Genomic DNA, 51337 nt, shown 5'->3' on the forward strand with positions numbered 1-51337 from the left:
TCTGAAGGGAATAGAGGTGAGACATACAGAGGACAAAAGGGACATAAGCGAGAGTAAAGGTGCTGTAGTATGTCCTAACTTTTTGTCTATAATGGAAGAAGGAAAATGGTTTTACCAGGCGTATCCTCACTCCCTGTAAGAGTTCTGTCATTTGTTACAATCTCGCACCAGATTAACTAATAATAAAGTTTAAATAAATATATATATACTTAGTGTTTTACAAATGATTACTGGCTCTTTTTTTCTTTGTGTGCATGCACTTTATTGGAACACAAATGTCAAAGGGTCCGTGGTTTTTCAAGTTCTCAGTAACATACTGATCCAGTGACTCGTGTACAGTTTATCCACTATAAACCATCTGATGCATCTGGATCTTCTTGCCGTGCTGAAGTTATTCCTGCAGAGCACTTTAGCACAAGTAAACTCGGCCTCCATGACCTTTGCAAACTGTAAGAAAAATATATAAATGGTGAAAAACAAAACTGACAAAAATGTGCTTTTTTGTACACAAACAAACAAACAAACACGTTCTTTCTCTAATTCTGAGCAGAACATCTTATGTTATGATGGATTAAGACATCATTGTTTCCAACTGACTCTCTAGTACAGTAGTTCTCAACCTTTTTGAGTCACGACCCCCAATTTAACATGCATGATGTCTGCGACCCCCGCTCACTGAACAGAATCTCACACGCACAGTTCAGATCACCCAAAAAAGAACCAAAATGACCCAAAAAAGGAAACAAAATGACCAAAAAGACACAAAATGACCAAAAAAGACACAAAATTACCCAAAAAAGAAACAAAATCACCAAAAAAGACACAAAATTACCCAAAAAAGAAACAAAATCACCAAAAAACGACACAAAATGACTAAAAACAGACACAAAATGACAAAAAAAAGGCACAAAATGACCAAAGAAAGGAAACAAAATCACCAAAAAAGACACAAATTGACCAAAAAACACACAAAATCACCAGAAAAGACACAAAATGACCAAAAAGACTATAACACATTAACACATAAACACTTTAACACAGTGGAGACAGAGCTGACTTCCAAAATGATTTGGCGACCCCCAGAAATCATCTCGCGACCCCAATTGGGGTCCCGACCCCAAGGTTGAGAATAGCTGCTCTAGTAGACGGTGGGGTAACACTTTACAATAACCATCATTTATAAATGGTAAACAGATAGTTTATTAATGTTTAATCATCATTTATAAACCATATATAGGCCATTTAGAATGTTAAATACATAATTTATTAATGTTTAACTAAATCATTTATAAATGGCAAATAGATGGTATATTAATGTAAGTTTATAGTTACTTCACAATTAACAAACAATTAAATTATAATAAATATTAACATTTAACGATTAAATGTGTTTAGCACTTTGTAAGTGGTTAATAATTGGTTTATTAACCATCTATAAACATTATTTAGTTGGTTATTGTAAAGTGTTACCGACGGTGGAAGAAGTACATTTATTCAGCACATTAAAATGTAATGTCCACATATGAGGACGCAGGTTCTCAGGAGGTTAAATATCATTTTTGACGTTTTTTAATGTGCCCCTATGATTAAACACTGGCCCCTCCTTGGTCCCCACAGTAAAATTGGTCTAGAACCGCCACTGGATACTTTACTGAAAAATTGGTACTTTCATCTAAGTTAAATATCTGAGCTCCTCCTCCATCAGTGCAGGTAGAAGGCTGACAGGATCCATCAGGTCTCACCTTGTAAACTATTCCAGAAGGAGTTGTATGTTGCGCTGCCAGTTACAGCTCCCAGTTTGGCTGGATTCCTCCTCACTGTGTGAACTGAGAACCCAGTGGGCCCAGTCACCTCCACCTCCACCACATGGTAGTCACTTAACCTGAAGCAGGAAATGATATGAAAAAAATGTGACTTAACCCTCTATGGCAGTAGTTCTCAACCTTTTTGAGTCGCGACCCCCAATTATGTTGTCCGCGACCCCCGCTCACTGAACACAATCTCACACGCACAGTTCAAATCACCCAAAAAAGAAACAAAATGACCAAAAAAGACACAAAATGACCAAAAAGGGCACAAATTGACCACAAAATTATTTAAAAAAAGACACAAAATGGCCCAAAAAATGACACAAATTGACCAAAAAAGACACAAAATTACTAAAAAAAGACACAAAATGACCAAAAATACACAAAATGACCAAAAAAGACACAAGATGACAAAAAAAGACACAAAATGACCAATAAAGGCACAAAATGACTAAAAAAAGACACAAAATGACCAAAAAAGACACAAAATGACCAAAAAAGACACAAATTGACCACAAAGTTATTTTTAAAAAGACACAAAATTACCCAAAAAAAGACACAAATTGACCAAAAAAGACAGAAAATTACTAAAAAAAGGCACAAAATGACCAAAAAAGACACAAGATGACAAAAAAAGACACAAAATGACCAATAAAGGCACAAAATGACTAAAAAAAGACACAAAATGACCCAAAAAAGACACAAAATGACCAAAAAAGACACAAAATGACAAATCAAAGACACAAAATGACCCAAAAAAGACACAAATTGACCAAAAAAGACACAAAATGACCCAAAAAGACTAAAACACATGAACCCTTTAACACAGTGGAGACAGAGCTGACTTCCAAAATGATTTGGCGACCCCCAGAAATCATCTCGCGACCCCAATTGGGGTCCCGACCCCCAGGTTGAGAACAGCTGCCATAGAGGGTTAAGCAGATATGAAAGGCTGCATTAGGGTGAATCAGACTTTCAGAGAGACTCACGCTGTGTCGGACACAATCTCTCCCTGAACACCAGTAAAGCCGAGTGTTCCTGCTGCCACTGCTGCTGCCGCCATGGTGTTCACGTTGTTTGGAGCGAGTGGGCACAACTCTGCCACCGAGCCTCGGAATAAAACACGCCTGCCCTCTTCTTCCGTCCAATCAGAGAGGACGTCTCCTGTCAGTCGGAAGCAGGATGGATGCTTGGACATTCTTATAAATAAAGCCTGAAACAACAATGAGTTTCATCAGAACACAGTAACCTTTACCGGAAGATGCAAATATCCTAAGTACTAGAATAAAAATAATAGTTTAGTTGTCAGCCTTCATTCTCAAAGTTTAAACCATTTAAATCAGAGGTGTCAAACTCTGGCCCGCGGGCCAAATTTGGCCCGCAGTATAATTATATTTGGCCCGCAAGGAAATACCAAATGACAACCAGAGCTGGCCCGCCGGTCAGTGGTGGAAGAAGTATTCAGATCCCATACTTAAGTAAAAGTACTAATACAACACTATGAAATTACTCCACTACAAGTAAAATGCCTGCATTCAAAACTTACTTAAGTAAAAGTACAAAAGTATCAGCATCAAAATGTACTTAAAGTATCAAAAGTAAAAGTACTGGTTATGCCGAATGGACCCATTCAGATTGTTTTATATATTCTAAATATCTTATTACATTATTTGTATTGATGATTTTATGTAAGCAGGGTTTTAATTTTGTAAAGATATGGCTCATTTAAGTACTTAATATACTGTTATAAGATTTGATAAAATAAAAAAAGTCTAATCACCTTAAATTGATCATATGTTTTATGTTGAATCTTGACCTGAAAAGTAACTAAAGCTGTCAGCTAAATGTAGTGGAATGAAAAGTACAATATTTGCCTCAAAATGTAGTGGAGTAGAAGTATATATTTACAGAAAATAGAAACACTCAAGTAAAGTACAAGTACCTCAAAATTGTACTTAACTACAGTACTTGAGTAAATGTACTTAGTTACTTTCCACCACTGCCGCCGATATTATACAGCGCAAATAATACTACAAATCCCAGAATGCTCTGCTGGTGTTTTGGCTTGAACACAGTAGATCAGTGTGTAGCAAACTGAGCAACAATTAAAGTTGTCTTTATGCACTTTTTCTTGCTAGTCCAAGGCTTGAATGGCTGCACATTCATTGAAGGATATTATTATTAGTCATTTGGTTTATTATTGTTATTTTATTCTTACATTTATTTTTAGCCTGTTTAAATTTAAAGAAGGCCGCATATAAAATAAAGGGACATACGATTTTTACTTGAATTTTATTTAAGAAATGAATGCCATTGATGTGTTTTTTGATATTTGATATTTGATTTTGCATGTTTGCAATATTAAGTTATATCAAGCTTTGCTTGTTCCATTTCGTTTGAACTTGTTTAGGTCAATTTTTTCAATAAATATCAATGTTGGCCCGCGACTTTGTCCAAGTTTTAAATTTTGGCCCACTGTGTACACTGTAAAAAATAATCTGTTTAATTTACGGAAAATTACCGGCAGCTGTGGTTACCAGAACTTCCCCGTAAAAAATACAGTAAGTGGATTTTCTATTCTAAATTTAAATGTAAATATCAGCAAAACTGTCATTAAGACTGAATAATCCTGTTATTTTTAGGGTAATTGTGTCATTCATTCACACATCATGGTATTTCTCCATAAATTTTGCATGAAAATGTTATATTTTTACAGCAAAACTGTGTGTTTCTTCAAGTTTATGACAGAAAAAAGTAAAAGTTTTGTGCTATTCCTTGATTTACGGTAATTAAAAGTGTATAATACGGTGATATACAATTTTTAATTTTACGCCCTATTTCTGATGTATTTGACAGAATTTTACTGTTATTTCTACAAACATTTTTTACAGTGTATTTGAGTTTGACACCCCTGATTTAAACCATGTGGAGAGTGGCCACTGCATGCCTTGCTTCTTCCTTTTCAACTCTAACATGACACCTTCACTGCCCCAGTGTTACCTTCAGGGACCCACTATCATTCATCCTCTGGATGTCCTGACCGCCCCATAACGCACCGCTGGGGACGTAGAGCGTCCGGCCATGCTGCTGAGCTGCCTGACGAAGCTTCTGGTTCAGATCCGGATCAGAAAGGGCAGAGGGAGAGCCCACCTGAGAGAGGGGCAAATAAAACTAATGAACTATTGCCCTCAGGCAGAAGATACAGATCACTCAACACAAGGACTAACAGACTCAAACACAGTATTTATCCAACTGCAATAACCACCTAGCCTGGGTATACCCTGACTGCCTTGCGCGCTCGATTTAATTTCGAACTGCCAAGGGGTCTGGAAACTAGAGCCGTTTCTTAGCCCTGTTTTAGGGATCCAATCACAGAGCGGGGAGGGACGGCAAGACGATGACGCGTACTACCCGGCAGACGGAAGCTTGTAGTTTTCTTACGGATCCTGCAGCAGACGCGAAACTCTCTTTAGCTGTAGATGGTGTTTTAAATAGTTTAGAGTGAAAGTTGAAAGGCAAAAGGTCTCTCGGCGGCTCAGCTGTCCCCCGGCTCGTAGCCAGATCACCGGCGTTACGGTACCGGGGCTAATAGTGGTAGCGCTACGCTACCGTTACGGCGTTAGCGGTAGCTATTAGCCCCGCTATTGTAACGCCGGTGATCTGGCTACCAGCCGGGGGACAGCGGAGCCCCCAGAGACCCGCAGCAGCTTGTTTATTGCCCATAAAATCAGTGGATGTGTGTGGCTGAATGACATGAGGGGGAATAAAGCGTGAAAATAAATAATCTTGCAGAAAGCGAGAACTGGAGAAACAAAGCAGCAGCAACACTCTCTCACAGACACACACACAACAAACATCCATCTCTGTTGCTCTACTATGTCATCTGGTATAACTGATCTGATTGGCTAAGAGCTACCTACAGACGCTTTGATAGACATTCTAAGCGCCCAATAAACGGCTCTGGAGGATCGTAAACCACACCTCCTCTACGGAGAAATGAACAGCAGGTTCCAAGACCACATCTCATTTGAGATTTGTCTGGTGTTAGCCAGGCTAATAACCACCCTCAATACTAGAAAAAAACGATAATATTGCACTGCATTCACATTGATGGCTCAACACAATTGAGATATGTTCTGTACTGTTGTTTGTCTCGATTGTGTGTTCATGCTGTTTGTTTGTTGTTTTTTTCCTGTGCGACTATGCATGTATGTCTGGGTGTGTTTATGTGTTTGTCTAAACTGGATATTTTGAATTGTACATATTTTCTAAGAAGCTCTAAGAAGCAAAGGATTTATCAAGGATCTTTCTCTTTCTATATAAAACACTACAAAATAGGAAAATAAAATACCCTGATTTTCACATCACTTCTTCCACACAAACTTATGGGGGAATCTCACCATGAAATGAGACTGAGACAGGAACTGAAGCCCAAATTCTCTCACGATCTGAGGATGGCACACTTCCACGATTACATCACACAGCCTGTAAAACACAAAATCAAAAAAATACTTTTAAAATACACTACCGGTCAAAAGTTTTAGAACACACCAACTTTTCCAGAATTTAATTGAAAATTATGCAGTTTAATGTCTCAGTGTACTCTGAAATTAATGCACATTTGCAACTTTTAAAATTCTTTATTGAGCATGATAGTGTTTTGAAAGTAAAAAAAAGATTCAAAATCACATTTTATGTTGGACTAAAGGACTAAAAAAAGACACAAAATGACCAAAAAAAGACACAAAATGACAAAAAAAGACACCAAAAGGACTAAAAAAAGACTAAAAAAAGACACAAAATGACCAAAAAAAGACACAAAATGACTTACAAAGACATGAAAAGAATTAAAAAATGGACAAAATAGCCCAAGACTCCATAGAGTTAAGTTGTTAACCCATTTCTTGTTCCCTGAAAAAGGCCTACTTGTATAATTCTGAAATGTACATTATCTTTCAGTTTTGGTTAAGCTTACCTTTTTTTATTTACCTCTGGCAGTTCACCACTTACCTTTGTACCCTTTCAAGCTGTTCATTTGACTTGAACTGCTTGAATTTCAATAAAAAACTGGAAAAATTGGGGTGTTCTAAAACTTTTGACCGGTAGTGTATGTCATGGAACATTAAAGGTGGATGTTGTCTCTGGTTGCATAGGGATCATGAAATATGTGAATCGGCTTTTGCATATTAGTTATTAGTTAGAGTGTGTTTGCACCTTTCTGCAAAAGATGATAGGTCACCAAGTATGAGTTCATCAGGAACTAAACCTTTGAGCTTGTCAGAATTTCTGTTCCAAACAAAAGCCAGAGTTAGACCGAGAGCAGCTCCATCTTTAAGGATCCTCTCCACCAGGTATTGCCCTGAAGCACACACACACACACACACACACATACATAGAAGATTACAACAGGTCTAAGCAAAAAGTGTATTTACAGTTTGGGAGGGGGAGTTCTGACCTAGATGTCCATATCCTACGACCCCAATCCTTTGTGAGGAAGAGCTGCTTGCCATGTCCTGTGCTGATAAAAGCGTGCACCTGCAACTTGACAACACAAACCAACAAACACACATATGCTTTTGACCTTACTTCATATCTTGACCAGTATAAAACTTGTTATTTATTGCCCTACTCACCAGATAATCCCACACCTATGTAGACGTGTGTCTCTCCCAGCGTGAAGCACAACAACTGGCCCACGACTCCAGAAACTGTGGGCAAGCATAGTACAAAGTTTGAGTCAGAGAGGCCACAGTTAATCATTGTTAGCTCTTCAGTGTGCCGAGCTCCTCCTCCATCCATTCAAGCAATTTGAGCACCAGGTGCATTCATTATCCCTTATAAAAAAACATAAACACAACTGTATGACAGATGAGACAGAAATAATTTATTGTACTTTTATATCTATAGCTCTGTTGTTGCACAGCTGTTTTGGATTTCTGTTACAGTGTTAAATGCTGTGGCTCTCACCTTTTTTTTTTTGAGAAAATGAAGCAGTGTGGCCATCTAGTGCAGTAGTTCTCAACCTTTTTGAGTCGCGACCCCCAATTTAACATGCATGTGTCTGCGACCCCGGCTCACTGAACACAATCTCACACGCACAGTTCAGATCACCCAAAAAAGATAAAATGACCTAAAAAAGGAAAGAAAATGACCAAAAAAGAAACAAAATTACCAAAAAAGTCACAAATTGACCACAAAATGATCAAAAAAAGACACAAAATGACCAAAAAATACACAAATTGACCACAAAATGATAAAAAAAACACACACAAAATAACCCAAAAAAAGACATTAAGTGACCAAAAAGACTAAAACACATTAACACATGAACACTTTAACACAGTGGAGACAGAGCTGACTTCCAAAATGATTTGGCGACCCCCAGAAACCAATTCAGTGTCATATATTGCATTTTGCTAGAAGTACGCTAGAAGATTTTAGGCTTTCACAATAAAAAGTTTTGAGATTGGATGGTGCTGAGAGAGTTGCAGAGAGAATTCATTCATTTTGCATTACCTTCAAGGTTTAGAGATGTAAATTAAAGGATTTCCCCCTAGGAAGTCACTTTCTGGCAATTTTCCGACCATTAATTTGTCATTACCAGCAATCATTATAGGTTTAGATGTACAGTACAGGCCAAAAGTTTGGACACACACCTTCTCATTCAATGCGTTTTCTTTATTTTCATGACTATTTACATTGTAGATTCTCACTGAAGGCTATTAATGAACATCAAAACTATTAATGAACACATGTGGAATTATGTACTTAACAAAAAAGTGTGAAATAACTGAAAACATGTCTTATATTCTAGTAAGCAAAGGGTGGTTACTTTGAGGAATCTAAAATACAAGACATGTTTTCAGTTATTTCACACTTTTTTTGTTAAGTACATAATTCCATATGTGTTTATTCATAGTTTTGATGCCTTCAGTGAGAATCTACAATGTAAATAGTCATGAAAATAAAGAAAACGCATTGAATGAGAAGGTGTGTCCAAACTTTTGGCCTGTACTGTATGTAAGAAGACAACCTTTATCATATGTTAGTTTACTACGAGCTCAACTTTGCCCCTCATGTGTTGATGTCACCGATATCTTCCAGCCCAAGAGGTCAAAGGTCAGCTGTCTGTACTGAACTGAAAACAGCAAGGACATTGATTATCAGAGCGCAATCAGACTCCAAAGTTCATAGCTGTGTAACACCAACAGACTGAGAGACACGGCAGATTCCAGACAGGACGAACTAGAGGAGAGAGCATCGGAGGATTTTATGTGCCGGTTACAAAAACATTAAAGGCAGAACTGCAGAGGAAGAATTTAAAAAAAAAGTTGTGAAACAGGACGAGTTCATCCAACGGAGACATTTGCTGGAACTAAAGACGGAGACGATGGACATCCTGGAGACACATGCCTACGACAGGCGGCAGAGGAGAAACATGGTACCTTAAAATAAATTACTCTTATTTACAATCATCATTATAAACATCATTATAATCATTATAAACTGTATATAGGCCATTTAGAATGGTAAATACATGTTTAACTAACTACATCATTTATAAATGGCAAATAGATGGGATATTAATGTAAGTTTATAGTTACTTTTCTATTAACAAACAATTACAATTATAATTGTTTATTAATAGTTTTAGTTGCATTCATTATAACATTTTTAACACCATAATAAGTATTTTAATGATTTTGAAATGATTCATATACCTTTTAAGAAATTGGTTGAAAACATTTAAAGATTAAATATGTATAGCACTTTGTAAATGGTTAATAATTGGTCTATAAACCATCTATAAACATAACTTATAAAGTGTTACCGACTTTTTTTATGTTTCTTATTGCGTACCAGGTTTTAACAGATTTTCAAATGCAAACCAAAGACATTTATTCTATGTTCAATCGTTGTCATGTTAGTTATAAATGTATAAAATCATAATTTCAAGGCAATTCTTGCTGTCTCCCTGCTTCTTTCCGTTTCTCCTTCTCCAGTCCTGTGCTCTTCTTTTCTCCCTCTTGCCTTTCTTTTTATCCACAGCTTTGTACTTCTACCTGTGGACACCTGACTCACCTGCGTCCATCACGTCCGCAGGTGTTAAATCAGCACCGACACTCCTGCTGGCTGCAGTCGTGCTGAGCTGGAACGGAGGTCAGAGTGTGCTGGGTGTGGTGGGAGGATTGCTCTTCTCTGCTGTCGGGGACTGCTGCCTGGTCTGGCCTGAGCTCTTCCTGCATGGTGAGAACTCTGAGTGTAAACTTTCCAAAGCACTTTAACCCTATAAAGCCTGAACCATGAAATAAGTGCCAGAAAATTCAATTAAGTGCTTATTAACCTGCTGACAAATTTTAAAAAACAAATAAATTGCATATATGAATTCTAATCTTTATCATATTTGATACATCAGGTCTTTTTGTGCAATTTGTTGCTCACAGTTTGTTTTTCTTGAACTAACAAAAACATATAAACCCTAACATTTTTAACCTATTAAGACTTTGACTTTTCCTTTTTCCTCAAACATGCAAAATACATATTTTTTCCATATAACAACATCATACATCTGCTGATATGAAGTTTTTTAATGCAGCAATGAATGATCCACTCGTGGAACCTGCATATCATTTTTGCAACATCTGGTATTTTTGTGCAATTTGTTGCTCAGTTTGTTTATCTTCAACACATGTATACATCAGGTTTTTGATGATGTAGAGGTCTCAAAAATTACTGTATCTAATATGATACACTTGGCTTTATAGGGTTAAGACTTATTTTAAATTTAATTCTCAGATTCACTCTTATTCAACACGTCAATCTTTAGATCTTCATCCTCCAAGATTTCTGACATGCAGAGGTCAATTTATTGTTCAATTTAGGGACTAAATTATGGATATAAATACCTTTTCCCATCTGGCAAGGGACTCCATCTCTGTAAAATGCTTCAAAAGATGTCTAAAAGCTCATTTAACTGCTGTTTTAAAATACTAATTCACACACAAATGAACTTTTTTAACATGTTCATTTTTGTTTTTAATTGTTTTTATTATTATTATAATAATAATAATATATGAGTCATGCAACATGTAGTTATTAATGACTTGTTAAGTGTTTGTTAATAGCTTGTTAAGGATTTATAACGATGCCTTGTAAATAGTTAATAGACCATTAATACACTGTTAGTTAATGAGTTATAAATGACTTGTTAACTGTATGTTAATGATTTATAACTATACCTTATAAACTAGGAATAGATCATGAACAAGCTATTAGTGAATTACTTACTAATGACTTGTTAAGTATCAGTTAATGGTTTATATATGTTATTGGGACGTTATTCTAAAGTTGCAACTATTCCTCATTTACTAACAGTTAACAAATGAGGAATAGTTGCAACTTTAGAATAACGTCCCAATAACATATATAAACCATTAACTGATACTAAACAAGTCATTAGTAAGTAATTCACTAATAGCTTGTTCATGATCTATTCCTAGTTTATAAGGTATAGTTATAAATCATTAACATACAGTTAACAAGTCATTTATAACTCATTAATTAACAGTTTACTAATGATCTATTAACTAGTTATAACGGATAGTTATAAAGTGTTACCATGCTTTTTATTGCATACCAGGTTTTAACAGATTTTCACATGCAAACCAAAGACATCTATTCTATGTTCTTATCATGTCACACATTTATTTCAGGAATGGGTGCATTCGCTGTGGCTCATCTGCTGTACTCGCTCACCTTCCTCTCCGGCCGTTATGCAACAGATTCCTCTTCTTCTTTGAACCGGTTTCTATACCTGATCCTGTTCATCACGGGAACAGGTTTCTACGTCTACATATATCCTTTCCTGCAGAAGGTGCCCAACTCAGAGCTGCTGGTTCCAGGTGTGGGGGTCTACACTGCCCTAATTGCTCTCATGGGGTCATTAGCCATCAGAACCCGCCATGCAGCAACACTGTTAGGAAGTTTGATCTTCATGGTGTCCGACATGTCACTGGCTCTGCAAGTTTTCAAGGTGACGGCACCAATGGAGCACGGCAACGCTATTGTCATGGTGACATATTATTTGGCGCAGCTACTAATAGCTGTGGGTGATGTAAGGGCAACAGAGAACGAGGACGACTTTGCAAAATGGAAAAGGGCCTAAACAGCCTCCCTGTGGCATCCCTAGAGTCCGACGTATCTCCGTCATCCTGGGAAAATCCCCAAACTCTCTTTATATACCTCTTGTAAGTCTTTTAAGTTTTTAATAAGAACCCATCAAATACAAGAAAATAGAAGAAAAATTCTCCTAATGGTTGGCACATGACAGCAACCATATTCTGCATTTTAAAAAAACACATTATACAAATAAAACTGAAATAAACTCCAAACACATTGGTTTAAAATAAAGTCTGTATTGTATGATTTGTGTCAAAAAAAATAAAATTTTGCATGACATCCATGTTTTAATGTGTAGGTTGTGCATGTGGTGGCATTGTTTTGCACTTGTGAGATGGCCATTATATGTATATAAATACTCCTATTTGTTTTATTAATAAATAAATGTGGTGTAAAAAAATAAACAATTATTCTTTTTCATTATTTTGGGTCATGATTTAACAGACAATGATGAAATGAAGTCATCAGACCAACCTAAATTACAATTAAAATGAGCTGCACATAAAAACGATTAAAAATCAACTATGGGGAAGTAAAGATTCAAATAGAAAATAATTTACATAGTACCTGTGATAATGATTTGTATCTGAAGAATTGAAAACAGTGGACTGAAGTAACAGCTGACTTGAAATGTATTTTATACATTAGTTATTTACACAGTAAAATCCATCTGCTGCATGAAATGTACAGTATGGACAGAGTCTGTCGTAACAGACAAAAACATTGCTTCACCTCCATAATCCAAGTCACAAATGTTCCGTTACATCTTTGTACATTAATACCAGAACAGGTGAGGTAAAGAAGAGTTCAGCGATCCATCCCATTGTCATCAGACTGTTGACCGCGGAAGCAAATAACCTTCAGACGCTCACAGAAATCCAGTTCTTCCTGATGGAAACAAAAATATGGGAATAAAATAAAAGCTGTTTCATGGACAAGGATTAAGACTATTAGTCCGGCGGCTTAGGACCAGATTTGAGAAGAAAGGGGACACGTCGGACACAAGCACCAAAATTTTTCCACATGCTCTCCATCACTATAGGTTTCAATTTTTGGTAGGAGCCTCTTCATCAAGATTGCGGATCGGAGATGGCAGCCATATAAAGTTTATGAGAAACAATAAATCTTCCAAGCCACTTAGAAGGTCAATCTTGGTGTCAAAATCTACATTTTCTGGGTCAAAGAATCATTTAAAGCTATTGAGTATATCACTAGATGACTCACCATAAATAATGTGTTGATCAAGATCTGACATGAGATTAAAGCGTTCCCTCGATTTTTTGCAGTCCATTCACCATTTAGACAAAATAAATTACCTGACTCTCATCTTTTCCTTGGAGCTCTCTGGATCGCTGTCTGAGTAACTCCTCCAGAGCCAAGGCTGGACTCCTGCAGTCTCTGAGACCCTCCGGACAGTCTTCCACCAGACTAGACAGACATCAGACACACAAAAGGGTATAATTACCATTGAGAAGCATGAATTAATGACTACTTGTGAGTGCTGGAGACAGCGAGGTGGAGAGTGTTTCTTACCAGCAAAGGGCGCCAAGCACATGTTCATGGAAAGGTGAGTGTGGTGTGCGAAGAACAGAGACCAGCTGCTGAACCATTCCCATGGAGACAACGGTGTCTGCAGGGAGGAAAAAAACACACGCATACTCAGTGGTGGAAAAAGTATTCAGATCCTTTACTTAAGTAAAAGTACTAATACCACCCTGGTAAATTACTCCACTACAAGTAAAAGTTCTGCATCCAAATCTTACTGAAGTAAAAGTAAAAAAGTATCAGCATCAAAATCTACTTAAAGTATGAAAAGTAAAAGTAGTTATGCAGAATGGACCCACTATGATTGTTTTATATATTCTAAATATATTATTACATTATTTGTATTGGTGATTTAATGTATGCAGTGTTTTAATTTTGTAAAGATTGGGCTCATTTAATTACTTAATATGCTGTTAAAAGATTTAATAAAAAAAACGTCTAATCACTTTACATTTATTCATTTATATTATGTTAAATCTCGACCTGAAAAGTAACTAAAGCTGGCAGCTAAATCCTAGAGTAAAAAGTACAATATTTGCCTAAAAATGTAGTGGAGTAGAAGTAAAAAGTTACATAAAATGGAAATACTCAAGTAAAGTACAAGTACCTCAAAATTGTACTTAAGTACAGTACTTGAGTAAATATACTTAGTTACATTCCACCACTGCGCATACTGATATATCAGACTCAGAGTGAGAGAAGCAACTTTACACTGCCAATGCCTACAGCAGGGATGGGCAACTGGAGGCCCGGGGGCCACATACGGCCCGCACCTTCACTTTAGGTGGCCCTCAGTACATCTACATCATGGGTCTCAAACTCGCGGGCCAATTGCGGCCCTTGTGACGATATTTTGTGGCCCCCACCTTGATATGAAAGTTTAATGAGAGTTTTATATGAATGGCACTTTACCGTGTTGTGTGTGTCCCTTTAATTACCTTTTTTGGTAATTGTATGTCTTTTTTTAAATAATTTTTTTCTCTTTTTTGGTTAATTTTGTGTCTTTTTTTAAAAATAATTTTGTGTCTAAGTAATGTTGTGTCTTTTTTGTTATTTTATGTCTTTGTTTTTAAAGTAATCTAGATTTTTTTTCAGTCATTTTGGTGCTTTTTTTGTAATTTTGTGTCTTTTTTTGCTCATTTTGTGTCTTCTTTTTATTATTTTTGTGTCTTTTTGTAAGTTATTTAGCTTTTTCTGTCATTTTGTGTTTTTATTTTAGTAATTTTGTGTCTTTTTGATACTGCCTCCAGCGGCCCCCAGGTAATTTGAGTTTGAGACCCCTGATCTACATGCATTTGAGCATGAAATCTTAAAAGTGCAGAGTAAAAATGCACAAAATGATTTCTTCCAATTAATGTCGGTCTGCTGTTCTTGCACTGATAAAAAATAAATCCCAGTAAGTGGTTATTTTTTATTTGCTTCAAACCTTTTGTATTCCTATTTATACTGTTAAACATGCATTTGAGGATGAAATATGTTAAGTAACTGCACTGTAAACATATTTAAAATTGCAGTTTCATCATATCTGGTTAAGTGCACGCTCCTATATGTGGCCCTGTGGTAGTGGACATGAAAAATTGTGGCCCCCTGCAGCATTTAAGTTGCCCATCCCTGCCCTACAGGCTCAATAAAGCTTCACTGACAAGATGAACCTCACTCACTCAAAGATGATCCCACTCATTACTTCATCCCTTTCACAATAAAAGTGCTAAACTTTTTTAGATTTGGAAGGGACCGGAACAGCAATGCGAATAAATTTGGTCATTTTTTTGTGATAATTTTAACTAGGTTTCAACCTAGGAAATTGTGGGGACCGACCGATAAACAAAGCAAGGTCGCAGCTAGTTTAATGGCACTATCCTGTTTCAGTGCCTCTCACACTCGTACCTTTCTGTTCAGGATAAGCTGTCAGTAGGCTGAGCAGAAGAAATGCCGACTTGGTCCTGAGCTTCTCGTTGTCCGACTGCATCCCTCGCATCAGCACTGAGAAACCGTCGTTGGACAAGAACGCCTGGAGTCCTGCTTCTTGCTCTCGAACAAGACCTGAAGTCACCACAGGATTCAGTTACAGTTTGGTCATGAGGTGTACAAGCTAAATGTTTTACAATGCTGTCAGAAAAACAATTATGCTACTGATTAAAATACTAGTCAAACAAATTTTACTGGACCCTAAACTGTTTTTGTTTGGCTTATACCCAGAGAAACATAACTATAGTAGGAATGAGCGGACATTTATAGACCTCAGCTTGCTTTATGCTAATGTGTTGCATTATTGTGGATAAAGATTTATAGACCAAGTACGACTCAATGGATAAGACAGATGTTAGCAAGCCTTCCTTTAGAGAGAATAACTTACATATTAAAGGCTAAACGGCATGTATTTGAGGACATATGGAGCCCTTTCATTAACTACATTAAAGACATAGATTTAACGGATGAAGAAGTGGATAACTAGTCTTTGTGGACAATGCAGATTCCGGTCTTGTCAGATTCATATTGCTTTTCTATATATGTGTTTTAATTTCACACCAATTACTAACGATACTCAATTGTATATAGATTACCATTTTCTTTAACAGGAGGAGCATACCTGTTCCAAGTGTTATGTTTTGTTTGTTTTTATTTTTCTGTCTATGTAAATGCAGCTATCTTAAAATATGGAAGTTGAATGATGATACATGAATGTAAAAGCTGTATGTCAAAGTAAAATAAAAATATTGTGGGGAAAAAAAAAAAATACTAGTCAGTTTTGAGCATTAATTAAGATTTGTGGTGTATTTTTGTAAAATACTCACATGACACTGCGTAAAGGGCTTTTACTCTGACGGTGGGGTTGCTGTCTGAGTCTGTCAGCTGCAGCAGCTTCGGCAGCACCCCGATGCTATACAGGTGGACCTGCACCTGAGGCATGTTCTGGGCGCAGGAAGCGATAAGCTGGGCAGCACGCCACCTCAGTCCACTTTGGGCATGAATCAGATACTGGGAGACGCACAAGTCCAGTCCACCGAGAGTCATTAGGTCTGTGATGGACAGGGAGAGGGGACTCAGTCAGGAAAGGTAGTTAACGGCTTTAGGTCCATGCTTACATCTGGCTGTATATGAGTCATGCAACATGTAAACTAAGCTGCAGGTTGGCATTACAATTACAGGAAACAGTACATGGAATTTTAAAAAGAAATATTAACATCCATTATTCATTTTGATCCAAAGCACCCTTTCAATGCAACAAATGTGCACATTGCAAATAATAAACGTACCTGCTTAAAGTATGTTTTCTTTAAAAAATCAACAAAAATAAAACTTTAATCGTGGAAAGAAACCGTTAGAACAGGCATTATTGTCTTTGGAAAGATCCTAGGTTACAAAAGTCATAGAAAGTAACCAAAACAAAGCTTAAAATTGTGATATTTCTCTCGAAATGGCTTTATTCTATGTCTCATTTAAAACTTTGCAAAAATCAACCATTTGGAATAACTAGATACTGTTAAAAACATTTAATTATGTGCTCTACGGTGACATTGTGAAGTCATGACTGATTTCGCTGAGACAAACGGTCACATGACAAAAATCCAATTAAAATCTGATATAACAGCAGGCTGCTTACACAGAGCAGAGAGGAGAGGACAGTATATGTTGTAAGAATGCAAACAGTTTGATATATATAACATTTTCCCAATATTTATAACACTTAAGGGGGTTCGGAAAAGAGTTATAGTTCCATTTTATCACAATTTTTTTTACAATTTAACAGAGGAATTCAACTTATTTTTCTTTTTTTAATGGTTTTTGTAATTATAACTGTTGTTTTACACATAAGACATGTTTGAGTTGTTCACACTTCTAGCCATGATTGTGCTGATTCTATAGAGCTGCAGGACTTCACATGCAAACCAACATGTCTGACCTGAGGAGAGTATGGGAAATATCGATGCAGATATAATTTATTACAAACCTCTAGCATTGTCGAGGTTCTCACACAACTCTGACAGCATCTCCAAGGCTGTTTCCCTCTCATCTTCCTCCTCTTCATCCCTCTCATCCTCTCCTTCTCTCTCCCTCTCGCTCATTCCCTCTTGGCATAAGACGGCCAAGCACCGCTTCATCTGCTCCACTTCATCCATCTGCCCTTTACAGACTTCTGCAAGAGCATCTGTCAGCCATGTTTTCCTCTGGAACAAAGAAAGAGGACAAGAATGTTTCTCAGTTACCTTTGTGGCTCAAACTATAAGCTTGTAATCCAGCTGTTCTCAACCTTGGGGTCGGGACCCCAATTGGGGTCGCGAGATGATTTCTGGGGGTCGCCAAATCATTTTGAACACAACATTTTTGGTCATTTTGTGTTTTTTTTTGTCATTTTGTGTCTTTTTTTTGGTCATTTTGTGTCTTTTTAAAGTCATTTTGTGTCTTTTTTTTGTAATTTTGTGTCTTTTTTTTGTCATTTTGTGTCTTTTTTTTCGTAATTTTGTGTCTTTTTTTTTCATTTTGTGTCTTTTTGGTCATTTTGTGTCTTTTTTTTAAGTCATTTTGTGTCTTTTTTTTGGTCATTTTGTGTCTTTTTTTTTGTCATTTTGTGTCTTTTTTTAAGTCATTTTGTGTCTTTTTTTTAAGTCATTTTGTGTCTTTTTTTGGTCATTTTGTGTCTTTTTTAAGTCATTTTGTGTCTTTTTTTGGTCATTTTGTGTGTTTTTTTGGTCATTTTGTGTCTTTTTTAAGTCATTTTGTGTCTTTTTTAAGTCATTTTGTGTCTTTTTTTGGTCATTTTGTGTCTTTTTTAAGTCATTTTGTGTCTTTTTTGGTCATTTTGTGTCTTTTTTGTCATTTTGTTTCCTTTTTTGGTCATTTTGTGTCTTCTTGGTCATTTTGTGTCTTTTTTGGTCATTTTGTGTCTTCTTGGTCATTTTGTGTCTTTTTTTGGTCATTTTGTTTCTTTTTTTGGGTGATCTGAACTGCGCGTGAGATGTTGTTCAGTGAGCGGGGGTCGCGGACAACATGCATGTTAAATTGGGGGTCGTGACTCAAAAAGGTTACTGTTGTAATCAACCTTAACAGGATGCTGCCTTCACAGTCTTACCCAAACTTAAGAAGTTTCATTGTCATTTAATTAAAAAATGCATTTTACAATTACACACAACACATGGTACCAGTGGTGGCAAGTAACTAAGTACATTTACTCAAGTACTGTACTTAAGTATAATTTTGAGGTACTTGTACTTTACTTGAGTATTTCCATTTTATGTAACTTTATACTTCTACTTCACTACATTTTGAGGTAAATATTGTACTTTTTACTCCACTACATGAAACTGACAGCTTTAGTTACTTTTCATTTTGAGATTAAACATGAACAACATGATACATTTAAAGTGACATTTTTTTTAATTAAACTAAAATGAGCCATACATTGAGAAGTTTTAAACATTGCTTGAATAAATGCATCAATAATAATAATCCAATCATATATTTGGAATATATATAACAGTCTGAGTGGAGTCATTCTGCATAACGAGTACTTTCACTTTTGATACTTTAAGTACATTTTGATGCTGATACTTTTGTACTTTTACTGAAGTAAGTTTTGAATTCAGGACTTTTACTCATAGTGGAGTAATTCCTCAGTGAGGTATTAGTACTTTTACTTAAGTAAGTGATCTGAATACTTCTTCCACCACTGCATGGTACCATAACAATGTTTATGAAAGACTGTTGTTAGGTGAAACCTGGGGGCTCAAAGCCTTCTCAGGTGTTTAATTTGAATGTATTTTATTTGATAGGGACAATGCAGTTAGCATAGATACAGGACATGCATCTGATGTGCATACAGAGATATAGCTTCAGCTAATTTTCAACTCCCGTCCCTAGTTGGGCTTTTACAACTACATACAAAATCACAATACACCATATATATATACAATTACACCATCTACAAAATAGAATAAAATTACAAACAATTACAATATACATTTACCCTGAGAAAAAAAAAAATATATATATATATAAAATAAAATAAACCCTGTATAAATATAGCTTAGAGTTTAAAATCATCATAAATCTATACAACAATAAAGGAGAAAAGAAAGAAATAACAGAGAAAAAGAAAAAAAAACTACTTAAGACTATAAGACTTTAAGGATGGGAACAGCTCTGGTTTGCTTTGAGCCAACACTTAGTGTTTTACTAATGTATAACTAATTGCCCTTTACCTCCTCTGACATGGGCTCGACAGGGGCAGGTCCCTCTGCGGCTGATCCAGCTTCCACTGCCAGCTGCAGGACCCCCTGAAGGTTTGGGGGGTACCTCCTGGCCTGTCTGTCTTCTGCCATGATGGTCACTGCTGAGAAGAAAAACAAGACACATCAGCAAGACAAGACACCAGGATTTAGAACATATATATGACAGGTCCAGAGTGTATGATATGTTTAAACACAGGGGGTAACACAGCATAGCTTTAAACTTATTAAAGTACTTGTAATTACTAAATATCAGCTATATGAGCTCATTGATTCACAGCCCTACTACACAACTGGCTAAACAGTGACCTACAACTACGGATAAATAAACGGATAAGTTGAATATTAGGTTATTCCACTTACCTTTTCAATAATCCTCTGTATCAGTGTTGAATAAATGGACTCACAGCTCTTTTTAAACCAGTTAACTCCCCTTTACACTCAGAAACATGAATGCGCTAGAACATTCTAGCTAGCACGAGTGGCAAGGAGGCGGCCATGCTGTACCGTAAACATTGAACCAAATGGGCAAGCAAAATGTTTCTGTCGAGTTTTTCCTCGCACTAAAATGATTTCACCCTCCACTTTTTTTTTATTGCAGTCTTTTAGTTCTTTATTTCCTATTAAAAAGTAAAACTGGTGTTAATACAACTTTGGTATTAAAAAGCACAACAGCAAACTCCACCATATTAGCGTGTTTACGGTAAATAGGAGACGTAACGCACGCTGGATGTTCAGAGACTATCAGTAGAAGATAGAGGAGTACCTCCTAAGACGCTCCTCAAACAGGGTAACAGTGTCATTATATATATATATATATTGAAAATAATACATTTACAAACATTAAGACATGTAAACCACATCACCACAACAAAAACGTCTTGTCATACATGGCACATTAAATGATAAACAAGAATTAGCTCTAATTATATCGAATAATAAAATACATAATGGAGTAGAAAATCATATGAAATGCTAATATGGACTTTTGCATGGTTGCGTTTAAAATGTACAACTTATATTTAGATAGCAACACATGTTAAAAGCGAGACAAGTAAGGAAAAAAATAAAACATTTTGTCCACCAATGTATTAGATAAAATAAGCGAGTTGCAGAAATTAATAACTACTACTGATCTGGTCTGTTGTATCCTGAAACCTGTAGTTTTTCACTTTCTCTTAGCTTTTAATAAGTTGTTACTTGTATTATTATCATTAGCGGTACTCATACTAGTGGTAGTATTGGTAATAAACCATTGAAGCGGAAGAAGACGCTAGTTGTGCTGGTCAGATTCTCTCTTGATTTCTACATCGTCTTTGGTTTGATTACCCATCCAAGATGGCGGCGCTTGTGGGACTGCGTGCATGTTACTCTGGTAAAATCATTTAACTGTCTTGTAATAGCTAACTCTAATTGCATTTCTGGTAGTTTATTGGTTCATAACAGCTATATTTGTTATGCACACTACACAACGTGTTGTTTGCGTGTGTATAAACACGAAATATCATGAAAAAGGAGATGCTACGGTCTCTGCACTGGCAGAGCAAGGTCACGTTTAGCTAACGATGCAGCTAGCCCAGGATGACGACTGACCGGTGAAGGGTGTTTAAAGCTGCTCAATATTGTAGACAGATGAATATGTATTTAAATGTTCAGATTTGATTCCTAACAGCAGCTTAATGAACACCGTCGAGTCTTCTGGTCAGTGGTGGTTCTAGACCAGTTTTACTGTGGGGGCCAAGCAGGGGCCAGTTTTTAATCACAGGGGCACATTAAAAAAACACCAAAGATGATATTTAACCCTATAAAGCCTGAACCACTAAATAATTGCCAGAAAATTCTCCTTTTTTTTTAAACTGGAGTGTTTATTGAACCTGCTGACAGGTAATTAACAAAAAAATCTAAAAACAATAGGCATATATGATTTTAATTTGTATCATATTTGATACATCAGTTCTTTTTGTGCAATTTGTTGCTCACAGTTTGTTCTTGAACTAACAAAAACATATAAAACCCAACATTTTTAACCTTTTTAAGACTTTACTTCCTTTTAACATTTTCCTCAAACATGCAAAATATTTTTTTCCATATAACACAACATCGTACATCTGCTGATATGAAGTTTTCACGCAGCAATGACTCATCCACCAGTGGAACCTGCATATAAATTTTGCTATAACTTGTATTTTTGTGCAATTTGTTGCTCAGTTTTTGTATACTTCAGGTTTTTCAGGAAAAAAATTATCACATTGATGATGTATAGGTCTCAAAAACTTGTGTATCAAATATGATACAATTGGCTTTATAGGGTTAAGCATTCAAACCCTTTATTTTAGGTTATTTAAAAATCCAATTTAAGTATATTTGAAAGATACAAATACATTGATTGAAACAATGACACTCAACAATCAACAATAACTATTTTTGTACAACAATGACATTTCTCATTTTTGTGCACAATTACTTTTTTTATTTTGAAAGTGCAGTAGAGTGAGAATGATCTTTTTTATATATATACACAAGCTTTAATTGCACAATTAAATTATTATACAATGTACACATTATGGGTTCATTTTGTGCACAATGAGATATTGTTTGAACAGAAAATATGTAAGAATTGTTCCGTCGTTCATCGTTATAAATTGATCATTTCATTATTAATTTGACACAGGGGCCACAGCAGGGGCCAAGGGCTTCTTCACAGGGGCAGTGGCCCCTGGAGGCCCCTGTGTAGAACCGCCACTGCTTCTGGTTCAAAGGGTTTGCTAGCTTAATGTCAGCTGCTGCAGAGCTGCGTTAGCTACCGTTACCTGATGTGATCTGTAAATCTCATTTAAGGAAAAGAAAGACATGGTCCCAATCCTATCATCTACAAATACATTTGGACTTTGATCATTGCATGTTTATATATATGCTTCATGCTTATAATACAGTTTCTAATGAGAGTGATGCTTTGGGCAGTCCGTGGCCTAGAGGTTAGGAATCGGGCTTGTAACTGGAGAGTCGCTGGTTCGAATCCCGGCACTGACAGGCTTAGGACTGAAGTGCCCTTGCGCAAGGCACCTAACCCCCCCCCACAGCTCCCCGGGCGCAGTAATGTGCTGCCCACTGCTCCTTGCATGGTGTGTTCACTTGTGTGTTAAAAAAAAAAGGATGGGTTAAATGTAGAGGTTGAATTTCCCCATTGTGGGATTAATAAAGTACTCTTCTTCTTCTTCTTCTTCTTATTGCTTACTTGACGCTTAATTAATTATAATCTTATATATTAGAGTTGAATTGGATAGTCTTCAAAGATGGGCTCACGGGGTATGAGAGACCGATAAACGGACAGATTTCTGAGCTGATTGAGTTGAGCAGGTGTAGGATCTGACTATATTTTGCAGAGATTTAAAAAAAACGTTAAAATGCTTGTCATGTACTTTCACAGAGAAATAGCTGGATTTATAAGATGAACCACACTGGATTCTCCTGTCAAATAATCAGTCTAAATTGACTATTTTCATATTCTTCCTCCCCTTTTTTTTAGCTCTTCAGCTGTCCTCGCCAGGTCTCCTGCACAGCGCCTATAAATTGGTGAGCATGTACACAAACTGCAATTAACAAACTGTTTAACATGGCATTTGTAACTGTGTAATTCCTGGATTTGTCTTTGTCTTGTAGTGTGCTGTGCCTCTGAGTCGGCGGACCTTTGCTGCAGAGGTCAAGAAGACATACAGCAGAGAGAAGCCCCATGTGAACATTGGAACAATTGGTCATGTTGATCACGGAAAGACAACTCTGACTGCAGCCATCACGAAAGGTAGAATACCTGACGTCATCGTTTTTACTCTTAAAGGAACACTCCACCGTTTTTTCATATTAAAACATGTTATCCGGTCAAGTAAGACGAGTTGATACAGACCTCTTGCGTCTCAATGCGTGCACTCAATCGCCCTGGCGTGCGGCACCACTTGGCTAGCACTTAGCTTAGCCCAGTTCATTCATTAGGATCCAAACAGATGGATAACTATAATTGTAAAGGATAACTATAATGTATGGCGGAATAGCACTTGGGAGCACTTCGACTCGGCGCAGTAATATCATCACTCCTGAAAAATCTTCTCCCCTCAGGAGTGATGATATTACTGCGCCGAGTCGAAGTGCTCCCAAGTGCTATTCCGCCATACATTATAGTTCTCCTTTTTATCCGCTTAGAAAAGCGCCACGTTTTATTTTGTGTCGCCATACTTGGTCGTTTAACTACTCGTGTAGCTGTATTTAAATAGGGAAAACGTGGAGGAGTTTGGTCGCTTCTAACTGTCCATCTGTTTGGATCCTAATGAATGAACTGGGCTAAGCTAAGTGCTAGCCAAGTGGCGCCGCGCGCCAGGGCGATTGAGTGCACGCATTGAGACGCAAGAGGTCTGTATCAACTCGTCTTACTTGACCGAATAACATGTTTTAATATGAAAAAACGGTCGAGTGTTCCTTTAAAGATGACCATAGTTGTTTAATTTCATCTAGTGGCAGAATTTGTTTCACTGACCCACAGTGAAAAGTCAGGGCTTCATTTTTTCAGTCCTGTGGAACCAGATAAGTGACCTGATGGGGTTTTTTTTGTGTCCTCAGTGCTCGCTGACGCTGGTGGTGCTAACTATAAAAAGTATGAGGACATTGACAATGCCCCCGAGGAAAAGGCGAGAGGAATCACCATCAACGCCTCTCATGTAGAATACACCACAGCCAACAGACATTATGCTCACACAGACTGTCCTGGTCATGCTGACTACGTCAAGGTAATCTCCTTTACTTCTACAAAGAGCAGACAGCCAACCTGGCCTGGAAAATACTCAACATGATGCTGTTTGGTTGTTATTTTAGCCGCTAGATATTAAATAGTTTCATGCTTAATTATTTTCATTTTCTTTCTTTTTTTATTGGTTTTTAGTGTCAAACATTTCCACATCATTCATCATAGTTTCTGTGTGTAGTACAAATTTGAAAAAGTCTCTCAAAAGCACACACATATCGACACAATATAGTAAAGAAATAAAATTAAAGTAGAAAGAACAGTAAAACAGTTAGGGGGTAGTCTGTTTGTGAGATGATTAGCTATCAGTGAAAACAAAATCAGGCCTTTGGGGCATTACAAAGTGAATCCACTTTTTAAAGTATGAAGTAAATTGCTCTGTTTTATGATAGACAAATGCTGTTATCTTTTCCATTTTGTAAATGTCCATTGTGATGTCCATCCATCCATTTAGAGTTGGGCTAATTATTTTCATTTTCAATTTCAATTTTCTGCATTAGACAAGGGATGTTGGCGAAGATGTGGAGAACAGGAGGCTAATTATATGCATATGCTTTTTACATGCCCAGTATTAATAACATACTGGGAAGGAGTTGAGGAAATATTAAAGTACATTTTTGAGTTTAAAGAGCCTTTGCAGGTACAACGTTGGTTAGGTATTTATTTAAAAGGGAAGATAAGAGCAAAGGACATTTATTTTTTTAAATTTACTGAGAGTAACCGCCATGAAGCAGGTGACTAAAGCATGGAAACAATCAAATACACCAAAATTAAGAGCATGGGTAATAACAGCAGAACAAAGTTTAGAGATGGAAAGACTAACTTTTAGAAATAGGGAACAAATACATATTTAGAATAAGTTATACTGTAAAAAAAAAAGGCTGATAAAAACAGTGGAAATATTTAATCAAATTAAGGAGATGAACTAAATGGTCCCCTCCCCAACACGAACACTCACATGCATACACACACACACACACACACACACACACACACACAAATTCATGAACACGCATACATGCACCACCGCTTATTTTTTCATGATATTACTTTTTTTGTTTGTTTGTTTTGTGTCATTAGTTTGTTGTTTATTTCTTTTCTTAGAGATCCTCATTTGGGGAATACCAGTTTGCCTTGTATATATGTTTGTCTGTTTACCCTATGTTTTTGTTATTTACTTTGTGAATATATACCTTGAAAAAAAAAAAAAGGGGGGAGAAAAAAAATGCAAGGTACAATATTGTAAAGAAAACGAAATGACTCATTATGTTTGTGAAAGTAAGAAGCCTTGCAATAAAGTATTAAAAAAAATAATTTATTTTCATTTTTTTTTTCATTTTTTTTTTTTTTTAATTATCTTTTTTATTGATTCCACATATCAACATTCCAACGACATTTTACATGTGCTGTACAATTTTCCAACATTAGTAGAATATTCACATACTTCTCCACCACGGAGCAGAGACATAGTTTGACACAAATTATCAAGTAAAGTTACAGTAGAAGTAAAATTAAACCTTTTTCCACTACTCTCCTTGTTTTCATACCTCTCTTGCATCGTCCCTTTTTCTCCCGTTGGAGGGTAAACATATCAAATAAACATATGAACAATGAACAAAATTGTAATTTATTTTCATTTTAAAGTACTTAGAAATATAATTACCCTTTTTAATTACCCCGACTTCTTGCCTTTTTCAGAACATGATTACGGGCACAGCTCATATGGACGGCTGCATCCTGGTGGTGGCGGGCACCGACGGCCAGATGCCTCAGACACGAGAGCACCTCCTGTTGGCCAGGCAGATCGGCGTGGAGCACGTGGTGGTTTACATCAACAAGGCTGATGTTGTGGAGGACAAGGAGATGCTGGAGCTGGTGGAGATCGAGATCCGCGAGCTGCTCACAGAGTTCGGCTATGATGGCGATAATGCACCTGTTGTGATTGGCTCCGCCCTCTGCGCCCTGGAGGTGAGGGGAACACTGGCAGTCATTTTTCTTTTTTTTTTTTTTTTCCACAATATTTTAATGTTATTTTCAGTTTATGACACTTTGACATACAGCTTTTACATTCATGTATCGTCATTCAACTTCCATATTTTAAGATAGCTGCATTTACATAGGGGTGGTTGACGTGACGCTCAATTTTTGTGTTCCCAGTGACAAATATTACTAAAATTTGATAATATTTCATTAAAATTAATGTTTTAATATGCAGTTCATTCTTCTACATCTAATCCATCTGCAAACAATGAGTATCGTTCTTCAACTATGCAAATATTCTGTTTTGAACATGACATTTGTCCACCGGTGCAACTGTACTAGGTAGCATTACTTATCTTAAAACAACTGTAATTTAATGAAAAATTAATCTAAATACATTAAAATACTTGAATGCATGTCATACGAGTGTTTACTTAATGAATCTAGAGGATATAAGTGTTAAGGTCCCTATGTAGAGTTATTATGACACATTACATTTTGTCCGCAAAACTGGTGTCCTCCTGGAGCAACGCCATTATGTAGATATAAAACAGGCATTAATGTGACCACCCCATTACTGAGAGGGGTCCTTCCACAATCAGGAAGGACAGAAGACATCTCTGGAGCAGGTGGACTGCACACAAGATCACTTCTGTCTCAAATATTTTCATAATATTACTATTTCTGTGCAGTGTTGGAACTGGTCGTCTTAAGGTAGTCCTTTGGTACAACGCAGTTTAAGTATTGATCTGAATATTTTTATCAATTTACATTGATTGATCATTGAAAATAATGTAAATTGATAAAAATATTCATAACTAATATGCCTTGGGCTTATCTATCTTATCTGTCCAACATTCTCTGAATTAAATAATGACATTCTTTATTTTGTTGCACCGGTGGACACATTTTAGGACTACCACACCAAAAAGTGAATAATATGCTAAATATATGAAGAATTAGAAATGGACACATTCAGTTTTGAATTATTCACATATAAGGCAATATCATTGTATGTCATTTGACATATATTTTTGAATTATTCTTTTTTTCACTTTGAATTTGAGTTCACGTCAACCACCCATAGACAGAAAAATAAAAACAAACAAAACATAACACTTCGAACAGGTATGCTCCTCCTGTTAAAGAAAATGGTAATCTATATACAATTGAGTATCGTTTGTAATTGGTGTGAATTAAGGCAGTCATTTTTCTTACATTAGATAAAACTACGCTAATATTCTGACGTTAACCTCTCGTTCTTTGACCCGGTAAGCTCCTTTTGTGTGTTTTTTTTTTTTATGATGCAATAAAAATAATGTTTAATTTTGCAAAAATCCATTTTGGGTCTTGTTTTTCTCCTTTTTAGAACAAAGAGCCTGAACTTGGTGTGAATTCCATAATGAAACTACTGGACATTGTGGATTCTTACGTTCCTCTGCCCAAAAGAGAGCTGGACAAACCTTTTCTTCTGCCCATCGAAATGACTTATTCAATCCCAGGTATGAAAAAAACGGCATGAATTGCCACCTGCACAATTTTGTCTTTTAGTTCACTGTAAAGAAAATACCAGGTGATATCTAGGGCTGGGCGATATGGCCCTAAAAGAATATCACGATATTTCAGGCTATTTTTGCGATAAAGATATTCTTGACGATATTACGAAATACTTAAAAAGATATAGCAAATATGTTTTTTTTAGTCTGTATAAATAAATAAAAATCTAAAATGTAGTGTGAAGTGCAAATCTCAACAGTTGCCAAATAAATAAAAAAATGTATGAGAAAATAATAAAAATAACCATTTAGGGCATTTAGGCATATTTTAATGACATTTTGTAAAGGAAAATAAAGGTTCTTGTATGTTTTATTTAAGGCATCTTATTTTGACAGTCTTCTTGTAAGTTCTGTGGGGGGATTCTGTTAACACACCGTGCTCTTATTTTGAAAGCTGCATGTGTTTAGTGACAGAGAGTAAGTAGCTTTTTGTGATTAAAACAACTTTAATTGTTAGCTAATGTTAACCTTACACCACTACATCAAGAAGTAGGAATGTTGCCAATATCATGATATGCATTTTTTTTAACCATGAAAAAAATATACCGATATTATCGTTAACGATACGATATGGCACACCCCTAATGATATCTTTAATGTAATTCTAGCTGTAGAATGCAGCATCTTAAAGCAAGTCAGAAGACGGTGAAGCCAAATAGTTACCTGCTCTAAATGTGAGTGTTATCATTTGTATCCTTCAGGCAGGGGAACGGTGGTGTCGGGCACTTTGGAGAGGGGCGTCATCAAGAAAGGAGACGAATGTGAGTTTGTGGGCCACAATCGGAACTTCAAGTCAGTGGTTACAGGTAAGTGAAACAAAAAAAAGCAACAGAAATGTTTTACAAAGCCCATGCACCAAAAACGGACAAATATATATATATATTTATTTTTTTTAATTCTTTTTATTAACGAAGAAACAAAGAAAAGAACAGTGGATTACTTATTAGGAGCCACAATATGAAAACAAAACACAAAACACAATTCTAGACAACAAAGACTCAGAAACATATTTACAAATTAGACAATGTACACACAAATAACATACAAAGAATAATATAAAGGATAACCACAACAACAAAAAATGAAAACAACGATACACCAGTACAAAGCCACACGGCGAAAACAGACAGACGACCAAAAAAAAAAACACACACAACAACATAAATTTAGCCCAAACAGAAATATAGAGAGACTGGTAATATACACAGATTCCAGGATAAAAAGAGAATCATATGAAACGTTAATTAAATTCAAAGTAACCCTTGGACCACAGCGATAGCTTTAGACCAACTGATTATAGTTTCAGGTCTAGCATTATTAATCCTGGCTGTTGACCTCTTAAAAAAGCTTAAAAAAACAATAAAAGCCAGGTTCTCTTGACATTCGTGACAGGTTCAAACCAGTTCTTTATGATGGTTTTCTTGGCAGCCGTAGAAGCTGCTAATATTATTCTTTTCTGCGGACAAATATAATGACAAATTAAAGAGAGACAGCACTCAATTATCAAATAAAACCATATGAAATAGTTTGAAAGGTTTGGAAGAATTGTGTTTTGTAGATTTTTAAAGCTGTCCTTATGGCCCAAAACCTTGCAAATACACTTTGTGTTGGTTTTGTCACCTATCTGCATGTATAAGGAACAATCCTGTAAGTTTACTCCATATGTCGTTTAAAAAAAATGCTGCAGAAGTCTGGTTCTGGTGTGTCTAAGGCCCCGTTTACACCAGGACGCTCGCGGGTAAAAACAAACAAAATATTTTATCGGAAGTGCCTTTCGTTTAGACGGTGACGCCGTTTTTGGGGGCTTAAAGACGCAAAAATCTGAAACCACCTTCCAAAGTGGAAAAGTTAAATCCTCTCCTCCGTAGCGCGTCGTCTACACTGACAAGACACAAAACTCTGATCTGATCTGCTCACGTCACGTATGTGTTTACGTCACATACATGCTCCAGTACAGGAAATAAACAAACATGTGGGATTATTTCCATGCGTCGGACCTTCAAGCTGCTCTGGCAGCTCTAATAAACTTACAGGAGTCTTTCCACCAAATGTACACGATATGTACAGATAGTATTAGTGAACAGAGAAGGATCTGGAATTACCTCCATCACATTCTGGATGCAGCAATTGGTGGGAGGAGCCAGACGGCTGTGAACGAGACCTGGGAGATCTAGTGATGGTGGAGAACTTTGTGGAAGGAGTAGCTGATGAAAATGTGTGGCGTGAAAACTTCCACATGCCCAAAGATGCTCTTATGGCTTTAAGTGATGCCGCCTGGCTGCATACAATCCAATTCCACACACTTTTGCGTCACCGTATGCAGCAGATTTCCTCCCGAAAATGCTCGTCTAAACAAGGAATAAAAAGTGAAGACGCGACGCCACTTTTGCGTCTTCTGTTCAGACCGTCCTCGTGTGAACGGGGCCTAAATTACATAAATATTGTCATAGTGCTGGTGTAAACAGGAATTTCTTGCTGCCTGTCCTGTTTTGCTCAGGTGTTGAGATGTTCCACAAGTCTCTGGATCGGGCAGAGGCAGGAGATAACCTGGGCGCTCTGATCCGTGGACTGAAGAGAGAAGATGTTAGGAGAGGGATGGTGATGTGTAAACCAGGAGCCATCCAGCCCCACCAGAAAATCAAGGCCCAGGTCTGAGAGCACAGAGTCATTTGTATTATATCTGAACAATCAAAAATAGTTTACAGGCCAAATGCCACATCTATGACACGACTAATGACCAGAAAAGGGTTCTGGGGTTAAAGACACTGCTCATGCACCGACAAAAAAAAACATGTTAGAGTGAGTATAGTTTGAGTTTTTTTTTTTTTTTTTTACATTTCGTCTTTATTTAGAATCACATTTCAATATCACATTACAACAGTCATCACCGTTTTGATAATAGACACTGTGATCCATATTTTCAGATTTTTATAAACAAACAAACAAACAGAACTTGGGGGTGTTTCCATCTACAGTAAGTAGTAAAAAACAGATTAAAACATTTTTTTAAAAAGAAAGTCACACAATATTGAACAAAAGAAGGGCGTTTCGGGGCGATGTACAATCTCCACTTCTCCCAGATTTCCTCAAATTTGGCTTTTTGAAGCCTCACAGAGAAAGTGATTCTTTCCATTACAAAAATGCCATTTCCTTGTTATAGCTTTTTTAGCAGCTACACTCAGTATGCCTAGTTTGAGTTTTTGATGTTTTTAAATGACCTGACCATGTTTGTGCTTCCTGTATTCCAGGTTTACATTCTGAGTAAGGAGGAGGGAGGCAGACACAAACCGTTTGTCAGCAACTTCATGCCCGTCATGTTCTCTCTAACCTGGGACATGAGCTGCAGAATCACTCTGCCGGAAGGAAAGGTTTGTGTGTTTGAACCTCATCCACAACACATCGAGTAAACAGCTTGGACTCTATGGAACTTTAGGGACAAAAGGATGTTGGCATACACCTGTGCAGTGGCGGAAAGTAACAAAGTACATTTACTCAAGTACTCTAAAGTACAATTTTGACTTACTTGTACTTTACTTGAGTATTTCCATTTTATGTAACTTTATACTTCTACTCCACTACATTTTAGAGGCAAATATTGTACTTTTTACTCCACTACATTTAGCTGACAGCTTTAGTTACTTTACAGGTCGAGATTTAACATAAAAAAAATACATTTAAAGTGATTTGACTTGTTGTTTTTTAATTAAACCTTGTAACAGTATATTAAATAGTTAAAACAATCCGTAACTTGATCAAATTACATTTGATTACTTGTGCTGCTTACACAAATACATCATAAAATTAATCCAATAACATACTTGATATTAATAAAACACTCTGAGTGGGTCCATTCTGCATAACGTGTACTTTTACTTTTGATACTTTAAGTACATTTTTATGCTGATCATTTTTTACTTTTACTTCAGTAAGTTTTGAATGCAGGACTTTTACTTGTAGTGGAGTAATTTCACAGTGTGGTATTAGTACTTTTACTTAAGAGATCTGAATACTTCTCCCACCACTGCACCTGTGTGTATGTTTTCAGCATAACATAATGTACAACCCCGATTGAAAATGAATGAATGATTTATTTCAAATATGCAACAACAATACAATAATAATAATGCATCAACAGGAGTCAGCCCTAGTGACTCCTGCACTGATAAGGCCGCCAAGCACTCAACACAACATATTTGAAAAGGGGTGGGAAGAAGTAAAAACTTGTTCAATCCCACCCCACTTCTTGAAAAAAAAAAAAAAAGTTGTTATTTGTGACATGTTCCAGCAAACTAAACAAAGACAGAAGACATACTGGGTTACAGCAAGCTGAATAATAATGAATACAGTATAATTAAATACATAAATGAAAGAATAATGGACAGTCAGGACAGTACAGCACAGTGTGAGATCCCTTCAGCTAGAGAAATACCTTGCAATAGGTAGCCACCTCCTCCTTAAAGATATCTGACCGTAATTGTAACTGAGCAGTTAAAGCCTCCATTCCATAAACCTCCCTCAACTGTAGGTGGCCGTGGATTCCTCCATTTTATTGTCACCATTTTTCTAGCAGTCATCAAAAGTATGTGTAACAAGTACTTTTGGTCCTTGGTGTAAGTGTCGCCAGGAGTTAGGTCGGGGTTGTACTTTTAATGGTCCAATGTTGTAAAAAGTGAGAATACAGGTGTATTCAGTCAAACAGTATGAGAAAATGTTTTGTTTTTTTTTAACATTAAAGCATGAATGAATATGAAACATATGTCTCCTTTAAGCTTTTCACATTTGTAAACAATTGAGTATAACAGGTAGAGTAACCACTCTTCTGTCTGTTTGCTCTGGTCTTTGTTTAGGAGATGGTGATGCCAGGAGAGGACACCTCCTTGACGCTCCTGCTCCGCAACCCCATGGTTCTGGAGAAAGGCCAGAGATTCACTCTAAGAGACGGAGGCAAAACCATCGGCACGGGCCTGGTCACAGACACCCTGCCGACCACAGATCAGGATCAGACCAACTGGGGCTGAAGGGAAGCTGGACACAGAGAGCAGCGCTGGGGGGAGGGGATCTGTTTGGAGTCGTCTGTGTCTGGTCAAATCAAATAATTATAGGAATATTCAATTACCGCGCATAAACCCATGTACAAAGCTCAAACAAGAAAAGACTCAAACAAACGCATGGCTCTGTTGTGCAGGTCCATCCCAAATACCTGAAATGTTCAGCACTGTCTTTATGTTTAAAGGCCAGACTATCAAAATTATGTCATTTATGTAATAAAATGTATTTAATAATAAAATACCTCCTTTTCTGTGGTATGATGATTTGGATGATTTTCCAAAAAAACAAACACACAAAACTCAAAATATATGAATAAGAAATATAATACTATGTTCCATTCACACAGAATCTTAATGCATAAATCTGTAGTTTAAGACTTTCTCACAGCAGACATTTTGACTTTGACACGACAGGTATTAATGAGGTTAACAATGACTTCCTTTAATTCAAGAGTTCAGAGTGAGTGTACCTGCATGCTGCTATCAGAAACCTGAAATCAAAGCAGCTAAATGGAATTAAGTCATTAACCCATAAGAACCCATGGTGACACCAGTGTAACAAACACTTTAAATGTTTAAAACAGAAATGTGAAAAAGTAGCTAATTTCAAAAGCTTATTTTTTGGTACTAGGCTAAGTTTAAACCCATTTAACAATTATAATCTGTTAAAAAGGTGTCCTTTATTACATTTAACCTGTTCTTACCTTATTTCCAGAACAAATTAAAGTCACAATTTTGATATATGTTATGGAGCTGCAAACAAAAAGGCAAATGTTTTTTTTGTTTTTATTTATAATTGATTTATTCTTATTTTTGTTACTTAAAACAAATCTGAAATCTTAAACAGCACTATTAATGTCAACTTTTCCTATATGTTATGGAGATGAAAGAAAAATGCAAATTTGTGTTTCTGTAAGCAGAAAATGTGTCTTGTGGGTTTTTTATTTTAAAATAAGAAATATAAACATAAATACCATAAACGCCCAACGTAACGTTTATGTATCACCACAGATCTTTGACATTAAGGGGTAGAATTTTTTTTAAAACACCATAACAAAACATCGTCTGTGGTATATCCCCCATAATTTTCCTTTAAGGATTACTGGGTCTGGGTTCTTATGGGTTAATTTATTTATAGCTACTGTGGCAAGTTAAAATGTCTGCATGTAACAGGATTAATATGCCACATGAGGGCAGCAAAGAGGAGCTTCAACAGCCTGTTTGCAGTTATATTGTAGTAATATTCTCAAAAGTCAAAATGATTATTCACATTAATTAACAGAATAAAGGTGCCACTTACATCTTTTTTTTTTAAAGGCTTTTGTTAAAATTGAGTGAAATCCAATTTACCTTCATTCTACAGTTTATTGTTGATATATTATTGACTGTCAACTGGCATTAGTTTTCAAGGTAAAGATCTTTCAAAATGTGATGAAATAAACTAAAAAGTTTGACTGCTTGTCCTCTCTCCTGTCATCTGTGCAGGGTTAGGTAAAATATTTTTTTACAAAACAGTTTGCTTTATGTCAAACTTCAACAGTGTATCATGTAGAAGTAATGACGTATTTGATAAATGTGAGCAAAATGAAATATAACTTTTGCAGGTATTTTGTGGTGAAAAGAAGATTGCATTCATGCCTACACTGTAAACAGCAAAAGTTGCCAAACAGATTACAGATAATTCCTTTAAAATCAGCATAATATACAGTAAATATCAGAATTTTAAAGATATGTCTAATGTTTTTTTTTATAACTTTAATATGACGGTAAGTGATTGGCAAAATACTTTTATGATTTTTTTTTTACATTTTAAAAATAGTAAATTGTATTTTAAAATTAATGTAAAATGAATTTTACATTCGGCAGCATCGTGTATTTATATTTTTTTCATTTTTACATAGAATTCACTGTAATTTATCATTCATCATCCATTTTATGGTTATTTTTGTAATAAAAGTAATCTACCTTTTTTATGGCATTTGCAGTTAATGCAGGAAAAAACAAGAAAAACCCTGTAAAACAGGGGTGTCAAACTCTGGCCCGCGGGCCAAATTTGGCCCGCAGTGTACTTTTATTTGGCCCGCGAGGCAATACCAAATTATTATATTATTATTGTACTATAAAAGCTGACCCCCCGGTAATATACGGCACATTTACAGCTAATACTAAATGTATTATTATTTTATTTTTAAATGTATTAACCTGTTTAAATTAATTAATTAAAACGTTTATTTTGATATTTAAATCAGAAGGATGCAAATAGAAAAGAGGCATTCGATTTTTATTTAATTTTTATTTAATAAATTAATGACATTGATGTGTTTTTTATTTGAAATTTGATTTTGCATGTCTGCACTATTTAGTTATATATTGTATGTTTATAAGCGTTGCTGGTTCCATATTTAATGTTAAAGCAAAACATGTTTGGTATATATTAAAAGGTTTATTTGTTCAATGTTGGCCCGCGATTTTATTCAAGTTTTAAATTTTGGCCCATTGTGTATTTGAGTTTGACACCCCTGCTGTAAAATAATACAGTGAATTTCTGGAAAACACTGTACACAGTGAACTTCCAATACAACTCTGTCCTGCCACATCCAGAAATACTCGGACGACACTTCTATTGTGGTGTGTATCAGGAATGGACAGGAATCTGAATATAGGGATCTGATAAAAGCCTTCAGTGACTGGAGTCACAAGAACTATCTCCTCCTGAACACCTCAAAGACTCAGGAAATGAGAGATTTCCGCAGGTTCAAGCCCCTCTTCAGCCGGTGAATACCTGTGGGGTGGTGCCAAGTTATAAGTATCTAGGTACCTGGATACCTGGATAATAAGTTGGACTGGTCCCTAAACACAGACGCTCTCCTCCAGATACACGTTTCACACACGCACGCGCACACACACACACACACACACACACACACGTGACTTAATGTGATTTCAGTTACACACACACACTCGTCCAGATACACGTTTCACACACACACACACACACACACACACACGTAACTTAATGTGGTTACAGTTACTCCTCCAGATGTATGCTTCTCACACACACACACACACACACACACACGCAGGCCCGCACACACACAGGTGACTTTATGTGATTTCAGTTACACACACACACTCCTCCAGATACACGTTTCACACACGCACGGCCGCGCGCGCACACACACACACACACACGTGACTTAATGTGATTACAGTTACGCAGGCACACTCCTCCAGATACATGTTTCACACACTCACTCACACACACACACACACACACACACACACACACACACACACACACACACACACACACACACACACACACACGTGACTTAATGTGATTATAGTTACTCCTCCAGATGTATGCTTCTCAGACACACACATGCAGGCCCGCACACACACGCACACACACAGGTAACTTTATGTGATTTCAGTTACACACACTCTCCTCCAGATACACGTTTCACACACGCACACGCGCGCGCGCGCACCCACACACACACACACACACACACACACACACACACACACGTGACTTAATGTGATTACAGTTACTCCTCCAGATGTATGCTTCTGGATGTATGCTTCTTCCAGGCACGCGCACACACACACACACGCAGGCACGCACACACACACACACACGCAGGCACGCACACACACAGGTAACTTTATGTGATTTCAGTTACACACACACGCACACTCCTCCAGATACACGTTTCACACACACGCACACACACACACACACACACACACACACACACTTGTGACTTAATGTGATTACAGTTACTCCTCCAGATGTATGCTTCTCAGACACACACACACACACGCAGGCACGCACACACACACACACACACACACGCACACACACAGGTAACTTTATGTGAGTTCAGTTACACACACACGCACACTCCTCCAGATACACGTTTCACAAATACACACACACACACACACACACGTAACAATGTGATTACAGTTACTCCTCCAGATGTATGCTTCTCAGACACACACACGCAGGCACACACACACACACACACACACACACACAGGTAACCTAATGTGATTACAGTTACTCCTCCAGATGTATGCTTCTCAGGCACGCACGCATTGAGCTGAGCAGAATTGTTCAATACTGATCGGAGCAGTATTGAGACGGCATACTGAACCTATAGTAGCCTCAGGGCTCAGTATTTTGCACAGGACACTTCGACTGTGAGAGCCGGGTCCGGGGATCGAACCGTCGACCTTATGGTGGACAACTTGATCTACTTGAAAAGGAATGCTTGTTGTAGGTGTGCTCCTTGTATATAATATAGTATTATAACATTACTAGTATTAATTGTTTGAAATCTCTGAAGAATCTCATCATAGTGTACACACACCAGCAGTAGCCCCCTGTGGCCCTTTCAGAATTTGAGAGAAATGAGACAAATAAATTTCTAATTAACTTTATATTCATATACATATCTTAAAAGTAAGTGTGTTGATTGTATTGTATTGTATTGATACCATATAAACTGTGTGTGTGTGTGTGTGTGTATATATATATATATATATATAAGCAAATAACAAAGTTTCCTTTTTGTTTTTTTCAGACAGTAAGGATGAGAGTAAGTAAAAAAACCTTTTTTTTGTCTAACAAGACATAATTGTATTTAATCCACTAGGCTGTTGGTAATGAGATTTCAGGACTAAATTTCCCATTCAATTATATTTTTGTAATGAAATTCTAAAATGTGTAACAACCTGGGTTGAAAAAATAACAACCAATACCTTCTCAGCTTGATTTGTTGACTCGATGCGATGCTTTTCTCTGCTTTGTACCGTATCTGTATTCTTTTATGACTTTATGATGATGTGAAGTAACCTTATCCCTTTGCTTTCTGTGCCTCTGAGCTGTTATCTAAAGTGATGTCATACTTTTAGTTTCTGTTGCAGTAAGCTTGACCAAGCCCCTCTCTCCTTTTGTGTCTCTGTCTAGATTTGCTTCACATATCAGCCAAAAACACAAAACAATGAAACAAAACAATTGTAGTCTTTTGCAGAGGTGGAATGTCTAAGTACATTTACTCAATTAACAAACGTTTCTTATGAAATATCTTTGTTATTATCCCCTGCAGTTGTGAAACAGCAACTCAAAATCGGCACAGAGGAGGAGCCATCAATGTTTGACAGCGTTGAGCGGCCTGGTAATGCTTCTGCTACTGGCGGCTATGCTGGTGCTGGGACATTTGAGGACCGTTCTCAGGACGAGATAGGAGCGTACGCCGGCGCAGGACTGGGCCACACTCGTGCTGAATGGAGCATTTTTGATGCTGAGGCCAAGGGGCCCAATGCCTCCGCAGGGGCCCAAGTGTCTCGGACAAAAGGCGTCAGAGCTATGGCCAAGGCAGAGCTGGCCAGTGCTTCAGCCTCTGCTGGTCCGGCGAAAGCCACGATCGGCCTGTCAGCAGACACCGGTGTTGGCCTTGGTCCGTCAGGGTTTGAAGCAAAGGTTCTGGGAACAGGCTTCAAACTCGGGCGAACGACTGGCTTTTCTGTGCTTGGCTCTGGATTTGAACTTAAATTATGGTAGACTTTAGCTCCAATGTTGACCATAAAAAAATATGCTCTTTGTGTTTTGTGACTTCTATTTCAACAATGAAAAAGTAAAAGCAGTTGAGTTTTACATTTGTAAATTAAACTTGCAGAGATGCATTTCCTATATCCAGTGTCACTATGTCTTTGCAGCAGATCTAACATTTCAACTTGAAATGAAAGTGAACACGTCTGATTTTTGTACTTTAAATGCTTTTGCAGTCTGTATTTCTCACCCAAAATTGATGATTAAAACCAAAAATGAAATCAAGTAAAAGGTTAGTGGTTGGTGTGTAATTTGTCCTAATTGTTGCTGGATTCGGATTCTCCACATCGGAGATGACTTCTCATAGGTGGTAGACTGAAAAAAACGACAAGTTTGTACGGTTTGCAGCATATTCGCAAAAGCTCCGCCCCCTTAGTTACTGTTGCTATGTAGGTCAAGCTCCCAGGACTGTAAGCAGCCATGACAGCTGTTCTTTTTGGAGTAATACCACCACGAGGTAGGCTGCCTATTCACAAAATGCTTCAAAGATTAAAAATAAAATAGTTTCACAATGGCCTGTTGGGACGTTATGTTCACCATTGATATATACATTACAGGGCTATACATAAACTTTTTTTGCTCATAGCGCTAGTGATACAGAGGTTGATAGTTTAGTAGCACAATCCACAAACTTTCTAGCATTGCTATGTAGATCAAACACCTCATCTGTAGGCTACACTCTAGAAAACATGTAACATAAGTTGTCACTGGTGTTAAGATGGTTAATCATCCATAACACAGACTGATTTTTTTGTAGCATGTGCTACATATATGTAGCACTGTGCAGCCCCGCATTAGTGTTATGTTAGCAACATTGCTATCCATCCATCCATTCTCGTCCGCTTATCCGGGGCCGGGTCGCGGGGGCAGCAGGCTAAGCAGGGCATTCCAGGCGCCCCTCTCCCCAGCCACAACGTCCAGCTCCTCCTGGGGGACCCCGAGGCGTTCCCAGGCCAGGCGAGAGATATAATCCCTCCACCGTGTTCTGGGTCTTCCCCGGGGCCTCCTACCAGTTGGACGTGCCCGGAACACCTCTAACGGGAGGCGCCCGGGAGGCATCCTTACCAGATGCCCAAACCACCTCAGCTGGCTCCTTTCGACGCGAAGGAGCAGCGGCTCTACTCCGAGCTCCCTCCGGATGTCTGAGCTCCTCACCCTATCTCTAAGGCTGAGCCCAGCCACCCTACGGAGGAAACTCATTTCGGCCGCTTGTACCCGCGATCTCATTCTTTCGGTCACTACCCAAAGCTCATGACCATAGGTGAGGGTTGGAACGTAGATGGACCGGTAAATCGAGAGCTTTGCCTTCAGGCTCAGCTCCTTCTTCACCACGACGGTCCGGTACAACGCCCGCATCACTGCTGACGCTGCACCAAACCGCCTGTCCATCTCACGCTCCATTCTACCCTCACTCGTGAACAAGACCCCGAGATACTTGAACTCCTTCGCTTGAGGCAGTACCTCTCTCCCCACCCAGAGGGGGCAGTCCACCGTTTTCCGGCAGAGAACCATGGCCTCAGACTTGGAGGTGCTGACTCTCATCCCAACCGCTTCACACTCGGCTGCAAACCGCCCCAGTGAGTGCTGGAGGTCCCGGCTTGATGAAGCCAAAAGAACCACATCATCTGCAAAAAGCAGAGATGCAATTCTGAGGTCACCAAACCGGATCCCTTCCTCCCCCCGGCTGCGCCTTGAGATCCTGTCCATGAAGACCACGAACAGAATCGGAGACAAGGGGCAACCCTGGCGGAGGCCAACACCCACCGGGAACGTGTTTGACGTTGTGCCGAGTATGCGGACACTGCTCTCACTTTGGTTATATAGGGACCGGATAGCTCGTAGCAACGAGCCCGGTACCCCATACTCCCGCAGTACCCCCCACAAGACTCCCCGAGGGACACGGTCATAAGCCTTCTCCAAATCCACAAAACACATGTAGACTGGATGGGCAAACTCCCATGCCCCCTCCAGAAGCCTTGCAAGGGTAAAGAGCTGGTCCGCTGTTCCACGGCCAGGACGAAAGCCGCATTGTTCCTCCTGAATCTGCGGTTCGACAATCGGCCGGAGCCTCCTTTCCAGCACCCTGGAGTAGACTTTCCCGGGGAGGCTGAGAAGTGTAATTCCACGGTAATTGGAACACACCCTCCGGTCCCCCTTTTTGAAAATGGGAAGCACCACCCCGGTCTGCCAATCCACAGGCACTGTCCCAGACCTCCACGCGACACTGAAGAGGCGTGTCAACCATGACAACCCAACCCTGGCGCCTTGCCGCCGGGCAGCTTTTTAACTACCTCGGCGACCTCGGCCAGGGATATTGATGAGTCTTCCCCTGAGTCTTCAGGCTCTGCCTCCTCTACGGAGGACGTTTCGGCTGGATTAAGGAGTTCCTCAAAGTGTTCTTTCCACCGTCTAAGGACATCCCCAGGTCGGGTCAGCAGGTCTCCTCCCCCGCTGAACACAGCTTGGGCCAAGCCCCGCTTTCCCTTCCTGAGTCGCCTGACGGTTTTCCAGAACCTCTTTGAGGCCGACCGAAAGTCCTCCTCCATGGCCTCCCCGAATTCCTCCCATACCCGAGTTTTTGCTTCAGCGACTGCCGCCCTTCTGGCCGAACGGTACCTGTCTGCTGATTCCAGAGACCCCTCGGCCAGCCAAGACCGAAAGGCCTCCTTCTTCAGCTTGACGGCCTCCCTCACCGCTGGTGTCCACCAGCGGGTTCTTGGGTTGCCGCCACGACAGGCACCGACGGCCTTCAGGCCACAGCTCCTACCAGCCGCGTCAACAATTGAGGCTTTGAACATGGCCCATTCGGACTCCATGTCCCCAACCTCACCCGGGATGTTGGAGAAATTCTTCCGGAGGCGTGAGTTGAAGACCCTGCAGACAGGGGCCTCTGCCAGACGTTCCCAGTTCACCCTCACTACGCGTTTGGGTTTGCCAGGTCTGTCTAGCATCCTCCCCCGCCACCTGATCCAACTCACCACCAGGTGGTGATCAGTTGACAGCTCTGCTCCTCTCTTCACCCGAGTGTCCAAAACATACGGCCGCAGATCAGACGATACGATAATAAAATCGATCATCGATCTTTGGCCTAGAGTGCTCTGGTACCAGGTACACTTATGAACAACTCTATGCTCGAACATGGTGTTCGTTATGGACAATCCGTGACTAGCACAGAAGTCCAATAACAGAACACCACTCGGGTTTAGATCGGGCAGGCCGTTCCTCCCAATCACCCCCCTCCAGGTACCATCATCGTTACCCACGTGAGCGTTGAAGTCTCCCAGAAGAACAATAGAGTCCCCAGATGGTACCCCTTCCAGGACACCACCCAGAGACTCCAAGAAGGCCGGGTACTCCGAACTGCTGTTTGGTGCATAAGCACAAACAACAGTCAGAGACCTTCTCCCTGCGACTTGCAGCCGCAAGGAGGCGACCCTCTCGTTCCTCGGGGAGAACTCCAACACAGCGGCGCTCAGCCGGGGGCTTGTGAGTATCCCCACACCCGCCCGGCGCCTCTCACCCTGGGCAACTCCGGAAAAGGAGAGAGTCCAGCCTCTCTCCAGGAGTTTGGTTCCGGAGCCCAAGCTATGCGTGGAGGTGAGCCCAACTATTTCTAGCTGGTAACGCTCCACCTCCCGCACAAGCTCGGGCTCCTTCCCCGCCAGCGAGGTGACGTTCCACGTCCCCAGAGCTAGCCGCTGGAGCCGGGGGTCAGCACGCCCAGGTCCCCGCCTTTGCCTGCCGCCCGACTCTCTGTGCACCCGACCCTTATGCCTGAGTCTGCGGGTGGTGGGCCCACAGGTCGGCGGGTCCACGTAGTCTTTTCGGGCTGAGCCCGGCCGAGCCCCGTGGACAAAGGCCCGGCCACCAGACGCTCGCCTGCGTGCTCCCCTCCCGGGTCTGGCTCCAGGAGGGGGCCCCGGTTTACCCGTGCCGGGCGAGGTACGCTGTTTTAAATGGTCCCGCTTCATAAGGGTCTTTGAATCGCTCTTAGTCTGGCCCCTCCCCTGAGACCACTTTGCCATGGGAGACCCTACCAGGAGCTATTGCTCCCGACAACACAGCTCCCAGGATCACTGAGGCACACAAACCCCTCCACCACGATAAGGTGGCGATTCTTGGAGGAGCAACATTGCTAGCTATCTTAAATTTTACTCATTAGCATTAATTGTTTGGATTAGTTTTGCACTGGGAATAATACTAGTTGACAGGAAGCATAACTGTTAAATCCGGTTTGGGTTATCTCATCTAACATAATTAGACAATCGCTAGTTAGCTCATGTTAGCTAGCTAGCAGCTTACCTTGGAGCAGACATTTGTGTGTCTGTTGATCTTGGAGATATTAAGTTGGGTGTGGGGTCCCACTCTTAGGTAAGCGCAAAGCTTGACGGACCTTCTTCTCTTAGTAACTGTTGCTAAGGTGGGATTGGACGAGGACCGTTTGGGGGAGGAGTTTTGCGAACAGTTATTAAGAGAAGAAGGTCCATCAAGCTACCTATCTAAATTAATTTATTTTTCTTAATTGTTTTTTTAGAAGGTTTTGTTCATATATCTTTCAAAGCCTGATTTATACCGTTTTTATTCCTAAAAACCTGTCGAAAAATGATTTTTTAAAGATGGCTGTTGGCAATATTTTCTGATTAAATAGTGATGAAAGAGATATCAAAACCAGTTAAAACTTTTCATTCTGATATATTGAGAAAATGAAACTTGAATTTTGAGTATTATTGAATATTTATCCAATATTCAGGCTTCTTTTCTGGAAATATATTCAAACATTTGTACCATTTTGCATCACCAAAGTGTCTCCACTCTCATATAGTGTTGTGTATGACACCCACACACACTGTCCTTCAATGAGAAATGAGACCAAACACAACATCTCTGTTAGATGGAGACAAACAGCATCAGAGAGAAATAATCCCTACATGCATGGTTGACATTGGCGGTCTTAACAGTTTTTGAAGGTATAGTTCCCCCTTACCGATCATTTCAATGTGATAATCCAGGCTGACCCTGTTGGTGCTGAATATTTGGTGTCCTCTCTGCTCGTTCATCCCCGGCAGGAAGTTCTCCAGTTGCTCTGTGTTTGCTGTAGGTATTTGAGTCAGTGCCTCCTGTAATCCAATCAGCCTGTTGCTGTAATCAAATACTGTATGTCTGCAGGAGTCGAGGCTTGAGCAGCTAGTAGTACTGAGTGATGTGCTCAGCTGGAGGATGAATGTCTCCATAAGCAAAATAACTTAAAGAGATAGGTGATCAGACTATAAACACTAGTATATATACTCATAACTGCCTCTCAGAAAGCATGCTGATACACTAAAGGACATTCAAATTAGCGTTCACCTGCAACTGAAGTTGGGAAGAAAAAGTAACACTTGAAATTTGCATTTAGATAGATAGATAGATAGATAGATAGATAGATAGATAGATAGATAGATAGATAGATAGATTACTTTATTCATCCCCGAAGGGAAATTCGGTTGTCACAGCAGTCTGGTATTCAAGTACAATAAAAATAAAATACAATAGAATAAAATAAAATACTGAGGTAGCATAAATAAAAACAACAATAGAAAAAAAAACACAGTATAGAACAGAACAAGGACACTCTTGTCAACCAGGATGGTTGACAAGAATTATTATTTTATTTTATTTATAATTATTTATTTTATTTTATTTATTTTTTGGTAATTCTTCTTACTATTAGTTATTCCTTATCTGATTTCATTTTATTTTATGTATTATTTTTTTTATTATTATTATTATTTTTACTTGTTACACTTGACACTGTTTTGACTCTCGTAATGTCATCTCTTGATTTTGTTATGTCACTGAAAAATCAATAAACAAATGTTTAAAAAAAAAAAAAAAAAGATATTTCCACTTTATGAAATACTTCTTCACTACATCTCAGACTCAATTATTGTGGTTTTTTTTTTTTTTTTTTTTTTTTTTACAACATTTGTCTGACAACTTTTGTTACTTTTCAAATTAAAATTTTCCACATGCTTCCTGTCCAGTGAAAAACCATGTATCTCCAATTTTGTGGATTTGGGAAAGGTGCATTTTTTGTAATAAACTGAAGGATGATCTTTTTCTTTATGTATTAGGAAAATTCCTCCACTTCTTAAGCTAAATAAACTCTTTAAAAAAACTCTTTGTTCAGCTGGTAAATACATCATCACAATACTATTTCTGATACTTAAATAAAAGTTTGCTAATAACACTTGTATACTTATCTAACTAAGGTTTTAACCCTCTATGGTATGGTGTTGCCCTCAGGGAACATACCCATTTTTGGCCTGTGAAATTTCTATAGTGTATGTTTTTCAGTGATGCAATACTTTTAAAAAGAGGGGAGAGTATAGGGAACCACTAGCAATGCTTTAATTTGACACAAGACCTCCAGGAGGCCATATTGAAACCCTTCTTTGCAGACTTTTCCAAAGGAAACGGCTTTGCCTTTTTGTGCAACAAAAAAGCACTGAAAACATAATTTTGTTGCCCTTTTCCATCTGGAAAAAAAAAATCCTACTAATAGGTGAGTAAACCTTCATTTTCGATAGTTTCATGCAATTTAGTTTTATAATTGACACATGGCAACAGGCAACAAACCCCAGAAACTTAAAAAAAAAATACATATAACATTTCTTCAGATTATGTTTATTTAGTCTATTTTAAGACAAAAAAACCCCACTCCAAACATTCTCTTCCTAACTGGCATCATAATGTGTACCATAGAGCAGTAGTTCTCAACCTTTTTGAGTTTAAAGAACAACATGCATGTTAAAAGAATTTAACATGCATGTTGTCCGCGACCCCCGCTCACTGAACACAATCTCACACGCACAGTTCAGATCACCCAAAAAAGAAACAAAATGACCAAAAAAGGGAAACAAAATGACCAAAAAAGACACAAATTGACCACAAAAATATTTTTTTAAAAAAGCCACAAAATGACCCAAAAAAGAAACAAAATTACCAAAAAGACACAAAATGACTAAAAAAAGACACAAAATTACCAAAAAAAGGAAACAAAATGACCAAAAAAGACACAAATTGACCACAAAATAATTGAAGAAGACACAAAATGACCAAAAAAGACACAACTTGACCACAAAATGATAAAAAAAAGACACAAAATGACAAAAAACACACAAAATGAAAAAACTTTAACACAGTGGAGACAGAGCTGACTTCCAAAATGATTTGGCGACCCCCAGAAATCATCTCGCGACCCCAATTGGGGTCCCGACCCCAAGGTTGAGAATAGCTGCCATAGAGGGTTAAGTTTATGCCTTAGTTTATAGTGGAGTACTTTCACAGTATGGTACTCGTAATTTTACTTAAATAAAAGCTTTTCCTCTACATGTTTTATTACAGAGAGAGAAAGATTTTGCATTGCAGCTTTTGGGTTTTCTTATTCCATTTGGCCAGATGGAAGAAATTAATTAATGTTTTACTCAAACAGACAATTCCAATCAGACACAATAATTTCAGGTCTTGCCTTTTTTTGTCTTGTCTTGTCTAAAACATGTTGAGTTGTGTCTTAAGGAGAGGATGTGCAGCTGTTGCATCATGTTACTTTCTTCCACCCTCCGCCTCCCTCTGGCAGCTGAGGGAAACCAGCAAAGAATAGAACAACTGCTGCAATTAAGGCCAAATTTGCCTTTCAACAACCCACTCTGCATGTTGGAAGACTGACCCTCCACGGCTTCTTCATCCTCCAACACTGCAGAGTGGGTGGGAAGCATCCCAGTTTATCCTCAGTGCTCCTTCCATCACACAGCACCTCTCAGAGGATACAGCGCTCTAAAAGTAAGAAATTAGACTTTTTATTTGGTGCTCAGGATAACTTCCTGAAAGTTAAATGCATGAAAGGGTAGAACAGTTTATTCTGTTAAATGTCATTGTGATGGGACTTGATGCCAGGATCACAGTTTAATATCTCACACACCTACTCTTTAGCTCTCTAGCTGACAGGTCGTATTTAATGGTAATTGATTCAAATTAGATCTTTGTAACATCATGTTTGGATAGATGCACCACTAATACATAGGCGCAAGGATATTCTGCTTATAATTGTACATTTTATAGGACTTTAAGGCATTCTCCATCAGCAGAAACTGGGATTATGCTTTAGTAATAGTTGTAGTATTTTCATGTGTTTTTAAAGGTATAATATTTACCTATTCTGCATGAAATTGTCTAAAAACAACTAGAACTATGTTAAATTATTATGTTTTGTTTAGCTGTGTAACATATCCTCAAACCCAAATGAAGGAACAGGTTGTTTGCCAAAGACCCTCAAAATGACACATATGGCCTTCTATTAATTGTCAGTCGGTTTTAAACACTATAACTACTTGGTTAGAGTTAGGAAAAGACGTTGTGATGTTGTTACATCATCACATAATGACATAATCCCCTCCCACCTTTCCTAAACAGACTTTTTCATTCTTTATACTGGGTCAACTACACTGAAAAAAGAAATAGTTGAACCTACTTAATTGAATTGTTTCATTTGGTAACACCTAAATGAATTAAGTTCTTTCAAATTAATTTAATAAGTTAGATTAACACAATTGATTTTAAATTAATTTGAAAGAACTTAATTCATTTAGGTGTTACCAAATGAAACAATTCAATTAAGTAGGTTCAACTATTTATTTTTTCAGTGTAGTTGACCCAGTATAAAGAGTGAAAAAGTCTGTTTAGGGAAGGCGGGAGGGGATTATGTCATTATGTGATGATGTAACAACATCACAACGTCTTTTCCTAGCTCTAACCAAGTAGTTATAGTGTTTAAAACCGACTGAGTTGGTTCTTTTTTCAATGTAACTTCCTGTTTTGGTCCCATTATAATTACTCCGGCCACTTGAGGTTGCCACCTTATAACAAACGTAACATATGGGTAGTAATAAGCTGCACAGTTGACATATAGGGTTTTATGGTGTTATCTTAAATGTTTCCATCAATTTATACCCCTGGAGGAATCTGCACTTTTTTATAAAGATAACAGTTTGTTTAATCTGGTCGCCTATCAATGGCATCATAAACCTTTTTGCATTGTTTGCAAGAATTTGTAATGAGTTGACTTTTTATTGAGTTTTAAGATATATTGTTAAAATTTAAAAAAAAAAACAGATGAAGGAATGTCACCGGATGTTTGGATCTTAAGTTAGCGGAGAAACTGAGCAGCTGAACAAATGTTGACGGCAACTAACAAGTTCTGAGTTTGGTTTCTGTGTGCATGTGCGTGTGTGTGTGTGTGTGATCTCTTTTCCAGTGTTCAAGGTTACAGGGCAGTGAAATCAAGCAGGACTGCCAAGCCTTGTCTGTACGTATGCAAAGACATGGCTGATTGATTGCATAAGAGTGAAAGAAGAAACCTCTGACCCCAACCAGATACCATCCCACCAAATCGCAGCCATAAATTACAGTCCATTCCTCCATGTTTATCAAACAGCTCACACTTTCCCTTCCCACTGCAGTTATTTGTTGTAACTCAACTTCAGATGCCTCCAGCAGATGCTTACAGTAAAATAATCCCTCCACTCTGTGTCTGTCCAGCATAAAGGAAAAAGAAAACAGTTGCCTTTGTGAGATATATTTTATTGTGGTAATCAACAGGAGTTTTTTTTTTATTTGTCTTTGTTGTCTCACACAACAAACTACAACCCTGTGTAGGAGAAGACAAGGTGCAACTCAGAGTCAAGATTGCTTCAAATGCATTTAGTGGAAGACAAGAAGACGTTGTTCAATTCAGTAGACGTTATTTTAGTCTGTCAAGCAAAGAGAGTATTTCCAGTGTCTTGATTTGAGCAAGAAAAGTATGATATTAACACAGATATCTTTCAAATAATGTATTAATACTTACTGGCTATTCAGCCAGAAAGATCGTAAAAACCAAAAGTAATGATTTATTTACAATAAAGGCCTGATAAACACACAAACGGCAGTTCTTCCCTCTCACTGTCTGTACATGCAGGAAGTCCTTGGAGCTGCTCTCGGTTCAAATGGCAACACTATTGGAAACACTATTTGTTTTCTGGAGCAAGCCCATTCTGATATTTTCAGCACAAGTCAGCAAGATATAAATACAAATGTGTTGAAAATTTGCTGAAATGGCAGTCAGGTGTATAAGTTAACCCACATGGAGCTTTTAGTTTGAGAAATGTGGAGGGAAAACAAATTAATCTCACCACTGTCTGACCCAATATCTTTATTACTTGTCCTATTAATAATAAAAGAAAGAAATAGAATATTGCCACTGGCCAAGAACATAGAAAGGCAGCATACACTGTAACATGACATCAGTGGTTTCAGTACTAGACACAAATTAAAATATAAAGTGCATCAATCCAAGTTTTTTTTTCAAGGTCAGTTATTTTACCAAGAAGCAAATTAACAAATTAACTGTGCACGTCCATACGAAACACATGATTATGATTAAGCACATTTTTCTTAATTGCCTGCTGAGCTGTTGTTTTTCACATAAGTGTAGTTTAATTTCCCCCCCTTTTAGTAGCCCCTTTCATACTGCAAAAGATCTGTAACGAGCTCTGTCATCATTTCACCTTAGGACATTTATACTGATTGCGCAACCGCATAATATTGACGTCCATTCACATTGCAATCCGACATTGCTGAATGAAGTGAGAAGAGACGGTTGCAGCATGTTGTGTACAATAAGCGGCAGCAGCTGCAAGTAAATACAAAACAATAACGTGCTGTTTCTCACTGTAGAGATTCTACATACTCAAGAAAAGTTGTTCTGCATTTTGCTGAACATGATTCGATCACTGTCGGACTCAAGTGAGAGGCGTGTTTCTGAGAACCTGGTCTCACAGGAATCCGTGAAATAGCCACAGATTCGCTTAACTCAAAATCCGTGGAATAGCAACGGAATCACTCAAATTTCTGTGAAACTGACACGGATTTTGCTACAATGCAAGTTCATATTTGTCCCTATTGGTTTGTTCCAAGTCACGTGACTTTCAAGGTCCCGGCGGTCAGAACAAAAAACATGGCAGACAGTTCTCTCATTTTTAGTGAAAAAAAACAATATTTTGACTTAGTTTCTGCATAAAAATGGATTTTGATCACATTTCTAGCGAGAAATATATGTTTTATTTTCTAAATATTCACTCAGTGAATGTACATAATCACTTTGTATGTTGGAATAGCCACGGGATATGACTGTCATTAACTTGCATTGTAGCGAAATCTGTGTCAGTTTCACGGAAATTTGAGTGATTCCGTGGCTATTCCACGGATTTTGAGTGAAGCAAATCCGTGGCTATTTCACGGATTCCTGTGAGACCATGTTGGTTTCTGATGATACGGTCCACTTCCTCTCTAATTGTGCTGATCGCACAAATAACGTACATCACCTATTAACCCATTGAGGCCTGAAACGCCTGTAAAACCTCTGGGCGATTTTAAAATAAGCCCCTAAAACCTGAAGTTTTTCTGGAAATTCAACAGAAGTGTCAACTCTTCCTACTAAATAATAGATTTTTCAGCCTCTGTAGCAGATAGAAATGAAATTCAAAAAGTATTTGAGAGCTTATACAAATACTACAAAACAACGTATCCGCTTTCCAGGCTTCAATGGGTTAATCCTGCCTCAAATTGTCCCACCAATTTAATCCCTCTGTTATACCTCTGAAGGCGATACAGAGCCTGAATCGCTTGGTTACATATCGCAGCTTGAAACAGCAGTCTGAAAGGGGCTACTGAGAATTAAAGGTGGGGGAGAGGGGTTTTATGAGGAGATAGCAGGTCAACAGTAGATTCTCCTGCTCTTTGTGCATTTTATGTCTTGAGGTTACAGAAAGGGTTAAACTTTGAGGTGCTTGTTATTTGTCTTTGGTCATTTCAAATTTTTTGTTGATTTTAAAAGGTCATGATGATGGTTTTGTGACCTGCAGAAGCAAAAAGATATAAAGTCTTAGAGCTGTTTTTGTATTTCCCTTCTGAGGAAATACAAATAAATTCCAGTTGATTATTTGCTAGACCTTGTTATTGTGCAGTCTGTAGGCTCAGTATGCCTGTCAAGCTTTGAATCTCTTTAAATATTCCCCACAGACTGTGGGACATTGTTTTCTTTTACCCTCTCCAAAACCAAAAATGCAAGAACAAGTCTGCTCTCAAGTGAGCTGTGAACATTAGCATGTCCTGCTAGGTAAGCTAGCTTACTCTAACTCAGTGTTCCTCCCAGGGCCAGCACTTGCAAAACATACTCATATTACACACTGCATTGTGGGGTCACAGGTTGCTTTTAAAAAAGCCTTTTTTAAAAGCTTGTTTCCTGAGTTTGTGGAAGCCGGTCCTGGATGCTACACTGCAAAAAAAGAAAAGTTGGGTGAACTCAAAATTTCAAGGCAACTAACTTCGATAAAATTTTAAGTTGGACAATTAAACTAAATATTTTAAGTTTTTTTTTTGAGTTTGCTCATCTCTGAATTTCTCTGGCACGATTGTAATGCTGCTATGAAATGTCAGCTAATGTTGTGACCACAATTTTGAGTTAGCGTGTCCATTGCCCTAAATGTCAGTAATTTATATTTCCAAGTT

At 38.1% G+C, this 51337-nt stretch overlaps 4 protein-coding genes across 5 annotated transcripts; 2 read left to right on the forward strand and 2 right to left on the reverse strand.

Annotated features, from left to right (window-relative positions):
• Positions 1 to 323: 323 nt before the first annotated feature.
• Positions 324 to 7508, reverse strand: aspdh (aspartate dehydrogenase domain containing). The gene is made up of 8 exons (XM_059347067.1): positions 7440 to 7508; positions 7264 to 7348; positions 7023 to 7167; positions 6209 to 6293; positions 4809 to 4958; positions 2798 to 3021; positions 1743 to 1882; positions 324 to 447 (listed from the first exon to the last, which is right to left on the reverse strand). The coding sequence occupies exons 2-8, from the start codon at positions 7316 to 7318 to the stop codon at positions 410 to 412; spliced, it is 837 nt and encodes a 278-aa protein (XP_059203050.1). The 5' UTR covers positions 7319 to 7348; positions 7440 to 7508; the 3' UTR covers positions 324 to 409.
• Positions 7509 to 8922: 1414 nt separating this feature from the next.
• tmem86b (transmembrane protein 86B) lies at positions 8923 to 12209 on the forward strand. The gene is made up of 3 exons (XM_059347074.1): positions 8923 to 9249; positions 9812 to 10055; positions 11522 to 12209. Exons 1-3 carry the CDS (start codon positions 9199 to 9201, stop codon positions 11971 to 11973), a joined length of 747 nt encoding a protein of 248 aa, XP_059203057.1. The 5' UTR covers positions 8923 to 9198; the 3' UTR covers positions 11974 to 12209.
• Positions 12210 to 12232: 23 nt separating this feature from the next.
• On the reverse strand, positions 12233 to 20248 carry hspbp1 (HSPA (heat shock 70kDa) binding protein, cytoplasmic cochaperone 1). Of its 2 annotated transcripts, none has more exons than XM_059347072.1 (8): positions 20123 to 20248; positions 19733 to 19863; positions 17485 to 17701; positions 16328 to 16552; positions 15420 to 15575; positions 13521 to 13617; positions 13304 to 13415; positions 12233 to 12875 (listed from the first exon to the last, which is right to left on the reverse strand). In XM_059347072.1, the coding sequence occupies exons 2-8, from the start codon at positions 19850 to 19852 to the stop codon at positions 12795 to 12797; spliced, it is 1008 nt and encodes a 335-aa protein (XP_059203055.1). In that variant the 5' UTR covers positions 19853 to 19863; positions 20123 to 20248; the 3' UTR covers positions 12233 to 12794. The 2 variants fall into 2 exon arrangements, with proteins under 2 accessions (XP_059203055.1, XP_059203056.1); XM_059347073.1 differs by having other exon boundaries at positions 19733 to 19860; positions 20123 to 20221.
• Positions 20249 to 21024: 776 nt separating this feature from the next.
• tufm (Tu translation elongation factor, mitochondrial) lies at positions 21025 to 33388 on the forward strand. Its single transcript, XM_059348870.1, has 10 exons — positions 21025 to 21134; positions 23286 to 23332; positions 23420 to 23558; positions 24368 to 24534; positions 26247 to 26516; positions 27898 to 28030; positions 28786 to 28890; positions 30582 to 30733; positions 31333 to 31452; positions 32932 to 33388. The coding sequence occupies exons 1-10, from the start codon at positions 21098 to 21100 to the stop codon at positions 33100 to 33102; spliced, it is 1341 nt and encodes a 446-aa protein (XP_059204853.1). The 5' UTR covers positions 21025 to 21097; the 3' UTR covers positions 33103 to 33388.
• Positions 33389 to 51337: the final 17949 nt, after the last annotated feature.

This window comes from Centropristis striata, chromosome 13 (genome assembly GCF_030273125.1).
Source record: "Centropristis striata isolate RG_2023a ecotype Rhode Island chromosome 13, C.striata_1.0, whole genome shotgun sequence".
NCBI lineage: Eukaryota > Metazoa > Chordata > Actinopteri > Perciformes > Serranidae > Centropristis > Centropristis striata.

What these genes read in the sequence shown, in the direction of transcription:
- hspbp1 (XM_059347072.1), bottom strand. Translation starts at nt 19,852, where the DNA reads ATGGCAGAAGACAGACAGGCCAGGAGGTACCCCCCAAACCTTCAGGGG. An exon ending in GTGCTTGGCGCCCTTTGCTG is followed by an intron (nt 13,416 to 13,520) that starts GTAAGAAACACT and finishes ATGTCTGTCTAG; the next exon opens with TCTGGTGGAAGACTGTCCGG. An exon ending in AAGGAAAAGATGAGAGTCAG is followed by an intron (nt 12,876 to 13,303) that starts GTAATTTATTTT and finishes TGTTTCCATCAG; the next exon opens with GAAGAACTGGATTTCTGTGA.
- tufm (XM_059348870.1), top strand. Translation starts at nt 21,098, where the DNA reads ATGGCGGCGCTTGTGGGACTGCGTGCATGTTACTCTG. An exon ending in TGCACAGCGCCTATAAATTG is followed by an intron (nt 23,333 to 23,419) that starts GTGAGCATGTAC and finishes TTTGTCTTGTAG; the next exon opens with TGTGCTGTGCCTCTGAGTCG. An exon ending in CCGCCCTCTGCGCCCTGGAG is followed by an intron (nt 26,517 to 27,897) that starts GTGAGGGGAACA and finishes TCTCCTTTTTAG; the next exon opens with AACAAAGAGCCTGAACTTGG.
- tmem86b (XM_059347074.1), top strand. Translation starts at nt 9,199, where the DNA reads ATGGACATCCTGGAGACACATGCCTACGACAGGCGGCAGAGGAGAAAC. An exon ending in GGCGGCAGAGGAGAAACATG is followed by an intron (nt 9,250 to 9,811) that starts GTACCTTAAAAT and finishes CTCCTTCTCCAG; the next exon opens with TCCTGTGCTCTTCTTTTCTC. An exon ending in GCCTGAGCTCTTCCTGCATG is followed by an intron (nt 10,056 to 11,521) that starts GTGAGAACTCTG and finishes CATTTATTTCAG; the next exon opens with GAATGGGTGCATTCGCTGTG.
- aspdh (XM_059347067.1), bottom strand. Translation starts at nt 7,318, where the DNA reads ATGGCAAGCAGCTCTTCCTCACAAAGGATTGGGGTCGTAGGATATGGA. An exon ending in CGTAGGATATGGACATCTAG is followed by an intron (nt 7,168 to 7,263) that starts GTCAGAACTCCC and finishes TGTGTGCTTCAG; the next exon opens with GGCAATACCTGGTGGAGAGG. An exon ending in CTATCATCTTTTGCAGAAAG is followed by an intron (nt 6,294 to 7,022) that starts GTGCAAACACAC and finishes TGTGTTTTACAG; the next exon opens with GCTGTGTGATGTAATCGTGG.